Below are 72,089 nucleotides of genomic sequence, written 5' to 3' on the forward strand. Positions count from 1 at the left end.
CTTTTCTTTTCCTTAGATGTTTTGCATGGGAGGCATTTTCCACATCTGAAGAAACCCTTTAGGCTGGTTGGAAGATTTATTTGCTTAGGAGGATCCACAACGTTGTGCACCAGCCGGTTTCTTAGGTTTGGTGCTTTTCTATATATGAAAGTGGGTTTTGCAGGGAGGATGTCTCTAAGTGTTGCATCTGCTTGTAAGATAGGCCAGTGTTTTCTCACAATTTTCTCTAAGGCCTTATGCTGAGTATTGTATCCAGTTAGAAATGCAAATTCAGTGTTTTTATTTCCGCTGGTTTTATTTGGCACATCCTTTATCAGGTCTTCTCTGTTCATTCTTTCTACTATTTTCTTGATGTTAATTAATTCACTTCTTTTGTATCCTTTTTCCACAAACCTGCCAATCAATAATTCTGCCTGTGTTTCAAAGTCTCTTATATCGCTGCAGTTCCTTCTGATTCTCATCAGTTGCCCTTTGGGAATGTTCTCTAGCCACTTGGGATGGTGGCAGCTGCTTTTTGGAATGTATCCGTTTCGATCGGTTTTTTTGAAATACGTTTTACTGCTTAATCTTCCTTCCTTTTTTGTTAATTCCAGATCCAGAAAGGCAATGTGTTCATGGTGAAAATTTCCTGAAAAAGTGATGCCATATATATTCATATTGATTTCGTCAAAGAATTCCTGCAAGGATTCCTCACTTCCCTTCCATACGATGATAATATCATCGATATATCGACGGTAATACTTCAAATTATTCCTTGGTATGCTAAAAACTTGCTCCTCCTCCCACTTCTGCATAAACACGTTTGCCACACTGGGGGCATACTTAGCCCCCATAGCTACTCCTTTTTTCTGGACAAAATAATTGCCCTTGTACCAAAAATAATTTGATTCCATCGCTGTTTTCAATCCTTCCAGTATGTATCCAATCTGCGTCTCCTTCATGTCTGTGTGGGTGTGCAGGGCCCAATCTACCGCTTGTAGACCATCTTTTTGTTTAATATTAGTATAGAGGGAGTTTACATCGATTGTAACCAAGATGTCACTCTCCTCTATTTCCAGATCTTTGATTTCCGCTAGCAGTTGTTTGCTGTCCCTCAGATAGGATTTACCTACTGGGACTAGAGGCTGTAGGAACTGGTCTAAATATTCCCCTAGCCTCGAATGCACAGAATTAATGCCACTTACAATGGGGCGGCCTGGTGGCTTCTTGTCATCTTTATGTATTTTTGGAATATAGTATATGACTGGGGTTTTTGGTTTTTCCAAGCAAATGTATCTAGCCTCCTTCTTATTTAAGATTCCCAAGTCTTCTCCTTTTTGCACGTATTTATGTAAAGTTTTTTCAAAATCTTGTTTTGGGTTTCTTCTTAGCTTGATGTAGGTATCTTCTATATTGAGGAGATTCTCCATCTCCTCCTCGTAATCTTTTTTATTTAAGATTACAAGTCCTCCTCCCTTGTCCGCTGGCCTTATTATCACTCCTTTTCTTTTTTCCAATTTCCTAATGGTGTCCCATCTATTTTTCTCTTTTCTATTTTGGATCCTTAATGCTCTTATATCCGCTTCCACCATTCGTTTAAATCCCTCCAAATTCTCATTCTGAGGGTTTTTGGGGTTAAACTTGGAGCGATTCTTTAATGACGTTTGCTTGTACTCTTTGTGTATGGGCCTTTGTATCTGCTTTTGTTTCAGAGTGAAATGTTTCTTTATATTTAGTTTTCTGACATATTTATTTAGGTCTATGTAGGCCTCGAACTTGTCTAAGTTTTTTCCTGGGGCATATTTCAGACCTAAATCCAAAACTTTTAACTCCTCCTCTTCAAATTGTATGTCACTCAGATTATAGATGCCTTTCCCTATTGCCTTCTTCTCCTTTTTCTGTCGTTTCTTTCCTCCTCGTGTTCCTCGTGGTTTTCGTTTCTGTCTCTTTCTTGATGTCGAGTTATGTCCTCCCTGTTTCCACGGTGTTCTCCTTGTTGTCGCTGTTCCATCCATTGATCCCCTCGGGGTGGTGCCCGATGCCAGTTCTGTTGCCAGTGACCCCATGGTCTGCGTGGGCCTCCTCTCCCTCGTGGGGGTCTCCCTCTGCTGCCTTGTTGAAAAAAACCCCTCCTAGGGGGAGGTGGTGGTCCTCGATTGTCATAGGTGGGTTCCGTGTAATGTTCTAACGGAGCATATCTGTTGTAGGACTCATACCCATAATTATTAACAGGTGTCCTACCTCCATACCCATTATGATTATTGATTGGAGTTCTATTTTGTGAGTTCCAATATCCATTTCCATTTCTAGGTGTTCTGAGCCCCTGGTGCTGTGTATTGGGCCTAGATGTACCTCTTTGTGGTCTGGCCTCTGTATATCCTCGGGTATTTCCTCTTGGTGTGTCTTCTTGTGCCCCGACTTCCATCCAAGTATCATCCTCTTCTCGATCTTCACTGACTTCTCTTGAGGGGGTGCTCACTGGATCTGCTTGTGTTGATTGTACACCATATACTTCATCTGATTGCCATCTGTAAACTTCATTATTTTTGTAATCCAAAACATCCCTTTTGTATTTCTTTTGTTTCTTTCCTTGTATCAACTTGTCATATTTTTCTATTCCTTCTTGTAATGCTTTTTCTTTATCCTTATATTCCCTTGTGTCTGCGAATGGTGCTAGTTGCTCTTTCAGACTGATAATAACCCCTTCCACTTTCTTAAGTTTTAACTGTCTCCTTTTTATAATCATCAGGAGTAAATCTTTTTCACATTTATTAAAAAATGTGAACCAGTCATCCATATAAAGTGGGTCATTGATGTTATCATTGGGTGCAAGGTCCCATCTTAATCTCCTAGGGGTTATTTTTTCTTTTGTATATTTTTCTAAGGTGGCTATGTCCCACCAAACCCTCAGCTGTTTCTCCATATTGTGTTTCAGCTGTTTGAACGAGCTATCCATGTCTTGTCTGCTAATGACCACCTCCTGGTCAAAGATAGCCTCCAAATTTACAGACCTTGAATTCATATACTTGAATATCTCCATTGCTGCCGGGGTATGTGATGGGGTTACCATGACAGATATAGAAAAAAGGAATGTATACCAGCGCTATGGAATTTTCCGTATACTGAATCAGGCTTAAAAAGGTTTAAAAAGGTGGTGTAAGCTGCCTCCAACCTACCTGTGAGGTAGTAAAATAGGAAGAATTGCAAAAAATGTTGGGACCGGCGCTACCACTTATAAAACGTGCATGTGCAAAATAGAAAGTGCATATAGTGCTAAAGGTGCACGCAATGAATATAAATATATATATATATAAAGTGCTACGTGCTGTTTATGGGCTGTGCCTTGTGTACCATACTGTAAACATCATATGTTATGCATATACTTATACAAATAAAGTGCCGAGTGCTGATATTGCCAAAACCCCGTGTAGTGATTAAAAAATCAAACAAAGTATGGTGTCGGTAGGTGATTCACCGAAAACACCGCTGCTTACCACACTCTTTTGGCCGATACCTCGACACTTCTTCGGTCACTAAAATAAAGGATAAGCCTCCATTGCGTAGCATATGTTATGTTCAGACAAACAAACGTAGCATCCACTCACAGTTAGGGAGTTCACTATCAGCTTGGAGAGGTGTTCGCCGGACCGCTTCCGCGTTCCACCGGCTCAAACCACCGTTCCCGGAAGTGACGTATAGACGTACGTGAACCACGCCCTACGCGTTTCGTCATACGACGTCATCTGGAGCGTGCCGTCCATCTCTACTCCCGGTCTTTTTATAGGCTGGGATGGCGCCATCTTGGTGTACCTACTTTGCGACCGAACACGGCGGCCATCTTGGTATACCTATCCCGTAGCCTAGATAATATTTACTCATCATGTGAACTCCCTTCATGCTGTGTTTGCCGTACTTATAAAACAATAATCTTTATTAAAACGACAAGTACGACTAAACATAAATGACTATTGGTAATTAAAATGAAATTAAAAGTTTGTTAAAATGAAATGTGCTAAAAGTGATGTGTCTGGTTTAATCGGTGGTGAGCCGATACCCAGTGGTGCCGTGATACAAATAAAAATACTCAAAATAATTTTATTGTGGTGACATTGTGATCTAGTGGTGTGTGTTAATTGTACTTAATATAATATAAGCTCGTGGGCCCATGTGTCTACGCAAAATAGTGCTAGACTATAAAGAAGGTGCCCATACATATACCAATCTAATCGGTGAGATAGAAATCGTGCTGAAAAATATTTTTGTTTTTTTTAAAACAAGATTAATCTTTTAAAAGGCAACTCCTCAGTAAGTCCATCCGCTGTGCTGTAAGTCCATATCTTTGTAGACTTTGTTATTCTGAACGGGTATGTAGTAAAAATCCATTATAGATCCAAGTTTTTTCAGAGGACCCAATAAATGTTATATAGGGGACCATATACGATAAATAGGTAAAAATGATAAAAATGGGAAAGATATGTATAAAAAAATGTGTTTACAGGGGAAAAAATTATATATGTACTCCAAAAGTATGTCCTTAAAACTGTATCTTTAAAAGACAAGAGGCTGTGATTCGTGAATTTCCATACAAAGGAGGACTATTTCCTAAACAATTCCTTAAAAATCCTTAAAAATCCTTAAAAACCCTTAAAATCCTTAAAAAACCTCAAAACCCCAAAAAAAACCCCATGCAAATTGAGGGCCTATAGGGAGGTTTATAACAAAAATCAAGGATAAAAGGGGGGGTAAAAGGATTAAAAGGAGAAGGACTAAAAAGGAGGACTATAAAAGGTCAAAGGAGGATCCAACAAAGGGGGGACCCAAAAAGGAGGCCACAGGCTTAAAAAGTTAAAAAGTTAAAAATCAGTAATAAAACAGTTCAAGTCTATGTCGATATTCAAGCCTTTAGGTTGGAGGGTCTGCATCTGATATATCCACTTCGTTTCGTTCCTTGACACATCTATTTTCTTGTTACTTCCTCTCCAGTTGTTTTTGATTTTGTCGATAGCGTAAAAAACCATTACGGTGGGGTCTTGGGAATGATGGAACTTGAAGTGTCGTGACAGACTATGTTTCTCAAACCCTTTTCTGATATTCTTTACGTGCTCCCTAATGCGGACAAATAGGGGTCTGGTGGTGCGGCCTACATACTGTAATTTACAGGGGCACTCCACCACATAAGTGACGTGAGTGCTTGTGCAAGTGATGGTTTCCTTTATCTCATACATTTTTCCTGTGCTTTGTGCCATAAAAGAAGTTGTTTTCCTTTTCTTTTCCTTAGATGTTTTGCATGGGAGGCATTTTCCACATCTGAATAAACCCTTTAGGCTGGTTGAAAGATTTATTTGCTTAGGAGGATCCACAACGTTGTGCACCAGCCGGTTTCTTAGGTTTGGTGCTTTTCTATATATGAAAGTGGGTTTTGCAGGGAGGATGTCTCTAAGTGTTGCATCTGCTTGTAAGATAGGCCAGTGTTTTCTCACAATTTTCTCTAAGGCCTTATGCTGAGTATTGTATCCAGTTAGAAATGCAAATTCAGTGTTTTTATTTCCGCTGGTTTTATTTGGCACATCCTTTATCAGGTCTTCTCTGTTCATTCTTTCTACTATTTTCTTGATGTTAATTAATTCACTTCTTTTGTATCCTTTTTCCACAAACCTGCCAATCAATAATTCTGCCTGTGTTTCAAAGTCTCTTATATCGCTGCAGTTCCTTCTGATTCTCATCAGTTGCCCTTTGGGAATGTTCCCTAGCCACTTGGGATGGTGGCAGCTGCTTTTTGGAATGTATCCGTTTCGATCGGTTTTTTTGAAATACGTTTTACTGCTTAATCTTCCTTCCTTTTTTGTTAATTCCAGATCCAGAAAGGCAATGTGTTCATGGTGAAAATTTCCTGAAAAAGTGATGCCATATATATTCATATTGATTTCGTCAAAGAATTCCTGCAAGGATTCCTCACTTCCCTTCCATACGATGATAATATCATCGATATATCGACGGTAATACTTCAAATTATTCCTTGGTATGCTAAAAACTTGCTCCTCCTCCCACTTCTGCATAAACACGTTTGCCACACTGGGGGCATACTTAGCCCCCATAGCTACTCCTTTTTTCTGGACAAAATAATTGCCCTTGTACCAAAAATAATTTGATTCCATCGCTGTTTTCAATCCTTCCAGTATGTATCCAATCTGCGTCTCCTTCATGTCTGTGTGGGTGTGCAGGGCCCAATCTACCGCTTGTAGACCATCTTTTTGTTTAATATTAGTATAGAGGGAGTTTACATCGATTGTAACCAAGATGTCACTCTCCTCTATTTCCAGATCTTTGATTTCCGCTAGCAGTTGTTTGCTGTCCCTCAGATAGGATTTACCTACTGGGACTAGAGACTGTAGGAACTGGTCTAAATATTCCCCTAGCCTCGAATGCACAGAATTAATGCCACTTACAATGGGGCGGCCTGGTGGCTTCTTGTCATCTTTATGTATTTTTGGAATATAGTATATGACTGGGGTTTTTGGTTTTTCCAAGCAAATGTATCTAGCCTCCTTCTTATTTAAGATTCCCAAGTCTTCTCCTTTTTGCACGTATTTATGTAAAGTTTTTTCAAAATCTTGTTTTGGGTTTCTTCTTAGCTTGATGTAGGTATCTTCTATATTGAGGAGATTCTCCATCTCCTCCTCGTAATCTTTTTTATTTAAGATTACAAGTCCTCCTCCCTTGTCCGCTGGCCTTATTATCACTCCTTTTCTTTTTTCCAATTTCCTAATGGTGTCCCATCTATTTTTCTCTTTTCTATTTTGGATCCTTAATGCTCTTATATCCGCTTCCACCATTCGTTTAAATACCTCCAAATTCTCATTCTGAGGGTTTTTGGGGTTAAACTTGGAGCGATTCTTTAATGACGTTTGCTTGTACTCTTTGTGTATGGGCCTTTGTATCTGCTTTTGTTTCAGAGTGAAATGTTTCTTTATATTTAGTTTTCTGACATATTTATTTAGGTCTATGTAGGCCTCGAACTTGTCTAAGTTTTTTCCTGGGGCATATTTCAGACCTAAATCCAAAACTTTTAACTCCTCCTCTTCAAATTGTATGTCACTCAGATTATAGATGCCTTTCCCTATTGCCTTCTTCTCCTTTTTCTGTCGTTTCTTTCCTCCTCGTGTTCCTCGTGGTTTTCGTTTCTGTCTCTTTCTTGATGTCGAGTTATGTCCTCCCTGTTTCCACGGTGTTCTCCTTGTTGTCGCTGTTCCATCCATTGATCCCCTCGGGGTGGTGCCCGATGCCAGTTCTGTTGCCAGTGACCCCATGGTCTGCGTGGGCCTCCTCTCCCTCGTGGGGGTCTCCCTCTGCTGCCTTGTTGAAAAAAACCCCTCCTAGGGGGAGGTGGTGGTCCTCGATTGTCATAGGTGGGTTCCGTGTAATGTTCTAACGGAGCATATCTGTTGTAGGACTCATACCCATAATTATTAACAGGTGTCCTACCTCCATACCCATTATGATTATTGATTGGAGTTCTATTTTGTGAGTTCCAATATCCATTTCCATTTCTAGGTGTTCTGAGCCCCTGGTGCTGTGTATTGGGCCTAGATGTACCTCTTTGTGGTCTGGCCTCTGTATATCCTCGGGTATTTCCTCTTGGTGTTAAAAACATACTTTTTTAGTACATATATAATTTTTTCCCCTGTAAACACATTTTTTTATACATATCTTTCCCATTTTTATCATTTTTACCTATTTATCGTATATGGTCCCCTATATAACATTTATTGGGTCCTCTGAAAAAACTTGGATCTATAATGGATTTTTACTACATACCCGTTCAGAATAACAAAGTCTACAAAGATATGGACTTACAGCACAGCGGATGGACTTACTGAGGAGTTGCCTTTTAAAAGATTAATCTTGTTTTAAAAAAAACAAAAATATTTTTCAGCACGATTTCTATCTCACCGATTAGATTGGTATATGTATGGGCACCTTCTTTATAGTCTAGCACTATTTTGCGTAGACACATGGGCCCACGAGCTTATATTATATTAAGTACAATTAACACACACCACTAGATCACAATGTCACCACAATAAAATTATTTTGAGTATTTTTATTTGTATCACGGCACCACTGGGTATCGGCTCACTACCGATTAAACCAGACACATCACTTTTAGCACATTTCATTTTAACAAACTTTTAATTTCATTTTAATTACCAATAGTCATTTATGTTTAGTCGTACTTGTCGTTTTAATAAAGATTATTGTTTTATAAGTACGGCAAACACAGCATGAAGGGAGTTCACATGATGAGTAAATATTATCTAGGCTACGGGATAGGTATACCAAGATGGCCGCCGTGTTCGGTCGCAAAGTAGGTACACCAAGATGGCGCCATCCCAGCCTATAAAAAGACCGGGAGTAGAGATGGACGGCACGCTCCAGATGACGTCGTATGACGAAACGCGTAGGGCGTGGTTCACGTACGTCTATACGTCACTTCCGGGAACGGTGGTTTGAGCCGGTGGAACGCGGAAGCGGTCCGGCGAACACCTCTCCAAGCTGATAGTGAACTCCCTAACTGTGAGTGGATGCTACGTTTGTTTGTCTGAACATAACATATGCTACGCAATGGAGGCTTATCCTTTATTTTAGTGACCGAAGAAGTGTTGAGGTATCGGCCAAAAGAGTGTGGTAAGCAGCGGTGTTTTCGGTGAATCACCTACCGACACCATACTTTGTTTGATTTTTTAATCACTACACGGGGTTTTGGCAATATCAGCACTCGGCACTTTATTTGTATAAGTATATGCATAACATATGATGTTTACAGTATGGTACACAAGGCACAGCCCATAAACAGCACGTAGCACTTTATATATATATATATTTATATTCATTGCGTGCACCTTTAGCACTATATGCACTTTCTATTTTGCACATGCACGTTTTATAAGTGGTAGCGCCGGTCCCAACATTTTTTGCAATTCTTCCTATTTTACTACCTCACAGGTAGGTTGGAGGCAGCTTACACCACCTTTTTAAACCTTTTTAAGCCTGATTCAGTATACGGAAAATTCCATAGCGCTGGTATACATTCCTTTTTTCTATATCTGTCATGGTAACCCCATCACATACCCCGGCAGCAATGGAGATATTCAAGTATATGAATTCAAGGTCTGTAAATTTGGAGGCTATCTTTGACCAGGAGGTGGTCATTAGCAGACAAGACATTGATAGCTCGTTCAAACAGCTGAAACACAATATGGAGAAACAGCTGAGGGTTTGGTGGGACATAGCCACCTTAGAAAAATATACAAAAGAAAAAATAACCCCTAGGAGATTAAGATGGGACCTTGCACCCAATGATAACATCAATGACCCACTTTATATGGATGACTGGTTCACATTTTTTAATAAATGTGAAAAAGATTTACTCCTGATGATTATAAAAAGGAGACAGTTAAAACTTAAGAAAGTGGAAGGGGTTATTATCAGTCTGAAAGAGCAACTAGCACCATTCGCAGACACAAGGGAATATAAGGATAAAGAAAAAGCATTACAAGAAGGAATAGAAAAATATGACAAGTTGATACAAGGAAAGAAACAAAAGAAATACAAAAGGGATGTTTTGGATTACAAAAATAATGAAGTTTACAGATGGCAATCAGATGAAGTATATGGTGTACAATCAACACAAGCAGATCCAGTGAGCACCCCCTCAAGAGAAGTCAGTGAAGATCGAGAAGAGGATGATACTTGGATGGAAGTCGGGGCACAAGAAGACACACCAAGAGGAAATACCCGAGGATATACAGAGGCCAGACCACAAAGAGGTACATCTAGGCCCAATACACAGCACCAGGGGCTCAGAACACCTAGAAATGGAAATGGATATTGGAACTCACAAAATAGAACTCCAATCAATAATCATAATGGGTATGGAGGTAGGACACCTGTTAATAATTATGGGTATGAGTCCTACAACAGATATGCTCCGTTAGAACATTACACGGAACCCACCTATGACAATCGAGGACCACCACCTCCCCCTAGGAGGGGTTTTTTTCAACAAGGCAGCAGAGGGAGACCCCCACGAGGGAGAGGAGGCCCACGCAGACCATGGGGTCACTGGCAACAGAACTGGCATCGGGCACCACCCCGAGGGGATCAATGGATGGAACAGCGACAACAAGGAGAACACCTTGGAAACAGGGAGGACATAACTCGACATCAAGAAAGAGACAGAAACGAAAACCACGAGGAACACGAGGAGGAAAGAAACGACAGAAAAAGGAGAAGAAGGCAATAGGGAAAGGCATCTATAATCTGAGTGACATACAATTTGAAGAGGAGGAGTTAAAAGTTTTGGATTTAGGTCTGAAATATGCCCCAGGAAAAAACTTAGACAAGTTCGAGGCCTACATAGACCTAAATAAATATGTCAGAAAACTAAATATAAAGAAACATTTCACTCTGAAACAAAAGCAGATACAAAGGCCCATACACAAAGAGTACAAGCAAACGTCATTAAAGAATCGCTCCAAGTTTAACCCCAAAAACCCTCAGAATGAGAATTTGGAGGGATTTAAACGAATGGTGGAAGCGGATATAAGAGCATTAAGGATCCAAAATAGAAAAGAGAAAAATAGATGGGACACCATTAGGAAATTGGAAAAAAGAAAAGGAGTGATAATAAGGCCAGCGGACAAGGGAGGAGGACTTGTAATCTTAAATAAAAAAGATTACGAGGAGGAGATGGAGAATCTCCTCAATATAGAAGATACCTACATCAAGCTAAGAAGAAACCCAAAACAAGATTTTGAAAAAACTTTACATAAATACGTGCAAAAAGGAGAAGACTTGGGAATCTTAAATAAGAAGGAGGCTAGATACATTTGCTTGGAAAAACCAAAAACCCCAGTCATATACTATATTCCAAAAATACATAAAGATGACAAGAAGCCACCAGGCCGCCCCATTGTAAGTGGCATTAATTCTGTGCATTCGAGGCTAGGGGAATATTTAGACCAGTTCCTACAGCCTCTAGTCCCAGTAGGTAAATCCTATCTGAGGGACAGCAAACAACTGCTAGCGGAAATCAAAGATCTGGAAATAGAGGAGAGTGACATCTTGGTTACAATCGATGTAAACTCCCTCTATACTAATATTAAACAAAAAGATGGTCTACAAGCGGTAGATTGGGCCCTGCACACCCACACAGACATGAAGGAGACGCAGATTGGATACATACTGGAAGGATTGAAAACAGCGATGGAATCAAATTATTTTTGGTACAAGGGCAATTATTTTGTCCAGAAAAAAGGAGTAGCTATGGGGGCTAAGTATGCCCCCAGTGTGGCAAACGTGTTTATGCAGAAGTGGGAGGAGGAGCAAGTTTTTAGCATACCAAGGAATAATTTGAAGTATTACCGTCGATATATCGATGATATTATCATCGTATGGAAGGGAAGTGAGGAATCCTTGCAGGAATTCTTTGACGAAATCAATATGAATATATATGGCATCACTTTTTCAGGAAATTTTCACCATGAACACATTGCCTTTCTGGATCTGGAATTAACAAAAAAGGAAGGAAGATTAAGCAGTAAAACGTATTTCAAAAAAACCGATCGAAACGGATACATTCCAAAAAGCAGCTGCCACCATCCCAAGTGGCTAGGGAACATTCCCAAAGGGCAACTGATGAGAATCAGAAGGAACTGCAGCGATATAAGAGACTTTGAAACACAGGCAGAATTATTGATTGGCAGGTTTGTGGAAAAAGGATACAAAAGAAGTGAATTAATTAACATCAAGAAAATAGTAGAAAGAATGAACAGAGAAGACCTGATAAAGGATGTGCCAAATAAAACCAGCGGAAATAAAAACACTGAATTTGCATTTCTAACTGGATACAATACTCAGCATAAGGCCTTAGAGAAAATTGTGAGAAAACACTGGCCTATCTTACAAGCAGATGCAACACTTAGAGACATCCTCCCTGCAAAACCCACTTTCATATATAGAAAAGCACCAAACCTAAGAAACCGGCTGGTGCACAACGTTGTGGATCCTCCTAAGCAAATAAATCTTCCAACCAGCCTAAAGGGTTTCTTCAGATGTGGAAAATGCCTCCCATGCAAAACATCTAAGGAAAAGAAAAGGAAAACAACTTCTTTTATGGCACAAAGCACAGGAAAAATGTATGAGATAAAGGAAACCATCACTTGCACAAGCACTCACGTCACTTATGTGGTGGAGTGCCCCTGTAAATTACAGTATGTAGGCCGCACCACCAGACCCCTATTTGTCCGCATTAGGGAGCACGTAAAGAATATCAGAAAAGGGTTTGAGAAACATAGTCTGTCACGACACTTCAAGTTCCATCATTCCCAAGACCCCACCGTAATGGTTTTTTACGCTATCGACAAAATCAAAAACAACTGGAGAGGAAGTAACAAGAAAATAGATGTGTCAAGGAACGAAACGAAGTGGATATATCAGATGCAGACCCTCCAACCTAAAGGCTTGAATATCGACATAGACTTGAACTGTTTTATTACTGATTTTTAACTTTTTAACTTTTTAAGCCTGTGGCCTCCTTTTTGGGTCCCCCCTTTGTTGGATCCTCCTTTGACCTTTTATAGTCCTCCTTTTTAGTCCTTCTCCTTTTAATCCTTTTACCCCCCCTTTTATCCTTGATTTTTGTTATAAACCTCCCTATAGGCCCTCAATTTGCATGGGGTTTTTTTTGGGGTTTTGAGGTTTTTTAAGGATTTTAAGGGTTTTTAAGGATTTTTAAGGATTTTTAAGGAATTGTTTAGGAAATAGTCCTCCTTTGTATGGAAATTCACGAATCACAGCCTCTTGTCTTTTAAAGATACAGTTTTAAGGACATACTTTTGGAGTACATATATAATTTTTTCCCCTGTAAACACATTTTTTTATACATATCTTTCCCATTTTTATCATTTTTACCTATTTATCGTATATGGTCCCCTATATAACATTTATTGGGTCCTCTGAAAAAACTTGGATCTATAATGGATTTTTACTACATACCCGTTCAGAATAACAAAGTCTACAAAGATATGGACTTACAGCACAGCGGATGGACTTACTGAGGAGTTGCCTTTTAAAAGATTAATCTTGTTTTAAAAAAAACAAAAATATTTTTCAGCACGATTTCTATCTCACCGATTAGATTGGTATATGTATGGGCACCTTCTTTATAGTCTAGCACTATTTTGCGTAGACACATGGGCCCACGAGCTTATATTATATTAAGTACAATTAACACACACCACTAGATCACAATGTCACCACAATAAAATTATTTTGAGTATTTTTATTTGTATCACGGCACCACTGGGTATCGGCTCACTACGGATTAAACCAGACACATCACTTTTAGCACATTTCATTTTAACAAACTTTTAATTTCATTTTAATTACCAATAGTCATTTATGTTTAGTCGTACTTGTCGTTTTAATAAAGATTATTGTTTTATAAGTACGGCAAACACAGCATGAAGGGAGTTCACATGATGAGTAAATATTATCTAGGCTACGGGATAGGTATACCAAGATGGCCGCCGTGTTCGGTCGCAAAGTAGGTACACCAAGATGGCGCCATCCCAGCCTATAAAAAGACCGGGAGTAGAGATGGACGGCACGCTCCAGATGACGTCGTATGACGAAACGCGTAGGGCGTGGTTCACGTACGTCTATACGTCACTTCCGGGAACGGTGGTTTGAGCCGGTGGAACGCGGAAGCGGTCCGGCGAACACCTCTCCAAGCTGATAGTGAACTCCCTAACTGTGAGTGGATGCTACGTTTGTTTGTCTGAACATAACATATGCTACGCAATGGAGGCTTATCCTTTATTTTAGTGACCGAAGAAGTGTCGAGGTATCGGCCAAAAGAGTGTGGTAAGCAGCAGTGTTTTCGGTGAATCACCTACCGACACCATACTTTGTTTGATTTTTTAATCACTACACGGGGTTTTGGCAATATTAGCACTCGGCACTTTATTTGTATAAGTATATGCATAACATATGATGTTTACAGTATGGTACACAAGGCACAGCCCATAAACAGCACGTAGCACTTTATATATATATATATTTATATTCATTGCGTGCACCTTTAGCACTATATGCACTTTCTATTTTGCACATGCACGTTTTATAAGTGGTAGCGCCGGTCCCAACATTTTTTGCAATTCTTCCTAGTTCTGTGGTGAGTTTCTTTTTATGTGTTAGGGGAACCGTATATTATGGGCAAATTAGGCACATTCCGATACTAGAATAGGTCAGAAAAAATTCAATCTACGCTAATCAAATTTTTCATTTACATTTACTATACTGAATACAATTATTTCAATGAGTTTCCAAAGTACTGTAGGTGTTTCAGATAAGAAGAAAGACATGCAAAAATAAATGCTACTTCAGACCCCTATCAGTTAAAAACAGCTGGCTGGAGCTCATCCAAGATGAGAGAAATGTATATGCCTATACAGGGTATAGAAAAGAATCACCCCCTTTAAAATAAATAATATAATAAATAAAATAATATATACTCAGTGCAACTTATAACATCCAAGTGAAAAATATAACAGTAGCATGTCAGAAAAAATTAAAACAAAACTCAAAAACAGAATCACTGAGTTGGAAAAAGAAATATCCCCGCCCTAAAAATGACTGGTACACTCAATTACCTTTTCAATAGCACACAAACCATTTGGCTTTCAACTGTGATCAGCTGTGGTCATTTTGATTAGCTCAACATGAAAAGAGCTTTCCTGGTGCAATTCAGTCCCTGGTAGTGCAACTGAAGTAAACAATCAGCTATGCGTGGCAAGGCACTGTCAAAAGATCTCCGGGATAAAATTGTGGACAGTTACAAAGTCAGGAGATGAATACAAAAAAATTCAAAGGCTTTGTCAATGCCTAGAAGAACAGTGAAGTCAACAGTATTATTAAGAAGTGTAAGGTATTTGGCTCGACACAAACCCTCCCTGGATCAGGACGTTGCTCCAAACTGAATGAAAGAGCCAGGAGGAAACTGGTCAGAGAGGCTACAAAGAGGCCTGCAGCAACTCTGAAGCAGTTTCAGGAATTTATGACAAAGAGTGGTCACTGTTTGCATGTGACAACAATATCACAAATTCTCCACAATTGTGGCTTGTATGAGAGGGTTGCAAGAAAAAGCCACTACTCGAGAAAGGCCACATGCAGTCATGCCTGAGCTTTGCCAATACGCATCTTTAACCACTTGCCGACCGCTCACATTGAGCGTACTGCGGGAAAGTGGTTTGTTATTGTCCAGCGACGTAGGTCTACGTCGCTGGACTTCCCCCCTTGTGGGCGGCGCACGCGCGCCGTCGGAGGCTCACTCCCGCTGTATTCAGTCACAGCGGCAGTCGGGCCAGGTCGAGGAGAGGCGGTGATCACTGCCGGTCTTCCCCGATCGTCGGGGATCGAGTGAGGAGATCTGCCCACTTGTGTAAACAAAGCGGGCGGATCTCCTAAGTGACAGGCAGGGACAGATTACAGGATTCAGCATAGCTGAACCTGCGATCTGTGCCTGTGTCACACAGTCCCCTCCCCCCACACACGTCAGTAAGCACCAGGCATACATTAACCCCTTGATCACCAAGGATCTCTCCGCCGCAATGTCGCAGTCCCGCAAAAAAATTGCAGATCGCCGCCAGATCGTCGCCATTACTAGTTAAAAAAAAACAATAAAAATTACATAAATTTCCCGTAGTTAGTAGCTGCGATAACTTTTGCGCAAACCAATCAAAAAACGCTTATTGCGATTTTTTTTACCAAAAATATTTAGCTGAAAACAAATTGGCCTAAAATGTTAAAAAATTTTGATTTTTACATTTTTTTGGGGGGGAATTTCATACGGTCCTAAAGTGGTTAAGATTAGGGTTGAGCGGACACCTAGATGTCCGTGTTCGACGGGTTCGGCCGAACTTTAAAAAAAAGTCCGGGTCCGTGTCCCGGACTTTTACCGAACTTTTCCCGGACACCGAACCCCATTGAAGTCAATGGGGACCCGAACTTTAAGGCACTAAAATGGCTCTAAAGCACCAAAGGAAAGGGCTAGAGTGCTGCAAATGGCAGCAAAACGTAATTAAGAGCATGGCAAGTGCTCTGCAAACAAATGTGGATAGGGAAATAACTTAAAACAACAAAAAAAAACAGAAAAATAAAACAATGTTCTTCTTCATCTCTGAAGGACGAGGCCCATATGGAGTAGGAGGGAGGTTGAGGTGGTGGTGGATGTGGCGGTGACATAGGCGTGCGCACAAGGTGTGCTGGGTGTGCCTGGGCACACCCTAATCACCTAGGGCACATAGCATTGCCAGTGAGGAGATGGGAAAGATCTCCCTGGGACCTGCTCTGCTCTATTTCTCCTTGCCTACAGGTACATGGCCCCGATACATTACTCTCCCTGCTGGCAAACACATGCATGTGTATTTCAACTTTGGGGTGCACACCTTAATGCAATAGGCTGCGCACACCTATGGGCGGTGTAGGTGGAAGCGGCGGTGGAGGAGGACCAGGGCCGGATTAACAGCATCATGGGCTTGGTGCTGAGGATTTTGAAGGGCCTTAAGGGCCGTGCCTTGCCATGCACCCAGAGGAGGAAGGGTGCAGCCATGCATGCCTAATTCAACATGGGATGCTGTCTCTGAAGCCCATAAACACATCCATGCATCGCCAACTGTCCCTCCTTGTCCGGCCTTCACGCTGTGTGGGGAGGTTCTGAGGGTGCTGCCTGGGGAAGCGAGCATAGAAGCCAGACTTCTGTGTTTACAAGTGACAGAAGAGCGGTAACAGTGAATATGGCCAACCCGGGGCCTATATAAAAGGTAGGGGCCTGGAGCTGCAGCTCCAATAGCCCCTACATTAATCTGGCCCTGAGGAGGAGGACGAGGTAGCCAACACTGCTTCTTTTCAAAAATTTTAAATGAGGGTACACCCCAAAAGAGTGAGAAAGAGCAAAAATGGAACAATGGGTGGGTAAGGTCGGTATCCATTGCTATTCTGCATAAGGTACGGAAAAGTCCCGTGGGATCCATGCCTGGTTCATTTTAATGAACGTGAGCTTGTCCACATTGTCTCTGGACAGGCGGCTGCGCTTGTCTGTTATAACGCCCCCAGCCGTGCTAAATACCCGTTCAGATAATACACTGGCTGCAGGGCACGCCAGCACCTCCAAGGCGTAAAGGGCAAGCTCAGGCCATGTGCCCAATTTGGAGACCCAGAAGTTGAAGGGGGCAGACCCGTCATTCACTACATGTAGGCGTGTGCACACATACTGCTCCACCATGTTGGTAAAATGCTGCCTCCTGCTAAGACGTTCCATCTGAGCTGCTGGTGCTGCTGTTTGTTGTGGCGTGCTGACAAAGCTTTTCCACATTTCGGCCATGCTAACCCTGCCTTCTGAGGTGCTGGCGGTGCCCTGGTTGCGTTGGCGACCTCCTCCTCCTCCTCCTCTGCCTTGTGCTTCCACTGTGGCCCCGCTGTCAGATGGGAATGCCAGCAGCATGGCGTCTACCAGCGTGCGCTTGTACTCGCGCATCTTGCGATCGCGCTCCCGTGAGTGAATTAAGGACGGTACGTTGTCCTTGTAACGGGGATCCAGCAGCGTGGCCACCCAGTAATCAGCACAAGTTAGAATGTGGGCAACTCGGCGGTCGTTGTGGAGACACTGCAGCATGTAATCGCTCATGTGTGCCAGGCTGCCCAGAGGCAACGAAAGGCTGTCCTCTGTGGGAGGTGTATCGTCCGTGTCCTCTGTATCCCCCCAGCCACGCACCAGTGATGGCCATGAGCTGGCCTGGGTGCCACCCTGCTGTGAACATGGTTCCATCTCCTCCTCCAGCTCCTCCTCCTCCTCATCCTCCTCATCCTCCAGAACTGTGCCCCTGCTGGACAATTGCGTCCCTGGCGTTTGCGTGTGCAGGAACCCACCCTCGGAGCCCCTTGCGAATGACTGCCCTGAAAGCCTTGGAAATGTTACCTCTTCATCCTCCTCCTCCTCCTCATCCTGTGCCACATCCTCTTCCATCATCGCCCGAATTGTTTTTTCAAGGAGGCATAGAAGTGGGATAGTTAAGCTGAGAACGGCGTCATTGCCACTGGCCATGTTGGTGGAGTACTCAAAACAGCGCAACAAGGCACACAGGTCTCGCATGGAGGCCCAGTTAAATTAAATAGCGGAATAGAAAATATGATCCAAAAAAAGTGTATGTATATCACACGTACACAACCACACTGGGCCCCAATTACTATTGTTTGTACCCCTAAAAGGCTAGATGAGGAGTAGGGGGAGTATGGAACAGGCAGCACCCTCAAACCTTCAGAAGTATGAGATGAACCCCAACAACTTGGAAAGGTGGATCTCTCTCACACGTACCAACACAGACTATCCCCCAATTTAACTGATCCCCAAAGGTTTTTGATTAAATAGCGGAATAGAAAATATGATCCAAAAAAAGTGTATGTATATCACACGTACACAACCACACTAGGCCCCAATTACTATTGTTTGTACCCCTAAAAGGCTAGGAGTAGGGGGAGTATGGAACAGGCAGCACCCTCAAACCTTCAGAAGTATGAGATGAACCCCAACAACTTGGAAAGGTGGATCTCTCTCACACGTACCAACACAGACTATCCCCCAATTTAACTGATCCCCAAAGGTTTTTGATTAAATAGCGGAATAGAAAATATGATCCAAAAAAAGTGTATGTATATCACACGTACACAACCACACTAGGCCCCAATTACTATTGTTTGTACCCCTAAAAGGCTAGATGAGGAGTAGGGGGGGTATGGAACAGGCAGCACCCTCAAATCTTCAGAAGTATGAGATGAACCCCAAAAACTTGGAAAGGTGGATCTCTCTCACATGTACCAACACAGACTATCCCCCAATTTAACTGATCCCCAAAGGTTTTTGATTAAATAGCGGAATAGAAAATATGATCCAAAAAAAGTGTATGTATATCACACGTACACAACCACACTAGGCCCCAATTACTATTGTTTGTACCCCTAAAAGGCTAGATGAGGAGTAGGGGGGGTATGGAACAGGCAGCACCCTCAAACCTTCAGAAGTATGAGATGAACCCCAACAACTTGGAAAGGTGGATCTCTCTCACACGTACCAACACAGACTATCCCCCAATTTAACTGATCCCCAAAGGTTTTTGATTAAATAGCGGAATAGAAAATATGATCCAAAAAAAGTGTATGTATATCACACGTACACAACCACACTAGGCCCCAATTACTATTGTTTGTACCCCTAAAAGGCTAGATGAGGAGTAGGGGGGGTATGGAACAGGCAGCACCCTCAAACCTTCAGAAGTATGAGATGAACCCCAACAACTTGGAAAGGTGGATCTCTCTCACACGTACCAACACAGACTATCCCCCAATTTAACTGATCCCCAAAGGTTTTTGATTAAATAGCGGAATAGAAAATATGATCCAAAAAAAGTGTATGTATATCACACGTACACAACCACACTGGGCCCCAATTACTATTGTTTGTACCCCTAAAAGGCTAGATGAGGAGTAGGGGGAGTATGGAACAGGCAGCACCCTCAAACCTTCAGAAGTATGAGATGAACCCCAACAACTTGGAAAGGTGGATCTCTCTCACACGTACCAACACAGACTATCCCCCAATTTAACTGATCCCCAAAGGTTTTTGATTAAATAGCGGAATAGAAAATATGATCCAAAAAAAGTGTATGTATATCACACGTACACAACCACACTAGGCCCCAATTACTATTGTTTGTACCCCTAAAAGGCTAGGAGTAGGGGGAGTATGGAACAGGCAGCACCCTCAAACCTTCAGAAGTATGAGATGAACCCCAACAACTTGGAAAGGTGGATCTCTCTCACACGTACCAACACAGACTATCCCCCAATTTAACTGATCCCCAAAGGTTTTTGATTAAATAGCGGAATAGAAAATATGATCCAAAAAAAGTGTATGTATATCACACGTACACAACCACACTAGGCCCCAATTACTATTGTTTGTACCCCTAAAAGGCTAGGAGTAGGGGGAGTATGGAACAGGCAGCACCCTCAAACCTTCAGAAGTATGAGATGAACCCCAACAACTTGGAAAGGTGGATCTCTCTCACACGTACCAACACAGACTATCCCCCAATTTAACTGATCCCCAAAGGTTTTTGATTAAATAGCGGAATAGAAAATATGATCCAAAAAAAGTGTATGTATATCACACGTACACAACCACACTAGGCCCCAATTACTATTGTTTGTACCCCTAAAAGGCTAGATGAGGAGTAGGGGGAGTATGGAACAGGCAGCACCCTCAAACCTTCAGAAGTATGAGATGAACCCCAACAACTTGGAAAGGTGGATCTCTCTCACACGTACCAACACAGACTATCCCCCAATTTAACTGATCCCCAAAGGTTTTTGATTAAATAGCGGAATAGAAAATATGATCCAAAAAAAGTGTATGTATATCACACGTACACAACCACACTAGGCCCCAATGACTATTGTTTGTACCCCTAAAAGGCTAGATGAGGAGTAGGGGGGGTATGGAACAGGCAGCACCCTCAAACCTTCAGAAGTATGAGATGAACCCCAACAACTTGGAAAGGTGGATCTCTCTCACACGTACCAACACAGACTATCCCCCAATTTAACTGATCCCCAAAGGTTTTTGATTAAATAGCGGAATAGAAAATATGATCCAAAAAAAGTGTATGTATATCACACGTACACAACCACACTGGGCCCCAATTACTATTGTTTGTACCCCTAAAAGGCTAGATGAGGAGTAGGGGGAGTATGGAACAGGCAGCACCCTCAAACCTTCAGAAGTATGAGATGAACCCCAACAACTTGGAAAGGTGGATCTCTCTCACACGTACCAACACAGACTATCCCCCAATTTAACTGATCCCCAAAGGTTTTTGATTAAATAGCGGAATAGAAAATATGATCCAAAAAAAGTGTATGTATATCACACGTACACAACCACACTAGGCCCCAATTACTATTGTTTGTACCCCTAAAAGGCTAGATGAGGAGTAGGGGGGGTATGGAACAGGCAGCACCCTCAAACCTTCAGAAGTATGAGATGAACCCCAACAACTTGGAAAGGTGGATATCTCTCACACGTACCAACACAGACTATCCCCCAATTTAACTGATCCCCAAAGGTTTTTGATTAAATAGCGGAATAGAAAATATGATCCAAAAAAAGTGTATGTATATCACACGTACACAACCACACTAGGCCCCAATTACTATTGTTTGTACCCCTAAAAGGCTAGGAGTAGGGGGAGTATGGAACAGGCAGCACCCTCAAACCTTCAGAAGTATGAGATGAACCCCAACAACTTGGAAAGGTGGATCTCTCTCACACGTACCAACACAGACTATCCCCCAATTTAACTGATCCCCAAAGGTTTTTGATTAAATAGCGGAATAGAAAATATGATCCAAAAAAAGTGTATGTATATCACACGTACACAACCACACTAGGCCCCAATTACTATTGTTTGTACCCCTAAAAGGCTAGATGAGGAGTAGGGGGAGTATGGAACAGGCAGCACCCTCAAATCTTCAGAAGTATGAGATTGTGTTCACTGTACCCCACAAAGATTGAGTTCACTGCACCCCACAATGATTGTGTTCACTGCACCCCACAAAGATTGTGTTCACTGCACCTCACAAAGATTGTGTTCACTGTACCCCCCAAAGATTGTGTTCACTGCACCCCACAAAGATTCTGTTCACTGTACCCCACAAAGATTGTGTTCACTGCACCCTAAAAGGATGTTGTTCACTGCACCCCACAAAGATTGTGTTCACTGCACCCTAAAAGGATGTTGTTCACTGCACCCCAAAAAGATTGTGTTCACTGTACCCCCCCAAAGATTGTGTTCACTGCACCCCACAAAGATTGTGTTCACTGCACCCCAAAAAGATTGTGTTCACTGTACCCCCCAAAGATTGTGTTCACTGCACCTTAAAAAGATTGTGTTCACTGTACCCCCCAAAGATTGTGTTCACTGCACCCCACAAAGATTCTGTTCACTGTACCCCACAAAGATTGTGTTCACTGCACCCCAAAAAGATTGTGTTCACTGTACCCCCCCAAAGATTGTGTTCACTGCACCCCACAAAGATTCTGTTCACTGCACCCCACAAAGGATTTTGTTCACTGCACCCCAAAAAGATTGTGTTCACTGCACCCCAAAAAGGATTTTGATCACTGCACCCCAAAAAGGATGTTGTTCACTGCACCCCAAAAATGATTTTGTTCACTCCACCCCAAAAAGATTGTGTTCACTGCACCCCACAAAGATTGTGTTCACTGCACCCCAAAAAGATTGTGTTCACTGTACCCCCCAAAGATTGTGTTCACTGCACCCCACAATGATTCTGTTCACTGTACCCCACAAAGATTGTGTTCACTGCACCCCAAAAAGATTGTGTTCACTGCACCCCAAAAAGGATGTTGTTCACTGCACCCCAAAAAGGATGTTGTTCACTCCACCCCAAAAAGATTGTTTTCACTGCACCCCACAAAGATTGTGTTCACTGCACCCCAAAAAGATTGTGTTCACTGCACCCCAAAAATGATTTTGTTCACTGCACCCCAAAAAGGATTTTGTTCACTGCACCCCAAAAAGGATGTTGTTCACTCCACCCCAAAAAGATTGTGTTCACTGCACCCCAAAAAGATTGTGTTCACTGCACCCCACAAAGGATTTTGTTCACTGCACCCCAAAAAGATTGTGTTCACTGCACCCCAAAAAGGATGTTGTTCACTGCACCCCAAAAAGGATTTTGTTCACTGCACCCCAAAAAGATTGTGTTCACTGCACCCCACAAAGGATTTTGTTCACTGCACCCCACAAAGATTGTGTTCACTGCACACCAAAAAGGATTGTGTTCACTGCACCCCAAAAAGATTTTGTTCACTGCACCCCAAAAAGATTGTGTTCACTGCAGCCCAAAAAGATTGTGTTCACTGCAGCCCAAAAAGATTGTGTTCACTGCAGCCCAAAAAGATTGTGTTCACTGCAGCCCAAAAAGATTGTGTTCACTGCAGCTCACACACAGAAAAATGGATGTGGATCACTGACACCTGCCTATCTCCAATCCCACACCACACAGCAATATCAATTGTAGTTTGTAGAACACAGTTTCCCTAAAATTCAGCAGACTCTGTCCCTAACAGGATTGAGAAGAGATCGTAGATCAGGATTGAGTGCAGATTCACCCCACCCCCCACACAGCAATATCGATTGTAGTTTGTAGAAGACACTGACCCTATAATTCAGCAGACTCTATCCCTAAAATGCCTACAACTCGCCCTGCCTAAACACTCCGACCTGTCCCTCAATTCTATCCGGACACAAATGGTTTTTTCCTGCCTATCTTTCCCTAATCAGCAGCCAGCACATTGATGTGTGCTCTGTCCCTTAGCTAAGCAGCAGAATGACGCTGCTGCGGCGGCTGCCTCGAACTTATAAAGACTTGGTCACATGCTTCAGACGGCCAATCACAGCTACTAAGACATTTGCAGGCATGGCTGGGATGGCTTAAGGCACACCAGTTAAACGATTGTTGATTGGCTGTTGAAAGCCCGCCATGAAAAGAGCGCCAAAGCATGCAAAACCCGGAAATAAAACGACCGAACACGGATTTTTACCCGAACATACAGTAAAGTGTCCGTGTCCGTGTTCGGGTAAAAAAAATCCAATTATTCGGTACGAACACGAATAATACAGTCCGTGTTCGCTCAACACTAGTTAAGATTCTAAGGCCACATAGAAAAAGGTGTTACAGTCAGATGAGACTAAAATTGAGTTACTTGGCCTCAACATCAAACCATATGTCTGGAAAAATCCAATACAGCTCACCATCCAAATAACACCATTCATACAGTAAAGCATATAGGGGTAATATCCTGTTATGGGAGTGTTTCTCTGCAGCAGGGACTGGAGCACTTGTAAGGATAGAAGGAAAAATGGATGGGGCAAAAAACCATCAAATTCTTAAGAAAAATCTGCTGCCCTCTGTCAGAAAGTTGTCAATAGAAAGAAGGTTTACCTTTCAACATTAGAATGACACAAAGCACACGGCACACGGTGAAAAAGGTGAATCTCCTTTCATGGCCTAATCAGAGCCCAGACTTAAACCCTATTGGAATGACTTGAAGAATGACTTGAAGACTGCAGTACACAAATGGTCACTATCAAATTTAACTGAACTTGAGCAATTCTGCAAAGAAAAGTGGGCAAATGTTGCAAAGTCTATAATTACAAAGTTAACCACTTGCCGACCGCCGCAAGTACATATACTGCGGCGGTCAGCCCCGTGCAGGCAAAGTGACGTAACGGTACGTCACTCACCTGCAAACCAATAGGGGACGAGCGCGCGCCGCCGGAGGCGCGCTCTCGCCCCCGCTCACTCACCGGGATCCCAGCGCGTGTGACTGGTGGACCCAATGTCCGCCGGTCACTCGTGATCGTCGGTTACAGAGGGAGAAAGGCAGGCGGCTAATGTAAACAAAGCCGCCTGTCATTCTCCCTTGTGTAACAGCAGAGATCATAAGGTCCTGCTATGTAGGACCGTATATCTCGGCTGTTACATGAAAAGCCACGCCCCTTTACAGTTAGAAGCACGCCCCTAGGGACACACTTAACCCCTCCTTCTCCAATAAAGTTAACCCCTTCCCTGCCAGTGTCATTTTTACAGTAACAGTGCATATGTATAGCACTGATTACTGTAGTAATGTTACTGGTACCCCCAAAAGTGTCAAAAATGTCAGTCAAGGGTCCGATCTGACCGCCACAATGTCGCAGTCCCGCAAAAAAATTGCAGATCGCCGCCATTACTAGTTAAAAAATAAATAAATAAAAATGACAAAAATCTTTTCCTTAGTTGGTAAACGCAATAACTTTTGCACAAACCAATAAAAATACGCTTATTGGGTTTTTTTTTTTTTTTACCAAACATATGTAGCAGAAAACAAATTGGCCTAAAATGATAAAAAATTTTGATTTTTACATTTTTTGGGGGGGAATTTCATGTGAAAAAATTTGAAAAATATTGTTATTTTTGCTAAATTGTCGCACTTTTTTTGGTTTATAGCGCATGGTCAAAAAATCGCACAGGTGATCAATTACCACCAAAAGAAAGCTCTGTTTGTGGGGGAAAAAAGAACGTCAATTTCATTTGGGTACAGCGTTGCACGACCGCGCAATTGTCCGTTAAAGTCACGCAGTGCCGAATCGCAAAATAGGCCCTGGTCAGGAAGGGGGTAAAATTTTCCGGGGCTTAAGTGGTTAATAGAGACATATCCCAACAGATGAAATGCTGTAAGTAAAGCAAAAGGTTGTTCAGCAAAATACTAGGCACAAGGGGGGGGGGGCTTTTTCAACTCAGTGATTCTGTTTTAGATATCTTAAAAATGTACATCTTTCACTTGGATGCCATTAGTTACACTGAGTAAATACAACTGGACAAAACAAAACTATGCCTGTCTTCATTTCAAGCTGCGAAGCAGCAATATGTGATTATTTAAAAAGGGTGGGGGGTAATTATTTTCTATACCCACTGTGTATATACAGTATATACGCTATATTACCAAAAGTATTGGCATGCCTGTTTTTACATACACATGAACTTTAATGGCATCCTAGCCTTAGTCCGTAGGGTTCAATATTGAGTTGGCCCACCCTTTGCAGCTATAACAGCTTAAATTCTTCTGGGAAGGCTGTTAACAAGGTGGTTTAGGAGTGTGTCTATGGGAATGTTTGACCATTCTTCCAGAAGCGCATTTGGAAGGTCAGGCACTGATGTTGGACGAGTAGACCTGGCTCACAGTCTCCACTCTAATTCATCCCAAAGGTGTTCTATCTAGTTAAAGTCAGGACTCTGTGTAGGCCATTTAGGTTCCTCCATCCCAAACTCACTCATCCATATATACAGTATATACTCAAATCAGTTTAATCAGTTTAAAACTAGCAAGAAGCTTCTCACTCCTTTTACATTTCCCACTCTACTGTTCTCTCCCCCCCTCCTGTCCTCTTCCCTCCTTCAAAAATACCAGGATTGCCATAAGCTGGCTTCTGTCGAAGAGGCATGACCGAAAAAGGTGTGAAATTGCTGACCAGTGTTCTGGCGAGGGTGGGGATTCATCCCCTGTCAGAACACAGTAACTTAGCAGGGGAGATTGTTGTACTACCATCATATAGTTAGTATAGTGGCTCCTCCCAAGCTTTTCAGTTTCATTTTTTTTTTCAGCCCACTGGGTAGAATGAACAAAATAAATGAATAGTGTATACTAAGCTTTAGAATGTCTCAGTCTTCCAATTTTTTTGCTTTTTGAGAGCTCTTGGCTAAACTTGAAAAGTTCTATGTCTCCTTCCCACTTGACAGAGCTGGACAGTTTTGCTAAAAAAGAAAGTGCAAAAACTTTTGTATTGAAGTGTTCAAAACTGAACACATTAACCCCCCCCCCCCCCCCAAAAAAAAAAAAAAAACAGCTGACAGCTCTATATAAAAATGTATATTAGCATTTTTATATAGTATATAAACAAATACAACAATAAAATATTACAATTTAGTTTTCAGTCAAATATATTAAAAAAAATATTGTCTGTAGATTTAAACAAGACAAGTCAATGTAACATTTTAATTTGCTGGCCAGTCTGTTAACATCATGTACTTCTCTAAATGAACTCATGGTATTTGTGTGTGTGCATCTGTAAAATTCACAAGACTGATATTAGGCAGATGTTAGACTGCATTTGTCAATCTTGTCGAAGCATGCATGTGCTAATGTGTTATAATTATCCCTTCAGGCATTTGTTTTTTGGAATTATGGATCCCACCTAGTCAATCACAGATGTAATTGTTAAGCTACTTATAAAGCTAATATATCAAGTAATCACCAGATCAAGATTTAATATTTAACTTTTATCAATATCATAAATTATTTTTTGCTAAAGCATAACATTCAAAGGTATGTCATTGGACAAAGGAAAACTATAAGCATTATATTAAAAGTATTTAAATGAATTGGTACGTGGCCACTGTCAGACCTTGTCCAGACTTTCATGCTCTCTTACTCAATTTTAGGCTCTATGTGTAGCCTCTTAAAAAAACAATCATACCATTTTGGTTTTATATGTCCTTTTCGAGGGGAAGGCCTGCCTGTGAAGATTCCTTATATGAAGGAATGGAAGAAGTATTTAGGCGTTCTCAAAGACGCCTGTCTACAACGTAAGGGTGCAAATCTAGTAGAGTTGCAGTAAAGTACAACCGTTTTGGCAAAAGGTTGTCAATGCCTACTGCTGTATGCAATCTACACAAGTGAAAATGTCTCCTTGTCTTTTGCTGCCTAGTGTGAACAAGAGCATTAAAGCTAATATCCTGAGAGTTTGTTTTGTAATGCCCTAAACAACTATTTCTCAGAATGCGAAAATTCACAGAAACTCCATTACTTACCACGTCAGCTACTATTATTATTAATTATTAAAAACACAAGCAAGAGAGGTGCGCAAGCCTAATGCATTATCCCATATATCATTTATTGAAAATTTGCAATAAAATATACTCACAAATAGTGTTGAGCAAACACGGACTGTATTATTCGTGTTCGTACCGAATAATTGGATTTTTGTTACCCGAACACGGACACGGACACTTTACTGTATGTTCGGGTAAAAAATCCGTGTTCAGTCGTTTTATTTCCGGGTTTTGCATGTTTTGGCGCTCTTTTCATGGCGGGCTTTCAACAGCCAATCAACAATCGTTTAACTGGTGTGCCTTAAGCTATCCCAGCCATGCCTGCAAATGTATGAGTAGCTGTGATTGGCCATCTGAAGCATGTGACCAAGTCTTTATAAGTTCGAGGCAGCCGCAGCAGCGTCATTCTGCTGCTTAGCTCAGGGACAGAGCACACATACGTGCTGGCTGCTGATTAGGGAAAGACAGGCAGGGAAAACAAATTGGTGTCCGGATAGAATTTAGGGTCAGGTCGGAGTGTTTAGGCAGGGCGAGTTGTAGGCATTTTAGGGATAGAGTCTGCTGAATTATAGGGTCAGTGTGTTCTACAAACTACAATCGATATTGCTGTGTGGGGTGGGGTCTGCACTTAATCCTGATCTACGATCTCTTCTCAATCCTGTTAGGGAGAGGCTGCTGCTGAATTATAGGGTCAGTGTGTTCTACAAACTACAATCGATATTGCTGTGTGGGGTGGGGTCTGCACTTAGTCCCGATCTACGATCTCTTCTCAATCCTGTTAGGGAGAGGCTGCTGCTGAATTTTAGAGAAAGTGTGTTCTACAAACTACAATCGATATTGCTGTGTGGTGTGGGATAGGAGATAGGCAGGTGTCAGTGATCCACATCCATTTTTCTGTGTGTGGGCTGCAGTGAACACAATCTTTTTGGGGTGCAGTGAACACAATCCTTTTGGGGTGCAGTGAACAAAATCTTTGTGGGGTACAGTGAACACAATCTTTGTGGGGTGCAGTGAACACAATCTTTGGGGGGTACAGTGAACACAATCTTTGTGGGGTGCAGTGAAGACAATACTTTTGGGGTGCAGTGAACACAATCTTTGTGGGGTACAGTGAACAAAATATTTGTGGGGTACAGTGAACACAATCTTTGTGGGGTACAGTGAACACAATCTTTGTGGGGTGCAGTGAACAAAATCTTTGGGGGGTACAGTGAACACAATCTTTGTGGGGTACAGTGAACACAATCTTTGTGGGGTGCAGTGAAGACAATCCTTTTGGGGTACAGTGAACACAATCTTTGTGGGGTGCAGTTAACAAAATCTTTGTGGGGTACAGTGAACACAATCTTTGTGGGGTACAGTGAACACGATCTTTGTGGGTTGCAGTGAACAAAATCTTTGGGGGGTACAGTGAACACAATCTTTGTGGGGTGCAGTGAACAAAATCTTTGTGGGGTACAGTGAACACAATCTTTGTGGGGTACAGTGAACACAATCTTTGTGGGGTGCAGTAAAGACAATCCTTTTGGGGTGCAGTGAACACAATCTTTGTGGGGTACAGTGAACACAATCTTTGTGGGGTGCAGTGAAGACAATCCTTGTGGGGTGCAGTGAAGACAATCCTTTTGGGGTGCAGTGAACACAATCTTTGTGGGGTACAGTGAACAAAATATTTGTGGGGTACAGTGAACACAATCTTTGTGGGGTACAGTGAACACAATCTTTGTGGGGTGCAGTGAACAAAATCTTTGGGGGGTACAGTGAACACAATCTTTGTGGGGTACAGTGAACACAATCTTTGTGGGGTGCAGTGAAGACAATCCTTTTGGGGTGCAGTGAACACAATCTTTGTGGGGTGCAGTGAACAAAATCTTTGTGGGGTACAGTGAACACAATCTTTGTTGGGTACAGTGAACACAATCTTTGTGGGTTGCAGTGAACAAAATCTTTGGGGGGTACAGTGAACACAATCTTTGTGGGGTACAGTGAACACAATCTTTGTGGGGTGCAGTGAAGACAATCCTTTTGGGGTGCAGTGAACACAATCTTTGTGGGGTACAGTGAACACAATCTTTGTGGGGTGCAGTGAACAAAATCTTTGTGGGGTACAGTGAACACAATCTTTGTGGGGTACAGTGAACACAATCTTTGTGGGGTGCAGTGAAGACAATCCTTTTGGGGTACAGTGAACACAATCTTTGTGGGGTACAGTGAACACAATCTTTGTGGGGTGCAGTGAAGACAATCCTTTTGGGGTGCAGTGAACACAATCTTTGTGGGGTACAGTGAACACAATCTTTGTAGGGTACAGTGAACACAATCTTTGTGGGGTGCAGTGAAGACAATCCTTGTGGGGTGCAGTGAAGACAATCCTTGTGGGGTGCAGTGAACAAAATCTTTGGGGGTACAGTGAACACAATCTTTGTGGGGTACAGTGAACACAATCTTTGTGGGGTGCAGTGAAGACAATCCTTTTGAGGTGCAGTGAACACAATCTTTGTGGGGTACAGTGAACACAATCTTTGTGGGGTGCAGTGAAGACAATCCGTTTGGGGTGCAGTGAACACAATCTTTGTGGGGTGCAGTGAACAAAATCTTTGTGGGGTACAGTGAACACAATCTTTGTGGGGTACAGTGAACAAAATCTTTGTGGGGTACAGTGAACACAATCTTTGTGGGGTGCAGTGAAGACAATCCTTGTGGGGTGCAGTGAAGACAATCCTTGTGGGGTGCAGTGAACAAAATCTTTGTGGGGTACAGTGAACACAATCTTTGTGGGGTGCAGTGAACAAAATCTTTGGGGGGTACAGTGAACACAATCTTTGTGGATTACAGTGAACACAATCTTTGTGGGGTGCAGTGAAGACAATCCTTTTGGGGTGCAGTGAACACAATCTTTGTGGGGTACAGTGAACACAATCTTTGTGGGGTGCAGTGAACAAAATCTTTGGGGGGTACAGCGAACACAATCTTTGTGGGGTACAGTGAACACAATCTGTGTGGGGTGCAGTGAAGACAATTCTTTTGGGGTGCAGTGAACACAATCTTTGTGGGGTACAGTGAACACAATCTTTGTGGGGTGCAGTGAAGACAATCCTTGTGGGGTGCAGTGAAGACAATCCTTGTGGGGTGCAGTGAACAAAATCTTTGGGGGGTACAGTGAACACAATCTTTGTGGGGTACAGTGAACACAATCTTTGTGGGGTGCAGTGAAGACAATCCTTTTGGGGTGCAGTGAACACAATCTTTGTGGGGTACAGTGAACACAATCTTTGTGGGGTGCAGTGAAGACAATCCTTTTGGGGTGCAGTGAACACAATCTTTGTGGGGTACAGTGAACACAATCTCATACTTCTGAAGATTTGAGGGTGCTGCCTGTTTCATCCTCCTCCTCCTCATCCATTCTTTTAGGGGTACAAACAATAGTAATTGGGGCCTAGTGTGCTTCTGTACGTGTGAGATACATACACTTTTTTTGATCATATTTCCTATTCCGCTATTCAATAAAAACCTTTGGGGATCAATTAAATTGCGGAATAGTCTGTGTCGGTACGTGTGAGATCCACCTTTCCAAGTTTTTGGGGTTCATCTCATACTTCTGAAGCTTTGAGGGTGCTGCCTGTTCCATACTCCTCCTCCTCCTCATCCATCCTTTTAGGTGTACAAACAATAGTAATTGGGGCCTAGTGTGCTTCTGTACGTGTGAGATACATACACTTTTTTTGATCATATTTCCTATTCCGCTATTCAATAAAAACCTTTGGGGATCAATTAAATTGAGGGATAGTCTGTGTCGGTACGTGTGAGATCCACCTTTCCAAGTTTTTGGGGTTCATCTCATACTTCTGAAGCTTTGAGGGTGCTGCCTGTTCCATACTCCTCCTCCTCCTCATCCATCCTTTTAGGTGTACAAACAATAGTAATTGGGGCCTAGTGTGCTTCTGTACGTGTGAGATACATACACTTTTTTTGATAATATTTCCTATTCCGCTATTCAATAAAAACCTTTGGGGATCAATTAAATTGCGGGATAGTCTGTGTCGGTACGTGTGAGATCCACCTTTCCAAGTTTTTGGGGTTCATCTCATACTTCTGAAGCTTTGAGGGTGCTGCCTGTTCCATACTCCTCCTCCTCCTCATCCATCCTTTTAGGTGTACAAACAATAGTAATTGGGGCCTAGTGTGCTTCTGTACGTGTGAGATACATACACTTTTTTTGATCATATTTCCTATTCCGCTATTCAATAAAAACCTTTGGGGATCAATTAAATTGCGGGATAGTCTGTGTCGGTACGTGTGAGATCCACCTTTCCAAGTTTTTGGGGTTCATCTCATACTTCTGAAGCTTTGAGGGTGCTGCCTGTTCCATACTCCTCCTCCTCCTCATCCATCCTTTTAGGTGTACAAACAATAGTAATTGGGGCCTAGTGTGCTTCTGTACGTGTGAGATACATACACTTTTTTTGATCATATTTCCTATTCCGCTATTCAATAAAAACCTTTGGGGATCAATTAAATTGAGGGATAGTCTGTGTCGGTACGTGTGAGATCCACCTTTCCAAGTTTTTGGGGTTCATCTCATACTTCTGAAGCTTTGAGGGTGCTGCCTGTTCCATACTCCTCCTCCTCCTCATCCATCCTTTTAGGTGTACAAACAATAGTAATTGGGGCCTAGTGTGCTTCTGTACGTGTGAGATACATACACTTTTTTTGATCATATTTCCTATTCCGCTATTCAATAAAAACCTTTGGGGATCAATTAAATTGCGGGATAGTCTGTGTCGGTACGTGTGAGATCCACCTTTCCAAGTTTTTGGGGTTCATCTCATACTTCTGAAGCTTTGAGGGTGCTGCCTGTTCCATACTCCTCCTCCTCCTCATCCATCCTTTTAGGTGTACAAACAATAGTAATTGGGGCCTAGTGTGCTTCTGTACGTGTGAGATACATACACTTTTTTTGATCATATTTCCTATTCCGCTATTCAATAAAAACCTTTGGGGATCAATTAAATTGCGGGATAGTCTGTGTCGGTACGTGTGAGATCCACCTTTCCAAGTTTTTGGGGTTCATCTCATACTTCTGAAGCTTTGAGGGTGCTGCCTGTTCCATACTCCTCCTCCTCCTCATCCATCCTTTTAGGTGTACAAACAATAGTAATTGGGGCCTAGTGTGCTTCTGTACGTGTGAGATACATACACTTTTTTTGATCATATTTCCTATTCCGCTATTCAATAAAAACCTTTGGGGATCAATTAAATTGCGGGATAGTCTGTGTTGGTACGTGTGAGATCCACCTTTCCAAGTTTTTGGGGTTCATCTCATACTTCTGAAGCTTTGAGGGTGCTGCCTGTTCCATACTCCTCCTCCTCCTCATCCATCCTTTTAGGTGTACAAACAATAGTAATTGGGGCCTAGTGTGCTTGTGTACGTGTGAGATACATACACTTTTTTTGATCATATTTCCTATTCCGCTATTCAATAAAAACCTTTGGGGATCAATTAAATTGCGGGATAGTCTGTGTCGGTACGTGTGAGATCCACCTTTCCAAGTTTTTGGGGTTCATCTGTGACGTGCCCACAAGGTGGAAATCCACCTTGCACATGCTGCAAAGACTGTGCGAGCAGCAGCAGGCCATAGTGGAGTTTCAGCTGCAGCACGCACGCGTGAGTCGCTCTGCGGAACAGCACCACTTCACCACCAATACCTGGGCCTCCATGCGAGACCTGTGTGCCTTGTTGCGCTGTTTTGAGTACTCCACCAACATGGCCAGTGGCAATGACGCCGTTCTCAGCTTAACTATCCCACTTCTATGCCTCCTTGAAAAAACAATTCGGGCGATGATGGAAGATGATGTGGCACAGGATGAGGAGGAGGAGGATGAAGAGGTAACATAGTTACATAGTTACATACATAGTTACATAGTTACATAGTTAGTGAGGCTGAAAAAAGACACAAGTCCATCCAGTTCAACCTATGATGTGTGTGTTTGCTTCAAAGGCTAACATTTCAAAGGCTTTCAGGGCAGTCATTCGCAAGGGGCTCCGAGTGTGGGTTCCTGCACACACAAATGCCAGGGACACAATTGTCCAGCAGGGGCACAGCTCTGAAGGATGAGGAGGAGGAGGAGCTGGAGGAGGAGCTGGAGGAGGAGATGGAACCATGTTCACAGCAGGGTGGCACCCAGGCCAGCTCATGGCCATCACTGGTGCGTGGCTGGGGGGATACAGAGGACACGGACGATACACCTCCCACAGAGGACAGCCTTTCGTCGCCTCTGGGCAGCCTGGCACACATGAGCGATTACATGCTGCAGTGTCTCCACAACGACCGCCGAGTTGCCCACATTCTAACTTGTGCTGATTACTGGGTGGCCACGCTGCTGGATCCCCAATACAAGGACAACGTACCGTCCTTAATTCACTCACTGGAGCGCGATCGCAAGATGCGCGAGTACAAGCGCACGCTGGTAGATGCGATGCTGCTGGCATTCCCATCTGACAGCGGGGCCACAGTGGAAGCACAAGGCAGAGGAGGAGGAGGAGGAGGAGGAGGAGGAGGTCGCCAACGCAACCAGGGCACCGCCAGCACCTCAGAAGGCAGGGTTAGCATGGCCAAAATGTGGAAAAGCTTTGTCAGCACGCCACAACAAACAGCAGCACCAGCAGCTCAGATGGAACGTCTTAGCAGGAGGCAGCATTTTACCAACATGGTGGAGCAGTATGTGTGCACACGCCTACATGTAGTGAATGAGGGGTCTGCCCCCTTCAACTTCTGGGTCTCCAAATTGGGCACATGGCCTGAGCTTGCCCTTTATGCCTTGGAGGTGCTGGCGTGCCCTGCAGCCAGTGTATTATCTGAACGGGTATTTAGCACGGCTGGGGGCGTTATAACAGACAAGCGCAGCCGCCTGTCCAGAGACAATGTGGACAAGCTCACGTTCATTAAAATGAACCAGGCATGGATCCCACGGGACTTTTCCGTACCTTGTGCAGAATAGCAATGGATACCGACCTTACCCACCCATTGTTCCATTTTTGCTCTTTCTCACTCTTTTGGGGTGTACCCTCATTTAAAATTTGTGAAAAGAAGCAGTGTTGGCTACCTCGTCCTCCTCCTCAGGGCCAGATTAACGTAGGGGCTATTGGAGCTGCAGCTCCAGGCCCCTACCTTTTATATAGGCCCCGGGTTGGCCATATTCACTGTGACCGCTCTTCTGTCACTTGTAAACACAGAAGTCTGGCTTCTATGCTCGCTTCCCCAGGCAGCACCCTCAGAACCTCCCCACACAGCGCGAAGGCCTGACAAGGAGGGACAGTTGCCGATGCATGGATGTGTTTATGGGCTTCAGAGACAGCATCCCATGTTGAATTAGGCATGCATGGCTGCACCCTTCCTCCTCTGTGTGCATGCCAAGGCACGGCCCTTAAGGCCCTTCAAAATCCTCATCACCAAGACCATGATGCTCTTAATCCGGCCCTGGTCCTCCTCCACCGCCGCTTCCACCTACACCGCCCATAGGTGTGCGCAGCCTATTGCATTAGGGTGTGCACCCCAAAGTTGAAATACACATGCATGTGTTTGCCTACATGTACATGGCCCCGATACATTACTCTCCCTGCTGGCAAAGAGAAATAGAGCAGAGCAGGTCCAAGGGAGATCTTTCCCATCTCCTCACTGGCAAACAGAGCGATAATGCTATGTGCCCTAGGTGATTAGGGTGTGCCCAGGTACACCCGGCACACCCTGTGCGCACGCCTATGACACCGCCACATCCACCACCACCTCAACCTCCCTCCTACTCCATATGGGCCTCGTCCTTCAGAGATGAAGAACATTGTTTTATTTTTCTGTTTTTTTTTGTTGTTTTAAGTTATTTCCCTATCCACATTTGTTTGCAGAACACTTGCCATGCTCTTAACTACGTTTTGCTGCCATTTGCAGCACTCTAGCCCTTTCCATTGGTGTTTTAGAGCCATTTTAGTGCCTTAAAGTTCGGGTCCCCATTGACTTCAATGGGGTTCGGTGTCCGGGAAAAGTTCGGTAAAAGTCCGGGACACGGACCCGGACTTTTTTTTAAAGTTCGGCCGAACCCGTCGAACACGGACATCTAGGTGTCCGCTCAACCCTACTCACAAACCATGTGAAAGAAACAGCATACACAAACAGCAAACACACTATCAAGCTACGCATCCATAGCATGGTTGTTCATCAGACTCAGCACACTGCCGAGCTCAAGAGAACTCCACAGGGATCTTTGCTGGCTTACATGTTTTGAGGGTTATACCCTCTTCTTCAGAGCCAAACCTGAGATGACCAACCATGTTTTTGATGTGTAGCTTGATATGCTGTTTTTTCACATGGTTTGTGTGTATATTTTATTGCATATTATGAATAAATGGTATATAGGATAATGCACTAATCTGGTGCGCCCTCTTTTGCTTGTGTTGTTATAGTTAATTTCCAGGACTTCCCCAGTCCACAGAGGGCAGCAAGGCTTGGAATATCTCTATTCAACGTTGAGAAGCAGATGCAATTGAAGTATTGTTACCTGACTATCACACTTATGTGCAGGAGGTATGGTACTCTGTATACCTATTATTTAGTGGCAGCCGGTCTATAGGGGGCACAGGGGTGCCGCCCCCCCCCCCCAATCTGTGGCCAAAGAAAAAAAAAGAAAAAAAATTACCTTTTTCAGCCCACTAGGGGCGCCGGACCTACTAGTGGCTATGGGGGGGGGGTGGGGTTTTGCACCCCACGTGCGGCAGGCAGAGGCGCCGATTGGTGGCCTTCTGGGGGTCATCGAGGCGCAGAGCAATGCACCCCGACATTCCCCACTTTAGTGATGTCTTGGCTGTGATTGGTCCAGACTCCAGCCTGGACCAATCACACAGGAGGACATCCCGGGTGACGTGACGCATGGGGGCAGTGCGTGCGTCAGTCACTCACCGTCCCGGCGTCATGTCATCCCCTTCCCACCCGCCGGCGCCGTCAAACCAGAGAGGAGAGCCGGCGCGTGAGGAAGAAGAGAGAAGAGGGACTCATCTCGTGTTCTCGTCTTGAAAGGGGGCACACTATACCTTAATTACTGAAGGCCCCTTTGTGACCTCAAAGTCATGCAATTTTTTACAGCTTTTTTTGCCGCAAAGCCTATTACATTTTTCTGTTTGCGCCCCCCAAAAATTTTGAGCACCAGCCGCCACTGCTATTATTATTAATAAAATTGAGATTTTAGAAACTCTTTTCGGTCAGTGGCTAGATACTGTTCTGTTTCTTAGTATCCCTTCTGTTAATATTAGACCATTGGAGCCTGTTTGGGCAATGCTACTTGAGATCCTTTCAATGGTGTGGTACTACTAAGATCATCCTCTGTGCACTGTTTCTATGCTCTTTATCAGGCTTGCGTGGTGGTATGGATCTTCCTGTCAAATCTTCTCTTCCCCTCTATCCTCCGACCTCTCTTATATTTTGCTTGTACTATTAGTCAAATCAGGTCTTTAGATTGTGCTTCTTATCCATGTCGTAAAGGGTAACTCCACGTTTGTGGGGAAAAAAACAGCAAATAAAGAAAAAAATGTATATCGTATACAGCTGTGACACAAGTCATATTGTAGCTGAATGTTTTTAATAAATACCTTCCCTTTTCAATCTGCAGTGCTGTAATTTTCTGAAAATGCAATGCAATATGGCTACCTGGAATAGTTCTGTACACAGAATGTGCACAGAACATCCCCCAGAAACCTAACTTCCTGCTTGTGTGATTAGCTCACAGATTTTCACAGAAGCCTCCACTATGATGCAAGTCAGATTTCAGGCATGCCCTGCAACAAAAATTTAATTTTTGGTGAGATACTCCCAATAGGAATACATCTAAAGGGATGCAGGCCCAGCAGCCTTCCTTATTAGTGCCCTGCAGGTGCACATCTGATTGATAATTATGATACCACTCCCATTAGACTCACTCAGCCCAGGGGCACAGAGGAACAAGCAGTGATTTCTAAAGAATAACAAAAGGTAGGAATCTGCAACGAAGTTTGTTAAAATCCCTGCAATGTACAGAGATCACCCAAAGGGGAATGTTTCTTTCCTCAACAAAAGTGGAGTTACACTTTAACAATAAATATGGATAGACCTACTTTGTATTATTCAATTTAACTGTGTTTGTGGTTGTATATGCAATTTATAAAACCAAATAAACATATTTAACCAAAAAGTCTCCGGTTTTAATTCAGGAATAATTAAAAATAAAATAGTTATGGTAGAAAACTTGCAAAAATGTTATTCATTCTTAGGTATTGATATCCTTTTTTATTTTTTTTTTTATATTTTTTTCCCATAAACGTTTTTATTGAATAATAAAGAAAAAGTGCATTTTACAGAGATGAATAGCACAAACAAGAAAAAAAAAAAAAAAAAACAATCCTTTTTTATCATGAAAGTACTAAAATAATTATTTTGTTTTTAAAATCATTGATGTGTTTTAGACCAATGTTCGCCAACCTTTCAGACCTTTATGGACCACTAAACTGATATTTATAAATCCCGCGGACCACTAACATGATATTTACATGTCTTATACACATAATGCTCAGGCTCTCTGCCCCCTCCCCCGCGATCACACTGCTGCCTAAGGCTGAGTTCACTCTGGCATTAAAAACGCCCCTCAAACGCCCATGCAAATGATGCAATGGACAGCTCACAGTGCTTTATAAAAACATAAGGTGTTAGCATCACTTTGCGTTAAAATTGAAGCCTCATGTCGATTTAGGAGGCGTTTGAAGCCTTTCAATGCCTCCCAATCCAGTCACACTTCCATGTGGTTGTGGCACATTGCATTGCGGTTGCAGCGCAGTAGTACAATGAGAATTTTAGCTGGTTGTTAAGGAGCAGAGTTGGGAAGCCGGGTCCTTAACAACTGATGAGTCATCGGCTGTCAGCGGTAAAAAAATGCTGGTAAAAAAAAATGGCGTGGGATCCCCCCCAAGACCATAGCAGACCATTCGGTCTGATATGGATTTTGAGGGTAAACCCCACACCCAATTTTTTTTTAAAAAAGGTGTGGAGCCCCCCAAAACCCATACCAGACCCTTATCCAAGCATGCAGTCTGGCAGGTCAGGAAAAGTGAGTGGTCTGTGCTCCCTGCACCAAAGCACCTTGTTCACATATTGATAGGGCCTCTTCCCAACAACCCTGGCTGGTGGTTGTGGGGGTCTGCAGGCAGAGGGGTTATCGAATCTGGAAGCCCCCCCAGATCCCGAACCCCCTCCCATGGAAATGAATATGGGATACACTGTACCCCTACCCATTTACCCCAAAAAAAGAAGTGTAGTGTTACAAAAAAGCAAAGAGATGGTTTTTGACAACTCCTTTATTAATTGGAGAATATCCCCTGTCATAGCTCCAACAAATCTTTCTCCAGTCTTCTCCTTCTTCTAAAGTCTTCTTCTGATGTCTTCTTCTGATGTCTTCTCCCTCAGCTGTCTTTTCCCTCCACTGATGTTGTCATCATTGTCTTCTTCTTCTGCCACCGCCGCTGCTAATCCGCTCAAAATAATTTTGAGCAGGTTGGCGGCAGTGGTGGCAGAAGAAGAAAATGCCAATGACATTGGCAGAGGGAGAAGACATCACCAGAAAGAGAAGACAGCAGAGGGAGAAGACTGGAGGAAAAAGACATCAGAAGGAGAAGACCGGAGGAAGAAGACATCGGAAGAAGGAAAAGACTGGAGGAAGAAGACATCAGAAGAAGACCAGAAAAAGAAGACTCATTGGAGTTACGATGGGGGACATTCTTCAATAAATAAAGGACTTGTCAAAATCCGTCTGTGTTTTTTTGTAACACTACACTTCTTTTTTTTGGGGGGGGGGTGAATGGATAGGGGTACAATGTACCCCATACTCATTTACATTGGGGGGGGCCTGGATCTGGGGGACGATTTGTTAAAGAGGGCTTCCAGATACCAAAAAGTCCCCTGCCCATAGACCCCCACAACCTCTGGACAATGTTCCCAGACGAGGCCCTTGTCCCATCAACAGGTGCTTTGGAGTGGGGGGCACATGTTGAGGGCATGTGGCCTGGTATGGTCCAGGAGGAGGGGGGGCGCTCTCTCGTACCCCTCCTTTCCTGACCTGCCAGGCTGTATCCTTGGATAGGGGTCTGGTATGGATTTTGGGGGGACCCCACGCCGTTTTTTTTTGCATGGGGTTTACCCTCAAAATCCATATCAGATTGAAGGGTCTGCTATGGTCTTGGGGGAACCCCACACAGTTTTTGTTTTTTTGTTTTATTTTTACCAGCATTTATTTTTTATTTCAGCTGTCAGTGGGGAAGCCCTCTGACAGCTGATGATTCATTGATTGTTAAGGAGGCGATGGCCAGCTTTCCGGCCTGCTTCTTAGCAACCAGCCATTGTAGGCATTCGTGGTGTGGTTTTAACAAGCCAAAAGTGTTTGTCAAACATGCAAATGTACATAGGGCGTTTGTGGGGAGTGTTTTTAATGCTAAGTAAAAGCTTATCAACCCCACCTATTAACATGCATTAAAGCTATAGGAGCATTTGATAAGCGTCAGTATTTTTAGCAAGTGTCAATGAGCCCTAATACACATAATGCACTGGCTCTCTGAACATCCAAACAGCAGACTTAAGGGAATGTTCTCTTGCTCCAACTAGTTATGGTTGGATTGGGTAATGACTTTATGTCAGGAAATCCTGGACGTTCTCTGAAAGAGACTGGTCCTTGCAAAGCACTTACAACTATTTTATCAAAATACTTGCTGAAACGTAGTGCCTCCCCCACCCCCCATACTTTTGTCACTTTAGAAAATGTTTTTATTAGTGGATTTTGAAAATTGAAATATATATATATTGTACGGGATGGGTCCTGGACAGATGCTATGTGTCACCAATATTCGGGTTGTGGTCCCTTTAGGCGCGATAGGTTGGTGTACTCAGGAGTCTCACCCATACAGGGTGAGGGATTATGGGACAGTAGTACAGAAGGGAGGACTGACTCACAGTCCTCTCGGAATAAGTAGTGGCGTAGTTGGGACTCTACTCCTGACTACAGGAACTCCAGTCCCCAAAGGATTAAGAGCCTCCAGGAAGCAGCACCTAAAACAGGAAGCAGTATTAGGTGTTGTGTGTGAGTAGGAGTTAGAGTCTAACTCCTATTGAGGCAGAGGGGGGGGGGTATGTACAGGACGTCAAGGGTGGGTCCTTTTAGGCGTGATAGGTTGGTGTACTTAGGGATCTCACCCGTACAGGGTGTGGGATTCTGGGACAGTAGTACAGAAGAGAAAACTGACTCACATTCCTCTCGGCATTAGCAGTGGTGTAGTTGGGACCCAACATTTTGGATGCACTGTAGTGACATTCGGGTGGGAAAAGGGCCTTGATTCCTGACTACAGGGACTCCAGACCCCAAAGGGTTAAGAGCCTCCAGGAAGCAGCACTTAAAACAGGTAGCAATATTAGGTGTTATGTGTAAGTACTAGTTAGAGAGAGACACCTGTTTGGAGTGCTGCATGTTTGTTTGAAGCTGCCAGATAGCCAAACCGGGACTGTGTCAACCCTAGGGTAAAGCCCCATCTATGAACTGTATGTTTCATTATATTTTGTTTATGCTGTTGTGCTGAAGACAAGGGCTTTTTGCGTTGCACTTTGTTTTGCTGCTGGAAGCGTCTCTTTGTGTTTGCCTTAAGGAAAGAAAACACATCTTTGTTTAAATTTAAACGGTTTTGCACATGATCCCCTGGAGCTATAACTCGCAAACCCCCAAACGTAACTATATATATATATATATATATATATATATATATATATATATATATAGGTGTGTGTGTATCTATATATATATATATATATATATATATATACAGGTGTATGTGTATATATATATATATATATACACACACAGTATATATATATATATATATATATATATATATATATATATATATAGTAAATTACTGTACAAATGTTTTGGGCAGTTGTGAAAAAATGCTATAAATTAAGAATGCTTTCAGAAAGAGAAGTGTTAACAAAATGAATGGAAAGTAAATGAACAGAAAAGAAATCCAAATCAAATAAATATTTGGTGTGACCATCCTTTGCCTTCATACAGCTTCAATTCTTCTAGGTATACAGTGTTTGAAAGAACTCAGCAGGTAGGTTGTTACAAATATCTTGCAGAACTAGCTACAGATCTTTGTGGATGTAGGCTGCTTCAAATCCTTCTTTCACTTTATGTAATTCCAGACAGACTTAACGATGTTGAGATCAGAGCTCTGTGGGGGACAAACCATCACTTCCAGGGCTCCTTGTTCTTCTTTACACTGAAAATAGTTCCTAATGACATTGGCTGTAGTTTTGGGGTTGTTGTTCTGCTGCAGAATAAATTTAGGGCCAATCGTATGCCTCCCTGATGATATGGCATGATGAATAAGTATCTGCTTGTATTTTTAGCATTGAGGACACCTTCAATCCTGACCAAATCTCTAACTCCATTTGCAGAAATTCAGCCCCAAACTTACAGGGAACCTCCACCATGTACACTGCACCCCAGTTCCTATGTTTTTGTGCATAGTTGAGTTGCTTAGCTTTGTTTCCATGTTGAAGGTATTTTGGCTGCAATTCTTCCATGAAGACCACTTCTGGCCAGACTTCTCTGGACGGTAGATGGGTGTACCTAGGTCCTACTCGTTTCTTGGATTTCTGTGCTTATGGCACTGCTGGACATCATCCAATGTCAAAGGTAAGTAAGCATGTGTCTTTCATCTGCTGCATTAAGTTTCCTTGGCCAACCACTGCATCTACAGTCCTCAACGTTGCCTGTTTCTTTGCGCTTATTCAAAAGAACTTGAACATCACATCTTGAAATCCCAGTGTGCTTTGAAATCTTTGCCTTTCTGATGCAGTATAACTACAATTTGTGTCCTGCTGCTGTGTTCAGTCTTGCTATGGTGTATGACCTGTGATATGAAATGCTCCTCCACAACCTCACCTTAGCAGCAGAGTTTGACTGTTGCTTACCCAGTTTTAAGCCTCCCATACAGATGTTTCTGTTTCAGTTAATGTCTGTGTTTCAACCTACAAATGAAATTGATGATCATTAGCACCTGCATGGTATAATTGGTTAATCATACACCTGATTCTAATCCTACAAAATCCCTAACTGTACAAATGTACAAAGTGTGCAAGTGTAAGTATTGATGAAGTTTTGAAGTCAAGTTTTCTGTTTGCCCACTTTGCGTTATGTAAATTGATAAAAATAAACAATTAAAATGTATATTTTTAAAGCACTTTTACTTTACAGCATTTGTTCACATTTTTCTAAAACTTTTGCACAGTACTGTGTATATACTGTATACAGTATAATACATGACGTTTTTAAAACAATTAGTATAAGTTAGTTGCTAGCTGAGAAAACCTTCTACAGTAAAAGCAATATTAAGAAAGCAGTTGGAAAGCAGTAGGAAAGCCACACTGAGCCTAGACAGCAAAGCCGTTAGCCAAGCAACCAGCATTTTCTGAAGGAAATGTCAGCAATGGCAGCCTAAATATTTAATTACTAGAGGCAATTACTTCCTTTTACAGGCAATGGAAATAGCAGAAACTCGCTGTCTGTAATCAGCAATTATTTTCATTGTTCTCACAACAAGCAAGCTAGTGTTTCTCATTTTTTTATATTATGCACCGATTTATATGAAATGTTTACCAAGGATCCCCTTGTGTGTATCAGAGGCATATGTAGAATCACATTTCAGAGGAAGGGGGACAAACCCCTGATTGTGCGAACATGTAAAGCTGTTGGTTATTTTCTTTTACGGTTGCTGGAGTAGTAAATATGTCCACTGTGCAGTAATTGTTTTGATCTATGAAAATTTAGGAAGGGATGCCTTTGCTTGTTGTTCTCTAATCTATGTAGGCACAGTACTAAGGAAAAAAACATTTTTTTTTCTGTGATATAGTTTGCACATTACAAATGCAGAGGCTAAACATTTTTGCAACAATTGTACTCCAACTTATGACTGCTTCTTTTCCCACTGATAACCAGATAACAAATAATGTATTATATTAGTAATTTGTAGTGACTGGATAGACATTTAGGCATTGATGAGCAGCGCAAACACATTTAATTGTATTTTCTGCATGAAAGGAAGAAAAAGTAGGAACAATCAAATCATTCGACAGACCATCCAAACTCAGTCCAAAAACTTTTGTGTGAAACACATTTTCTCACCATTTGATGTTCTTTTACACTCTTGATAATGCCAGTACCTTATTATAGACACAGCAGCCCACATGACTTCCAGCCCTGCTTCATGGTTTTCGCTAAAACAAACATAAATAAAGAACCACATATTAATATCACATCAAATAGAAAAAAGTAATATATGCAGTTTAACTGATTGTGACCCAGGTAATGTACTGCACAGGTGGGTATTATTTTCAGATGATGTGTGATTACTAGTATGAAAGAATATAGAAGGAAAGTGTTTTTTAATAACAATTTGATGCTGAGGTCCATGCATGCCTATAACCTGTAAGAACTTGTGATTTGCTGGTACCTAATACTTTCAATATTTATCAAAAAACAATAGCATATAAACTAGTAATGAAGTATAAACATTGCATATACTTTATTTATTAATAATATTTGCACTGCAGTATATTTTCTAAGATGAGTGCAATGCACCAATGCGCTAACCAAAAAAAAGAATAAATAAATAAATAAAGGGAGGATCCAAATACAGGCATAAAACAAAAATACAAATAAATAAATAAAAAACAACAGCAACTAATTTCTGTAGTGTCACCACATACAATAAAAGTAATAAAAAAGAAAAAATCAGCACTATTGCAAAAACAACATATAGCATATGAAGACTAGAGATGGATGAACATCGGCTGGGGCGGTTCGCGAACGTCAGCCGCAAATTTTCTCAAAAGTCCGCGAACCGCATGTTCGCAGCAGGCCCCATTGACTTTAATGTGAGGCGAACTTTAAAAACCTTTAGGTCATATTTGCAGCCACAAAAGATGTACTAGCTGTGCACAAATAGTCCCAGCACATGGACAATGTCATAACAGAAGTAATGCAATTGGAAAAGTTGCCCTAAATTTTTTTTTTTTACAGCAAAAAATTATTATTTATTTATTTTTTTCATAAATCAGCCAGAACTGACAGCAGCCGGTAAATAAATGTCTAATACATATAGGGTTCATTCACACTTCTGTAAAATAGGTCCGCATCCATTCCACAATTTGGCAGAACCTGTACAGACCCATTGATTTTCAATTCCAGTCTAAAAAAATTAGGCATTTATAGGATACAGAAGTAAGTGTCGGCCAGTATAGGCCCCAAAAAATAGCCCACATGGGTTTACCTGACAGCTAAGAATGTTGTATTTGGTGGCTGAAGGTATATTAGGCATTCAAACAGGATAAAGAAGTCAGTGTCGGCCAGTATAGGCCCCAAAAATTAGCCCACATGGGTTTAACTGACAGCAAAGAACGTAGTATTTGATGGCTGGAGGTACACTATGCATTCATGCAGCATACAGAAGTAAGTGTCGGCCTGTATAGGCCCCAAAAATTAGCTCACATGGGTTTAACTGACAGCAAAGAACATAGTATTTGATGGCTGGAGGTACATTAGGCATTCACACAGGATACAGAAGTAAGTGTCGGCCTGTATAGGCCCCAAAAATTAGCTCACATGGGTTTAACTGACAGCAAAGAATGTAGTATTTGATGGCTGGAGGTACATTATGCATTCACACAGGATACAGAAGTAAGTGTCGGCCAGTACATGCCCCAAAATTTATCTCACATGGGTTTAACTGACAGCAAAGAACATAGTGTATTTGATGGCTGGAGGTACATTAGGCATTCACAGTATACAGAAGCAAGTGTTGGCCCGGTATAGGCCCCAAAAATGAGCCCACATAGGTTTAACTAACAGCAAAGAACGTAGTATTTGATGGCTGGAGGTACATTAGCCATTCACACAGGATACAGAAGTAAAAGTCGGCCTGTATAGGCCGCAAAAATTAGCTCACATGGGTTTAACTGACAGCAAAGAACGTAGTATTTGATGGCTGGAGGTACATTAGGCATTCACACAGGATACAGAAGTAAGTGTCGGCCTGTATAGGCCCCAAAAATTAGCTCACATGGGTTTAACTGACAGCAAAAAACATAGTGTATTTGATGGCTGGAGGTACATTAGGCATTCACAGTATACAGAAGCAAGTGTTGGCCCGGTATAGGCCCCAAAAATTAGCCCACATAGGTTTAACTAACAGCAAAGAACGTAGTATTTGATGGCTGGAGGTACATTAGCCATTCACACAGGATACAGAAGTAAAAGTTGGCCTGTATAGGCCCCAAAAATTAGCTCACATGGGTTTAACTGACAGCAAAGAACGTAGTATTTGATGGCTGGAGGTACATTAGGCATTCACACAGGATACAGAAGTAAGTGTCGGCCTGTATAGGCCCCAAAAATTAGCTCACATGGGTTTAACTGACAGCAAAGAACATAGTGTATTTGATGGCTGGAGGTACATTAGGCATTCACAGTATACAGAAATAAGTGTTAGCCTGCATAGGCCCCAAAAGTTAGCCCACATGTGTTAACCTGACAGGTAAGACCGTAGTATTTGGTGGCTGAAGGTACATTAGGCATTCACAGAAAAAATTATTGTTGGCCCTGAAAGGCCCCAAAAATTTGCCATTCAATGGACATGAAATGCCTTTTATTCCGCTGTATGTAGCGAAGCCAAGGGCCAGGAATTGCTGTGGGTGGATGGCGGTCTGGCGGATATTTGTGGCCTGGCATGAGGAATTTCAATGAAACATGGTCTACTGGTCACATGTGTTGAATTCCTCTGAGATCCATGCCTCATACATTTTTATAAATGTGAGGTAGTCTACACTGTCATGAGCTAGGCGAGTGCGCTTATCGGTCACGATCCCCCCTGCTGCGCTGAACGTCCTTTCGGACAGGACACTGGACAGGGGGCAAGCCAACATTTCCATTGCAAATTGTGCAAGCTCTGGCCAGAGGTCAAGCCTGCCCACCCAGTAGTCCAGTAGTTCATCACTCCTCAGAGCGTCCACATCGGCCGTTAACCCAATGTAGTCGGACACCTGTCGGTCTAGACGTTCCCTCATGCTGGATCCGGAGTACAGCTGTCAATGGTTCGGCTGAAGGAAGGATCTTATATCTGAAGTGACCAAGACATCTTCAAACCGCTCTCTTCTTGCAGGCGCTGTTGGATTGCTACCCGCAACTGTCTCTCTGTGACTGGAAATTCCTCTGCCAGCATACGGAAAAGCAGAATGCAGCATTTCCCGCAGCAAGGCCTGGAAGCCCTGCATTCTGACCGCCCTCTGGGATTGTGGTAACATTTCCGCCATTTTGTGTTTGTACCGGGGGTCTAAGTACGTTGCCACCCAGTACTGCTCCTTGGCCTTTGTGCGTTTTATACGGGGGTCCCCCTTAAAACACTGGAGCATGAAGGCCCCTATTCACATTAAATGGAAGCGATGTAGTGGCCTGCTTCCAGCTCATCATCCAGGAAAATGTCACCCTCGTTCTCCTCCCCCCATCCACGGATAACTCCAGGGATCCCAGAAAGGTTTAAAGCATGCTCTTCTTGGGCCTCCTCATCCCCCCCAGCACCATCCTCCTCTAACTCCCCTTCTGACTCCTGCTGTTGATTTGTCTCAGGTGGAGTAGCACCCACTGGGAATTCATCCAACATTGCGACTTCCTCATCTTCCTGCTCCTGCTCCTCGACGGCTTGATCAATGACACGACGCAATGCACGCTCCAGAAAGAAGGCGTAAGGCAGTAATGGCAAACCTTGGCACCCCAGATGTTTTGGAACTACATTTCCCATGATGCTCATGCACTCTGCAGTGTAGTTGAGCATCATGGGAAATGTAGTTCCAAAACATCTGGGGTGCCAAGGTTCGCCATCACTGGCGTAAGGTATGATGTCACTTATGGCGCCCTGGCCATGACTGACCAGTTTGGTGATCTCATCGAATGGCCACAGAAGTCTGCATGCATCCCGCATGAGCAGCCACTGGTGAGGTGAAAAAAACCCAAGCTCCCCAGAACCTGTCCTGCCACAGAGTTCAAACAGGTAGTCATTAACTGCACGTTTCTGCTCGAGCAGCCTATCAAACATATGCAACGTTGAGTTCCATTGCATCGGTCAGTCACAAATAAAACGCCTGGCGGGCAGGTTGTGTCGCTGCTGAATCTCAGCAAGGTGAGCCATGGCTGTGTAAGATCTTTGGAAATGGCCCGAGATGTTTCTGGCCTGCCGCAAGACGTCCTGGACACCAGGATATTTGCCAAAGAATCGCTACACCACCAAGTTCAGGATATGTGCCATGCATGGCATGTGTGTTATTTTGCCATGTTTCAGTGCGCTCAGCAGATTGGCACTGTTGTCGCACACCACGTTACCAACTGTCAAATTCAGCGGGGTCAGCCACTGATCTGCCTGTGAACGCAAAGCTGAAAGGAGTGCAGGACCAGTGTGGCTCTTGGCTTCCAGGCACAACAGATGCAGCACAGCATGGCAACGTCTCACCTGGCATGTGGAATAGGTTCTGGGGATCTTGGGCGGCGCAGTGGAAGAGACGGTAGCAGCGGAAGAGGAGGAGTCAGCGGAGGAGGAGAGGGAGGATGGAGGAGGAGGCGGAGGAGAAGAAGAGGCAGGCCTGCTTGCAATCCGTGGCGGTACAACTAAATCTACCTGGTTGCCACGGGTTACATGCTTGACGGCCGTCAGAAGGTTCACCCAGTGGGCAGTAAAAGTGATATTGAATATGTAAGTGGGGGGGGGGGGGGTGACCAGCGCTATGGAGTAATGAAAGCAAAGATGCAGGTATAGAAACTGCCACCTACCAACTCCTAAAAATTAGGAGCCACGAATGTATAAGAGGAAATAAAAAAGGTTGGAAACGGCTCTACCTGGTATATAGATGTTCCAAAAAACTACAAAGGTGGTCTCAGTATATAAACAATAGAGATGTAAAACAATATATAATAAATGATAAATAAATAAGTGCAAAAATAAAGTGCAGGTGCAAAATGCAAACTGACAGAGACAATATTTGGGCTAAATCGTATAAGCCCTGAAAAACGCTTAAAGTGCAGTGAAAGGTAATAACACAGAGTGCAAAGAATTAATTTATTATAAAGTGCAACAATATATAAATCAATACAAAATAACCTGAGTGGTAATAAGATAAGAGATCAGTGACACTATAATAGTGTGGTGGTGAAACATTTTTATTATTGTTGCACTTTATAATAAATTAATTCTTTGCACTCTGTGTTATTATCTTTCACTGCACTTTAAGCGTTTTTCAGGGCTTATACGATTTTGCCCAAATATTGTCTCTGTCAGTTTGCACTTTGCACCTGCACTTTATTTTTGCACTAATTTATTTATCATTTATTATATATTGTTTTACATCTATATGGTTTATATACTAAGACCACATTTGTAGTTTTTTGGAACATCTATATACCAGGTAGCGCCGTTTCCAACCTTTTTTATTTTCAGTAAAAGTAATATACCTTCCCTGCCCGTGTTTGCTAGACCACGTGTCTGTGGTCAGATGTATCTTGGCACCGACACTGTGTGCCAGAGATATATTAACTTGCCGCTGAACATGGCCATACAGCTCTGGAATGCCCTTCTGCAAGAAATATTTCCTGCTTGGGACCTTCCATTGTGGTGTTCCAATGGCCACAAATTTACGAAAAGCCTCCATGTCCACCAGTTGATATGGCAGTAGTTGGCGGGCTATCAGTTCCGACAAGCCAGCAGTCAAACGTTGGCCAAGAGGGTTATCCAGCATCATAATTTTTTTCCGCTCCAACATTTGGACCGCAGAAGCCTGCCTTTTTCCAGAACTATGTAAAGACGGCATCATGGCAGGTGGAGTGGAGGACAAATGTGAGGAGAGAGGAGAAGGAGAAGGGGCAGGGGCTGGACGGAGAGAGCCTGGAGTGTGGCTTTGTGGGTTGTGACGGTGTTGCTCCCACTGGGCTCGGTGATGGGAGTTCAGGTGCCTTCTTAAGGCGGTTGTCCCTAGGTGAGTGTTGGGCTTACCGCGACTTATGCATTGACTGCAAAGGCTGCAGATGGCAACACTGTTGTCAGCAACGGACACATTAAAAAAAGCCCACACTGCTTAGCCATGTGTCGGCGTCCTGGGAGCGCCAGATGTGACTGTACATGGTTGATGGCTCGCTCCTGATACATTTGCAGTCTGCTTTGTACCTCTTGTGCAATGCAAGTTCTGCCCGCCTCTCCTCCCAATCTGCCGGTCCGTCTCTCCCTCTGAACTCTCTTCCTCTCTTGTGGCCACCCACGTGACGTCCATAGACTCATCATTATCCACATCACCTTCCCCACCACTAACATTCGAGATCTCGGAGTAGGCAGCAACAGCTTGGACCAACCTCCTTGGGCTGATCTGGGTACTGTCATCAGACTGCTGAGTGGCGGCTGTTGCTACCTCCTCTTCCTTATCCAATTCCAACAATGGCTGCGCATCGCAAACGTCTTGTGATGGATTAGAAAAAAATTCCAGTGACTCAAGCGGAGGGTATGTGGTGGTGGTGTCTTTGGGGGTGCACACAGCAGAGAGTGAAGAGGGTGCAGATAGAGAGGATGAGGAGGGTGCAGAAGAGGAAGGCTGAGTGAGCCACTCAACCAAGTCTGATGCGTCCTTTGACGTAATTGCATGCGGCTTTTGAAACTTCACAGTTTGGCTTCCCGGCCTACTGCTCCTGCCCTACCCCTACCACCCCTGCATACGTGTCTGCCTCTTCCTCTGCCTGTCATGTTTTTTAATCATCCTGTGAAAAAAAGTCTCTAGAGAATTGCAGTATATCTGGAAAAAGGTAGATAACACCCTGCTTCAATCTGTGGTATTGGGGGGCCACAGGTTTATCACACCAGTTCTACAAATAATTGGCCAGTAACTGTTGTCACTGTGTGTAACACAGTCAAAACAGCAAGAGAGGCCACATTTTTGCAGGACTAAAATACACTCTTAGAAAATAATACTGTTAAATAACACCCTACTTCAATATGTGGTATTGGGGGGCCACTGGTTTATCACACTAGTTCTTGAAAAAAAATGGCCAGGGAGTTTGGCACTGTGTGTATCAGACTTAACTCAGCAAATGAGGCAATATTGTTGCAGGACACAAATATACTTGTAAAAGTATACTCAGATAACACCCCACTTCAATATGTGGTATTGGGGGGGGGCACTGGTCTATCACACCATGTTGTGCATTTTGGTATAAAATTTGACTATTTTTAATTTATTACTAAAAGGCGGTGTCTGAACTATCAATGAAATTATGACGCAGTGCCTCCAGCCGATTACGGCAAATAATTTAATAACTAAAAACAAAACCCAATCAATTTTGTTCAGACACTCATAGTATACCACGCAATTTTCCCGAGTTCTTTTTTTTTTTATCAGTTAATTTCTTTTTAAAAGCATATACCAATCTTAGTGAAACAGTCTACAGGATATAGGGAATATATATATAAGAATATTTATTCGCAAGACATAATTTCACCATAAATGATCATACTTGAGTGACACAAAGAGATAACCTTACATAAAATACCAACTTAAAACGATAAATGCGATGTGATATTTAGCTAAACGATGAAAGTAAAATAAAGCAAGATTATGTATTTCCCAGGTGTAGTATGAACCATAAATTAATATTCTATATAATCAGACCACAATAGTCTGCGAATCACATGGCCGAAAGTCATTCCACTGCAGATGAAGTGAGAATAAGCCATGCAAAACGGAAGACGTAAAATCGCAAATAATGCGCTTAATCTGATATTAAAAATGTTATAAAAACAAAAATCATCTCTTTAGAGAAAAATCTACATATGGTTTATACGGCTGGGATTGTACTTTCGTTACCCTTTAAATACGAAATGTAAAACATTTACGGAAGTACATAAACAATATTGAATAATAATCAAATAACAGCAAGGCATAATTACCATATTTAAAATGGCCGCTTAGCTTAGAATAGTAGTTACCAGGTTCCTTAAGATGGCTGCTTTTCCAAGATGGTGGCCAATTAGGGAGGAGCTTCTTTTGGCGTCCCTCAAAGGTTCAGATACATGGTGGACCAAGATGGCGTCTGTATAGATGAGTCTATGCATGGTTGTGGTAGTGTGTATGTTGTAAGTGTGGTGTATCTTGTGTTTTGTGTCTGTTGTGTTGTGTGTCCTATTACATCTCTGGTTTCTTTTTATTTTGTGTTGAACAAAAGGGCAGTAAAAATTATCATAAGCCAAACCCAGTGGGAGGAACATTATTCCTATTGGTTGGAACATCTTATTCATTAACTGGTGATGTCATAGGGTGACACCTCTTGGTTAACCAGTATATTAAATTAAATAAAAATTTCTCCATTTAAGACTATTATAAAAAAAAACATAAAATGTAATCATGCTCTCATCTATGACGTCCATTTAATCCACCAGGTATCTGAATAAAGATTAATCTTGGTAACACTATTCTAATATTTAATATATCTTACGTAATATATATATATTGGATTTTATTTTTAACCCAAGACTTCGATTAGTAGCAGTAAGAATTATATAGATACATATACAGTTATATATATTGATGCACAACAGCTTGTATATGTAACTTTTTCTACACATGGTTTGTTTCCAATTAGAGTATTATCCATTTAAGGGATTATTATGTTAACAACAGTACATTTATGATTTGGACTGGATGATAAAATATGGGCGAAATTTCTGACCATTTGACACTACTATATGATAGAATATAATGTACTTCTCAGTAGGAGGTTGTCATAACATCATAGTTCCATAACACCTTTTGTATATGATGGGGCAAAGATATCAGTTTATGATTTTATGAAATTCATTTTGAGATTTGCAGTTCTCATCAGCCTAAGTGACTCTGATATCATTTAATTTTCAATGGACAATTGTCTGTATGACACAATCTTTAACCATGTAAGTGTATGGGAATGTATTACCAATTCCAGTCTTTGTCAAGGCTAATTTCTATTTGTTTGTCCTCTCATGATTTAGACAATGGCTTATTTGCTGGTAGGTGATTGAACACAGGTGTTATCCTGAAATTGAGTTTCGCCCATTGTGTGAGTCATGGCCTGAACATAAAGTTTTACGACCTCTCTGGTTTTTCGTGTTTCAAGACCAGGGGAAGGATGTCTTGTGTAAACCTTTTCCCCCAAAGGCCGATCCACCTGTGATAAGCAATTTATTTATCTGTCTTTCTGAGTATTGTATTTAAAAGTTTGTCAAACACAGTTTCCTTTCGGGGGGCAGATGACACAGCTTTTTATCTCAAAGTACATGCAAACAAAACCATCTCAAACAATGGACGCAATGTGTGTTTCAAACTGAAAGAGTTTTGACTCAATATGTAGCAAGGTCAATTGAGGCCTCAAAGTTCACAATTCTTGACCCATAATAATAAAAATGTATTTCTATTTCGCACTGAAAGTTTAACAACCAGTTGTTGAAAAAATTGGCCAGGGAGTTTGGCACTGTGTGTATCAGTCTTAACTCAGCAAAAAGGCAATATTGTTGCAGGACACAAATACACTTGTAAAAGTATACTCAGATAACACCCCACTTCAATATGTGGTATTGGGGGGCCACTGGTCTATCACACCAGTTGTTGAAAAAAATTGGCCAGGGAGTTTGGCACTGTGTGTATCAGACTTAACTCAGCAAAAGAGGCAATATTGTTGGAGGACACAAATACACTTGTAAAAGTATACTCGGATAACACCCCACTTCAATATGTGGTATTTGGGGGCCACTGGTCTATCACACCAGTTGTTGAAAAAAATTGGCCAGGGAGTTTGGCACTGTGTGTATCAGACTTAACTCAGAAAAAGAAGCAATATTGTTGCAGGACACAAATACACTTGAAAAGGTATACTCAGATAACACCCTGCTTCAATATGTGGCATTGGGGGGCCACTGGTCTATCACACCAGTTGTTGAAAAAATTGGCCAGGGAGTTTGGCACTGTGCATATAAGACTTAACTCAGCAAAAGAGGCAATATTGTTGCATGACACAAATACACTTGTAAAAGTATACTCGGATAACACCCCACTTCAATATGTGGTATTGGGGGGGGGGGCACTGGTCTATCACACCAGTTGTTGAAAAGATTGGCCAGGGAGTTTGGCACTGTGTGTATCAGTCTTAACTCAGCAAAAAAGGCAATATTGTTGCAGGACACAAATACACTTGTAAAAGTATACTCAGATAACACCCCACTTCAATATGTGGTATTGGGGGGCCACTGGTCTATCACACCAGTTGTTGAAAAAAATTGGCCAGGGAGTTTGGCACTGTGTGTATCAGACTTAACTCAGCAAAAGAGGCAATATTGTTGCAGGACACAAATACACTTGAAAAGGTATACTCAGATAACACCCTGCTTCAATATGTGGCATTGGGGGGCCACTGGTCTATCACACCAGTTGTTGAAAAAAATTGGCCAGGGAGTTTGGCACTGTGTGTATCAGACTTAACTCAGCAAAAGAGGCAATATTGTTGCAGGACACAAATACACTTGTAAAAGTATACTCAGATAACACCCCACTTTAATGTGTGGTATTGGGGGGCCACAGGTTTATTACAACAGTTCTACAAATAATTGGCCAGTAACTGTTGTCACTGTGTGTAGCACAGTCAACACAGCAAGAGAGGCCACATTTTTGCAGGACTAAAATACAGAAAAGTATACTGTTAAATAACTCCCCACTTCAATATGTGGTATTGGGGGGCCACTGGTCTATCACACCTGTTGTTGAAAAAATTGGCCAGGGAGTTTGGCACTGTGTGTATCGGACTTAACTCAGCAAAAGAGGCAATATTGTTGCAGGACACAAATACACTTGTAAAAGTATACTCGGATAACACCCCACTTCAATATGTGGTATTGGGGGGCCACTGGTCTATCACACCAGTTGTTGAAAAAAATTGGCCAGGGAGTTTGGCACTGTTTGTAGTATTGCTGCAGCAATGCTCAGTTACCACACCTGTCACAATGCTGCACAGTGCACAATAATACTACTAATCCACTATAATATGCTTTCTACAAAGTATATTATACTGTGGATTACTCCCCTCCCCCGCCCCCCCCCCTGTTTAGTGCACTGCACAGCAATACCAAAAAATTTGCAGCCCTTTAAATAACTTTTGTGGACATCAACAGAGCGATTTGTGTGACTGCTGCCAATCTCTAACTGCCCCTAAAGCACAGACTGGATACCAGCCCCTAACCTGAAAAGAGACTGGACCTATACCAAAAATTGCAGCCCTTTAAATGATTTTTGTGGACATTAACAGAGCGATTTGTGTCAATGCAGATGCCGATTTCTAACTGCCCCTAAAGCACAGACTGGATACCTGTCCCTATACTGAAGAGAGACTGGACCTATAGCGAAATACCAGCCCTGAAAAGGACTTTTGTGCACATTAACAGAGCGATTTGTGTGACTGTTGCCGATCTCTAACTGCCCCTAAAGCACCGACTGGATACCTGCCCCTAACCTGAAAAGATACTAGTAGACCTATACCGAAATACCAGCCCTGAAAAGTACTTTTGTGGATCTTCACAGAGCTATTTGTGTCTGGCAATCTCTCCCTCATGAGCACAGGCAACCTCTCCCTACGCTGGCAAAAAGCAGAATGTGAAATGGCCGACAGCTCAGGTCTATTTATAGGGTAGGGGGCATGTCCATGTGCTGAAATGTTTTAATTGGCTGTCCCGTTCCACCTAACGGCTGTGTCATGGGTCGAAGTTCTCCCCAATGTAAACTAATATGGCCGCCGTGAACAACGCCATGTTTTCACAAATTTGGCGGGTAGCTGTAACGCTCCTGCGTTTTATGTATGATGTGGATTTTCAGCTGCAGAAATATTCCACTTCAGTAGTCATGTAGAGAAACGCTGAGACACCAATCCCAACTCCCAATGACTCATCATGTGTGGATGATCTCAATTCAGCAAGTAAATACACACACTCAATAAGATGTTTCCTAGAGTGACTTATGTATATAGTAACACAGTGATGATAGGCTGAAGAGACAGGTTGGGTAGAGATGGTAGATGACAGACACTTGAAAGGAAATGTTCTTGAAAGTAAGATAGTAGCAGATGGGATGCAGATAGGTTTAGCAATCATGTATGGTAGCAGATGACAGAGTAGCAGGTGGACATACAAGAGAGATCAACCCAGTGCAAGAACAGGTGGTAGTAGGCTCAAGAGCTAGCAATCTTAGATAATGCAGATGTAGTAATAGTCCTTAGTATGCAGAGCTAGATAGTGTAAGCTTTAGTATGAAGGTTATAGAGGTTTCCCCTGTGGGGTACTTATCACTAATAGCAATGTAGAAGAGGAGAGGTTCGGCAAGAGCGGATGATCTGGTAGCGGGATACAGGGATCAGCGCAGCGTGGTTCCGACAGCGAGGTATGCTTGCAAGCATGAGAGCTTCAAGACAGGTTAGCATCAAGGCACAAAGCAGTTTGAATGAACACATGTGAGTGAGAGCCGGCGATCTAAATAGCCATCCAGTCCGGCGCTCAGTGATGACAGCATCAGTCTTAAAGGTGTATGCGCACCTTACCAAAAGAGAATGGTGGGGCGCATACACTTATGAAAGAGTAATTAGGGTACCCAAAGGTACCAGAACATTACAGTAGCGAACAAGCAAAATTTGCAGCGAACTGACCGCCGGGCGAACCGCAAGGCCATCTCTAATGAAGACCAACAAATCAATTAAAGTGTTCAAATACAGTAATGTGCAGTATATTTTCTACTCGTTTTATATAACAATATCGATAGTGTTACAATATAGTGGCTTTACACTTTACACATTTGATATATTTGTATTTTTTCCATTTCAATGTATTTTAAATATTAAGTAAATATGACATAGCCATAGATAAGAACATCAAAGGAAAACAAATTAATAAAAAATACATTTTACTGTAGTCATCTGGTTACAGAATGTTATTTGATGTGAAAGTGCCCTTTCAAGACACTTGTAACATCAAATGAAATGCTATTAGCACACACAGATAAACTTGCTAAGCTGTTATTTGCCTGGGGTGATTCCTCATGACATTTAGCAGGTATGAAATACACTTTATCAGCCAACCTAGCAAAAGATAATTTTTATTAGCACCAGCTATAAATGATAAAACACTTTATAACGCATGCTTCTTTACAAAATTTTGTTTCAAAGGCTTTATTGGAGAAATGCGATTATTTGTCAAAGTCCCTATTAAAGTGGCAAAAAATCCTTGCACATAAACAAACGACTGCAATAGTGGCATTAATGTTTCAACAAAATAACATTTGGTTAAAAGCATATATTCACTAGCTTTTTAAACTTTGTTTCATTTAGCCTCCCCCTTTCTGCTAATAGAACCCAAAAAAATTTTTTAGGAGGGCAGCTTTTGATAGAGGACAGTGGGACAGCACTGGGCAGGTGGATATGGTGTTTCAGCTCAGAGTGTTTACCAGGTAAGAAGGAGTTGATATTAAAGTGAACCCATGGTAGGGGGATGAAGAAGTTATTCCTCATTATTCTTTTTTTTTATTTTTATTTTGTATTTCACTTTCAATGTTTGATACAAAGGTAAATTGATAAGCAAAAAAATGTAATGAATAAATAGATGCACTTACATACATGGCACTCAGCAGTGCCTGCTTAAAACACAGTTCGTGGCAGATCAGGGAAACATGCAAAGTCGGGTATGCAGGCTCCGTCCCCTATGTAAGTGCAGCTATTTATTCATTAAATTACTGTTTAAATAAGCAGAGAGCACTAGGATCCAGGATCAGCCTCCCTGTTTATAGTCTGACATCTCCCCTGTTTGAGGAAAAATGCTTGGATTGACCTGCATTACTCAGGTCTAAAAACAAGGTGAGAGGCCACTTTGTATGGTGAAGGAATACACATTAACTGAGGTGTCACCTGTTTGGATTCTGGGATTTATTTGATAGACATCTATTCACATATTGTAGGAGTGAAAGATTTCCGCGCTTATGGTTAAAGTATTATAAAACTGGCTGCAGCCTACCTCAAAATATAGCAAAGCTATATCCGATATATGAGAATAAATATGGAGGTAATTGGCGCTGCCAAAAATCGAATAATAAAAAATGGGTAAGGAATGCAAATATATCTAAAATCAATCTGGGGCCAATAAATAGATCTGGTGCAATGTATATAAGGTTAAAGTATCTAGTGATCTTAAAAGCAATAATCTCTATATATGTGTGATACAAAGATAAATAAATAGTTCAATAGTTATGTGATCATAAAAATGATGGCTGTGTGTATATAATCAATAAAAATAGTGATAAATATACGTGGGTTTGTGATAACAAATACATATAAAAAATATTCTAAATCCAAATGTTAAATTGCACAGTGGGGAAGTAATCAAACAATTGAATACTAGACCCAATCCAAGTGGCTACAAATAATCATATAAAGTGCATATATCAAAGATAGTGATCATATAAAGTGCATTTACAGTGCTCCAAATAAATAAACCGGCTTGAAAGAATGTATATAAATCAAATAGCCTCAGGCAAAAGTCTCATAAAATTCCATAAAATGTCAACAGCAATAAATATATAAAAATATTATCACAATTGAGTCCATAAACCAGATGTGAATAAAATCCAGAGAGGGTGAGGAGAAAGTGGATCCCCGGTGATATGTAGAAATTGGGGTGCTCAATGAAGGAATAGGTGCTCCCCTCCTATTGATCCCGCACTCACCAGAGGGTAGTACCCCTACAGGGTTAACCAGCGTGATACGTATCTCCTATGGATTGCTCCAATAGTTAACCAGATATCCACTTAATCCAGGGTAGACCGTTCACACTCTCTCCACCATTAGAATTAATAGGCAGTAAATCCTCATTGGTATACCGATTCAATAGTGTAAGGGAACAGTATCCAGAAAATGCAAAGAAGAGAGAAACTCCAATAGTGAAGTATTGCAAGTAACTTTCCACTTTATTGGTTAAAAAGATACACGGTACTCACATTTAGGATAAGGTAACATGCATGTATGTATTAGAGACCGCAAATCCCTCGTGTAGCGGTGTCTTCTGGGATGCGGTGCGCTCCACCGACCGGATGTGCGTCTCACTCACAGGAAAGCGGAACTGACGTGACCACGCTCTACGCGTTTCGTCATCAATGACGTCATCAGGAGCAGCGTAAGGTCACGTCAGGTCCGCCTACTATTATACTAAACGGTTACCCGGCAACCGGGATAACACGCTATGTCGCTACCAATGGGAATTTTTTAAGCGAGCGTCATTGGTTGCCGGGCAGATCTCCGTATTTTATGCATTAAGAAGAAGGGGTGTTTTATCGTGAGGAATTTAAAGCGTAACCTGTTACCAGGTAGAATTAATTACCGGAACTTTATAGGGAGAACGAGAGACTAATATGTTCTGGGCAGATAATGATTATATTCCTATGCCTATTTATATAAATACATTTATATGGGTAAAATCCAAAATATAGCGATAATATTCAGTTATCCTGATGTATCACTACATAATCATATAACAATTCGTTCATATAGCAGTGCAAGTTGGCTCGTGTAGCGTTACATCATATAGGAGGCAGTTAATAGATTAATTTAAGACAAAGGGGCATCTATGTTAAAAAGGAACCGATCTTATCCAATAACTAACCTGTTTAAAATTATTAAATTAGAATTACAAAATTAAGTCTAGATTTCTGTAAATATGAAATCATTGGGTTATTAATTTGAAATCCATTAAATAATATGTAACCATTAATAAATAAAAAATATTCCAAAATTAGATCTATATTTCTGTAAATATGAAATAGTTGGGTTATTAATTTAAAATCGATTCAATACTATATGACCATTAATAAATAAAAAATATATATAGTTAAAAAAATCGGATAAGGAACCTTTTATTTGGTCCTCAAAATAACCCACTAGTTGAATTCTAATATTAATTAAAAATTCTTTATGATATAGTCAAATGTTATATTTTATATATATAGTTTATGACTTAAATAATTAATTGGGTAATGTAACCCTATGGTTATAGATAAGGATATCCCTATAGTTATGCAACCCAGTACCTGGATGTATTAATGTTTTAATACCATCGAGAACCCCTATCTATTCGTGTAAATGTCAAATATGGGGAATATCAGTATTGGCAAACCATGAGGATGCGTGTATATTTTAAAAAGCATACATATAAATACAGTCAACTTCATAAATATGGACATTAAAAATGCAGAGCACAATATATATTATGGAAGAAAATTGCTTGTATGTTACTATAAGATCAGAGTTTTTATATGAATCCATAGGTCAGGAGTAGGGGTTCTAAACTGTCAGTATAAAAAGGTGTTTTCATATGCTAATAAAATTCTCATATATCTAAAAGCACTTAAAAGTCTGATATGAAACAGTTTAAGTCTATATCAAGGTTAAGTCCCCCCGGTTGGAGGGACTCGAGTTGATATATCCACCGTGTCTCGTTTTGGGAGATCTTATGAGTTTTATTCTCTCCCCTCCAGTGTTCTTTAATGGTATCAATGCCATAAAACACAAGGCCTTTTGGGTTCTTGTTATGTACATCTCGGAAATGTTTTGATAGGCTGTGTTTTGGGAATCCTCTTTTTATATTGCCTATATGTTCCCTGATCCGAACTAGCAAAGGCCTAGTGGTCCTACCCACATACTTCAATTTGCACGGGCATTCTATAACGTAGGTGACATGTGTGCTGTGGCAGGTGATCAAATTTCTAATCTGGAAAGTCCTTTTGTTCACCATAGATTTAAAGTGTGTAGTCTTTCTTTCTTGTGCAGGGTTGTTTTTACAGGTTAGACACTTCCGACAACGGACAAATCCTTTCAATTCGGGGAATATTTTCACCTGTTTTGGTGGATCCACCACATTATGGACAAGTTTATTCCTCAAAGTAGGTGCTTTCCAGTAAATGAACTTTGGTTTCTTTGGTAAGACCTTTGCCAGAGTTTTATCGGATTTTAAAATGGGCCAATACTTCTTATTTATTTTTTTTTTTTTTCAACCGACCTATATTGTTTGTTAACCACTTTACCACCGGAGGATTTTGCTGTCTTACGTCCAGGCCACTTTTTGCGATTCGGCGCTGTGCAAATTTAACTGACAATTGCGCGGTTGTGCGACGCTGTACCCAAACGAAATTTACGTCCTTTTTTTCCCACAAACAGAGCTTTCTTTTGTTGGTATTTGATCACCTGTGCGATTTTTACTTTTTGCGCTATAAACAAAAAAAGAGCGTTTATTTTGAAAAAATAACAATATTTTTCACATTTTTTTATATGAAATTCCCCCCCAAAAAAATGTAAAAATCAAAATTTTTTTTAATTTTTGGCCAATTTGTTTTCTGCTACATATGTTTGGTAAAAAAAATCACAATAAGCGTATTTTGATTGGTTTGCGCAAAAGTTATTGCGTTTCCTAACTAAGGGAAAGATTTCTGTCATTTTTGGTGTTTTTTTTTTAACGCGTAATGGCGGCGATCTGCGTTTTTCTTTGCGGGACTGCGACATTGCGGCAGACAGATTGGACCCTTGACTGACATTTTTGACACTTTTGGGGGTACCAGTGACATTACTGCAGTAATCAGTGCTATATATATGCACTGTTACTGTAAAAATGACACTGGCAGGGAAGGGGTTAATTTTATTGGAGAGGGAGGGGTTAATGTATGCCTGGTGCTTACTGACGTGTGGGGGGGGAGGTGACTGAGTGACACAAAGACAGATCGAGGGTTCAACTATGCTGAACCCTGCAATCTGACCCTGCCTGTCACTTCAGAGATCCGCCCGCTGTGTTTACACACAGCGGGCGGATCTCCAGACTCGATCCCCGACGATCGGGTAAGAGCAGCGGCGATCGCCGCCGCTCCTCCCCTGGCCCGACTCGCGCTGTGACTGAAAACAGCGGTAGCGAGCCTCCGGCAGCGCGCGCGCCGCCCACAAGGGGCGGAGTCCAGCGACGTAGGTCTACGTCGCTGGACGGGAACGAGCCACTTTGCTGCAGTAGCAGCAAAGTGAGCGGAGGTAAAGTGGTTAAAACCAGTAATAAAAGCAAAATTAAAATCTTCTCCATTATTCTTCTTCTTACTTTTCAGTAAGTCTTCTCTTGGTAAATCTCTGATCTGATTTTTTGTTTTCTCTAATATTGATCTGTTGTATCCTTTTTCTTCAAATCTTTTAGTAAGCTTCTCCGCTTGCATTTCATAATCTCTTATTTCAGTGCAATTTCGTCTAATCCTCATATATTGCCCTTTGGGTACATTCTGTATCCATTTAGGATGATGGCAACTAGATGTCGGAATGTACCCATTCTCTTCAGTTGGTTTAAAAAAAGTCTTTGTTTGTATATCCTCCTTGGTTTTAAAAATTTCTAAATCTAAAAACTCGATCTTTTCTGTATTAAAATTTGCTGTAAAATTAATTCCAAATGGGTTGCCATTTAATTGCTGTATAAATGCCTCTAATGACTCCTGTGGTCCATCCCATATCATGATCAGGTCATCTATGTAGCGACGGTAAAATATTAGTTCAGTTGCATTCTTTTCGTATATCATTACTTCTTCTAACATGTTCATGAAGATATTTGCGACACTGGGGGCATACCGTGCCCCCATGGCAACTCCCTTTGTTTGTACATAGAAGGTATTCTTATACCAAAAATAAGTTTTTGCCATAGCAAGTTGTAAGCCCTCTAAGATGTAAGATGTAATTAATTTGTGCGTGTTTTAAATCAGTTTCCTCAAATAACGCCTTCTTTACGCTGTCCAAACCATCTCGCTGGTTGATGCTCGTATACAATGAATTTGCATCAATTGTTGCCAGGATACATGAATCCTTAATTTTTAGTTGTTGTAATTCCTTTATTAATTGGGTGCTATCTTTTAAATAGGATTTCCCTTTACAGACATGATTATGGGTCTTCCCGGAGGCTTTTCTAGCCTTTTATGTATCTTGGGAAGATGGTAAATCACTGGCGTCTTTGCAGATTTTGGCAATAAGTATCTGGCTTCTTTCTCTGTAAGTATTCCTAGTTCCTGGCCTTTTCTAATATATGCCTCAAGTTTTTTACGATACTCTTTTCTTGGATTTCTTGTTAGTTGTTTATATGTGTCTGGGATGGTCAGCAGGTTTCTCATTTCATCCTCATAGTCCTGTTTTTTTAAAATCACTAGGCCACCGCCCTTGTCTGCCGGGCATATAACAACATCTTTTTTCTTTTCTATATTTTCAATGGCCTCCCATGTTTTGTTGTCCTTGTTGTTTCGTGTTTTTATTTTTTTCAAATCATATTCAACCATTTTTTTAAAGGCATGTATACATTCATTGTTGGGTGTGTTGGGATTAAAAATAGATCGGTTCCTCAATTCTGTGCGTCTAAAATAGGTACTTTTGGTAGATTTAGAGTTCCCTTTTAAGTTAAAAAACTTCTTGACATTTAACTTCCTTAAAAACTTCTGCAGGTCAATATATGCTTCGAATTTGTCTAAAGTCTTATTCGGAGCGTACTTGAGTCCTAAATCTAAAATCGCTATTTCCTCCGGGGTAAAATCAATTCCACTTAAATTAAAAATGCCAGTATTTAAAATTCTCTCCTTCTTTTTCTTCCTCCCGCCACATTTGCCTCACCTCCGTTTCCTCCGTCCCATCGAACAATCGGTTGAAAAAAACAATTTTTTTAATAAGTATTGGCCCATTTTAAAATCCGATAAAACTCTGGCAAAGATCTTACCAAAGAAACCAAAGTTCATTTACCGGAAAGCACCTACTTTGAGGAATAAACTTGTCCATAATGTGGTGGATCCACCAAAACAGGTGAAAATATTCCCAGGAATTGAAAGGATTTGTCCGTTGTCGGAAGTGTCTAGCCTGTAAAAACAACCCTGCACAAGAAAGAAAGACTACACACTTTAAATCTATGGTGAACAAAAGGACTTACCAGATTAGAAATGTGATCACCTGCCACAGCACGCATGTCACCTACGTTATAGAATGCCTGTGCAAATTGCAGTATGTGGGTAGGACCACTAGGCCTTTGCTAGTTCGGAGTAGGGAACATATAGGCAATATAAAAAGAGGATTCCCAAAACACAGCCTATCAAAACATTTCCGAGATGTACATAACAAGAACCCAAAAGGCCTTGTGTTTTATGGCATTGATACCATTAAAGAACACTGGAGGGGAGAGAATAAAACTCGTAAGATCTCCCAAAACGAGACACGGTGGATATATCAACTCGAGTCCCTTCAACCGGGGGGACTTAACCTTGATATAGACTTAAACTGTTTCATATCAGACTTTTAAGTGCTTTTAGACATATGAGAATTTTATTAGCATATGAAAACACCTTTTAAGTTTTTTTCACAAGTTTTTATACTGACAGTTTAGAACCCCTACTCCTGACCTATGGATTCATATAAAAACTCTGATCTTATAGTAACATACAAGCAATTTTCTTCCATAATATATATTGTGCTCTGCATTTTTAATGTCCATATTTATGAAGTTGACTGTATTTATATGTATGCTTTTTAAAATATACACGCATCCTCATGGTTTGCCAATACTGATATTCCCCATATTTGACATTTACACGAATAGATAGGGGTTCTCGGTGGTATTAAAACATTAATACATCCACGTACTGGGTTGCATAACTATAGGGATATCCTTATCTATAACCATAGGGTTACATTACCCAATTAATTATTTAAGTCATAAACTATATATATAAAATATAACCTTTGACTATATCATAAATAATTTTTAATTAATATTAGAATTCAACTAGTGGGTTATTTTGAGGACCAAATAAAAGGTTCCTTATCCGATTTTTTAACTATATATATTTTTTATTTATTAATGGTCATATAGTTTTGAATCGATTTTAAATTAATAACCCTACTATTTCATATTTACAGAAATATAGATCTAATTTTGGAATATTTTTTATTTATTAATGGTTACATATTATTTAATGGATTTAAAATTAATAACCCAATGATTTCATATTTACAGAAATCTAGACTTAATTTAATAATTTTAAACAGGTTAGTTATTGGATAAGATCGGTTCCTTTTTAACATAGATGCCCCTTTGTCTTAAATTAATCTATTAACTGCCTCCTATATGATGTAACGCTACACGAGCCAACTTGCACTGCTATATGAACGAATTGTTATATGATTATGTAGTGATACATCAGGATAACTGAATATTATCGCTATATTTTGGATTTTACCCATATAAATGTATTTATATAAATAGGCATAGGAATATAATCATTATCTGCCCAGAACATATTAGTCTCTCGTTCTCCCTATAAAGTTCCGGTAATTAATTCTACCTGGTAACAGGTTACGCTTTAAATTCCTCCTATCACGATAAAACACCCCTTCTTCTTAATGCATAAAATACGGAGATCTGCCCGGCAACCAATGACGCTCGCTTAAAAAATTCCCATTGGTAGCGACATAGCGTGTTATCCCGGTTGCCGGGTAACCATTTAGTATAATAGTAGGCGGACCTGACGTGACCTTACGCTGCTCCTGATGACGTCATTGATGACGAAACGCGTAGAGCGTGGTCACGTCAGTTCCGCTTTCCTGTGAGTGAGACGCACATCCGGTCGGTGGAGCGCACCGCGTCCTGGAAGACACCGCTACACGAGGGATTTGCGGTCCCTAATACATACATGCATGTTACCTTATCCTAAATGTGAGTACCGTGTATCTTTTTAACCAATAAAGTGGAAAGTTACTTGCAATACTTCACTATTGGAGTTTCTCTCTTCTTTGCATTTTCTGGATACTGTTCCCTTACACTATTGAATCGGTATACCAATGAGGATTTACTGCCTATTAATTCTAATGGTGGAGAGAGTGTGAACGGTCTACCCTGGATTAAGTGGATATCTGGTTAACTATTGGAGGAATCCATAGGAGATACATATCACGCTGGTTAACCCTGTAGGGGTACTACCCTCTGGTGAGTGCGGGATCAATAGGAGGGGAGCACCTATTCCTTCATTGAGCACCCCAATTTCTATATATCACCCGGGATCCACTTTCTCCTCACCCTCTCTGGATTTTATTCACATCTGGTTTATGGACTCAATTGTGATAATATTTTTATATATTTATTGCTGCTGACATTTTATGGAATTTTATGAGACTTTTGCCTGAGGCTATTTGATTTATATACATTCTTTCAAGCCGGTTTATTTATTTGGAGCACTGTAAATGCAATTTATATGATCGCTATCTTTGATATATGCACTTTATATGATTATTTGTAGCCACTTGGATTGGGTCTAGTATTCAATTGTTTGATTACTTCCCCACTGTGCAATTTAACATTTGGATTTAGAATATTTTTTATATGTATTTGTTATCACAAATCCACGTATATTTATCACTATTTTTATTGATTATATACACACAGCCATCATTTTTATGATCACATAACTATTGAACTATTTATTTATCTTTGTATCACACATATATAGAGATTATTGCTTTTAAGATCACTAGATACGTTAACCTTATATACATTGCACCAGATCTATTTATTGGTCCCAGATTGATTTTAGATATATTTGCATCCCTTACCCATTTTTTATTATTCGATTTTTGGCAGCGCCAATTACCTCCATATTTATTCTCATCTATTCACATATATCGCACTATACAGTGGGTACGGAAAGTATTTCACTCTTTGTTATATTGCAGCCATTTGCTAAAATCATTTAAGTTCATTCTTCTTCCTCATGAATGTACACATAGCACCCTATACTGACAGAAAAACACAGAATTGTTGACATTGTTGCAGATTTATTAAAAAAGAAAAACTGAAATATCACATGGTCCTAAGTATTCAGACCCTTTGCTCAGTATTTAGTAGAAGCCCCCTTTTGATCTAATACAGCCAGGAGTCTTTTTGGGAAAGATGCAACAAGTCTTTCGCACCTGGATTTGGGGATCCTCTGCCATTCCTCCTTGCAGATCCTCTCCAGTTCTGTCAGGTTGGATGGTAAACGTTGGTGGACAGCCATTTTTAGGTCTCTCCAGAGATGCTCAATTGGGTTTAAGTCAGGGCTCTGGCTGGGCCATTCAAGAACAGTCACGGAGTTGTTGTGAAGCCGCTCCTTCATTATTTTAGCTGTGTGCTTAGGGTCATTGTCTTGTTGGAAGGTAAACCTTCGGCCCAGTCTGAGGTCCAGAGCACTCTGGAGAAGGTTTTTGTCCAGGATATCCCTGTACTTGGCCGCATTCATCTTTCCCTCGATTGCAACCAGTCGTCCTGTCCCTGCAGCTGAAAAACACCCCACAGCATGATGCTGCCACCACCATGCTTCACTGTTGGGACTGTATTGAACAGGTGATGAGCAGTGCCTGGTTTTCTCCACACATACCGCTTAGAATTAAGGCCAAAAAGTTCTATTTTGGTCTCATCAGACCAGAGAATCTTATTTCTCACCATCTTGGAGTCCTTCAGGTGTTTTTTAGCAAACTCCATGCAGGCTTTCATGTGTCTTACACTGAGGAGAGGCTTCCGTCGGGCCACTCTGCCATAAAGCCCCGACTGGTGGAGGGCTGCAGTGATGGTTGACTTTCTACAACTTTCTCCCATCTCCTGACTGCATCTCTGGAGCTCAGCCACAGTGATCTTTGGGTTCTTCTTTACCTCTCTCACCAAGGCTCTTCTCCCCCGATAGCTCCGTTTGGACGGACGGCCAGCTCTAGGAAGGGTTCTGGTCGTCCCAAACATCTTCCATTTGAGGATTATGGAGGCCACTGTGCTCTTAGGAACCTTAAGTGCAGAAGAAATCTTTTTGTAACCTTGGCCAGATCTGTGCCTTGCCACAATTCTGTCTCTGAGCTCTTCAGGCAGTTCCTTTGACCTCATGATTTTCATTTGCTCTGACATGCATTGTGATCTGGAAGGTCTTATATAGACAGGTGTGTGGCTTTCCTAATCAAGTCCAATCAGTATAATCAAACACAGCTGGACTCAAATGAAGGTGTAGAACCATCTCAAGGATGATCAGAAGAAATGGAAAGCACCTGAGTTAAATATATGAGTGTCACAGCAAAGGGTCTGAATACTTAGGACCATGTGATATTTCAGTTTTTCTTTTTTAATAAATCTGCAACAATGTCAACAATTCTGTGTTTTTCTGTCAGTATGGGGTGCTATGTGTACATTCATGAGGAAGAAGAATGAACTTAAATGATTTAGCAAATGGCTGCAATATAACAAAGAGTGAAAAATTTAAGGGGGTCTGAATACTTTCCGTACCCACTGTATATGATTTTGCTTAGTCATTTACATTTTGAAAGTCTATTTACTTTTATCCTCTTCACAGTTGTTATTTGTGATTTATGAATTCTACTTATATCACAGTGGTTTTTCTGGCTCAACGCTGTTTGTTTTTTATTGATCAGCAAAAGTGGCTGTAGAATTTTTTTGGTATATTAAATTTTGTATGATCTTTTATAGAATATCATTTTTTTTTTTTTTAAAGCTATCGCTTAAAGACCCATATCCTCATATCGGCCCAGCCAGAGTTGCTGCACTATAAAAAGCTCACTCTAGAGAAGTCCTTGAATTCTTTCAGAGATCATTAGAAGGTGACTCTATGAATAACCATATTATTTATTTAAGTTGTTGTTCTCCATTTAGACACTATATGGGTCACAGTAGCAATTACTATGTGATCAGCCTGCTAAAGAATTCTGGTCTTCGTCCAGAATGCTGAAACCTGTCTACATATCTACAAAATATGTACTAAATTCTGGGAATCCTCTAAAACATGCTGCAGAGAGATATTGGTTTGGTATATGCTTCTAGCAGTTTTCCAAGCAGTATAATTGTATTTATGTGTATTTTCTATGCCAGGGCTTTCCAAACTCTGGCCCTCAGGCCCAATCCAGCCCGCTTTAATGTTTTCTCTGACATTGTAGGCACTGCAGTCACAGCACTGCTGGTCCACTTGCTTTTCTAAACCCCAGCTTTTCTCAGCAGCTAGTCTTGCCAAACAGCAGACAACGGTTTAACCCCCACTCCCTCCCACTCTGCCATGCTATGTCATTGATTGGTTCCTAGGACTGCCGCCATCCTAGCATCCAATGACGTCATCAGTGCAAAACCTCCTGGCTCCTGCCCGCTGTTTATATCACTGATTCTTCCACATTCAGCCTGCTTGTGTAGCTTGTGCTGTTATTGTGACAGCAATTTAAGAGCAGAAAGGCTCTGATGGGGACATGGATGTGTGGAAAGGCTCTGATGGGGACACAGATGTGCAGAAAGGCTCTGATGGGGACATGGATGTGCGGAAACGCTCTGATGGGGACACACGTGTGTGGAAAGGCTTTGATGGGGCACTGATGTGTGGAAAGGCTCTGATGAGGACACAGATGTGCAAGGAGATTATGATGGTGGCTTCGATTTGGGAGAGTCTCCTATGGGGACACAAATGTTCAGGCTCTGATGGAAACATATATGTGAAGAGGCACATTCATTTATTTATAAATAACTGATCTTTTCAGCTTGCGAATATGTGTAAAATTTGTGATGTGGCCCTCCTATCAAAAAGTTTGGAGACCCCTGTTCTATACCTTTCCATTGTTTATTGTTACGTTGCCACCCATTGCCACAATGGAATCATTGTCTCCATGAGTGGTTTGATTTGCACAAAATATAAGGCACATGATTCTTCTGCTGAGCGATTAACAGCATATATGTAAAGCATTGGATATGCTGAAGACTAAGGAGTCTGTATGAATCCACTATCATTGTTTGGAAGCATTGTGTGATCATCTGTTGCCTGGCACAATTTTACATACAGGTGCTTTTCAGCACTAGACAGCCATACAGTGCAATATTTTTCATATTTCAAGCACCCAATGCAAACTGTTATACTGTGGGACTATGCAAGCTTTGAGTGTTAAACAAGCTAGTAAGGTTCTGCAGGGGGTGTAATCCATATTAAATACCCTACCGGGGGGGGGGGTAACCACTGAATATATATAGTGTACAAGCAGGCATGATTTCAGGAAGGTGCTGGTTGCTTTGTTCCTTTAATGATACACTTTGGTCAAAGATATTTAGTTGTGTGTTTGTTTTTGCAATTCATATTATCTAATAAATATTTTTTTCTAGTATTTTTGTTGCATTTCAGGTTTACTATTTGGCATATGGAACTATGCATTGTTGACTTTTGTTATTTGGTAGACAAGATTTTTGATGGTATTGAGTCTCAGCCTGGTCTTTTACCCAAAATATTTTTGGGGAGAAATTGTGCAGCATCGGTTACTCCTCCACATTTTTTGATACGCACAGTCATATATGGATTAGGACTTTGGGGGTTTTATACTTTTTTGCAGCTAGGTAGTTGTCAAATAAATACAAATCTGTGATAATGCTCATTCATTGTCCAGTAGGAGAAAAGTGATATAAGATGTTGTAAAGCTGCAATATGGAAATAGAAATATCCCCATTAGCTAGCATAATGGCAGGAATGCATTGATACCAGTGGCTGGATAGAGTTACAGGTTCACACATATATATGTAAACAGTACTGTCTGTTTAATTAACATTCTATTTTAAATAATGTCTAGTCAAAACAACAGACTGTAAGTGAGAGGAATTCTCTAACAGCAACACATACAGCCATAAAAATAATTTTCTTTAGTAAAGTAAGAGAATGCTGGAACCCCTGTCAGAACTGTATTTATGTATATGTCCCCGTTGCAAAATGTTTCTTGGATTTACATATATTTTAACCTCACAAAAGCTCATACTAGAAAAAAGTCAGCAAAAGGAAAGAAAAGGAAACAATAAACAATACTTAGTTTAAAAGAATACGTTAGTTTGTATAGCATTGTCACAGATAATTCAAACTGCGGGATAAGTTAATTTTTGGAACATTTAGGGTGAAATATATAACATGTTCTAGCCTCTAAAATATGTGTAGGGTGCTGTGCTGTTTTATCGTGCAAAAAGTGCTAAGGGTCCTAACTTTGTGACTACCCAGTGTTTTATATAGGGTACAATCCCCCAAAACTTCAGATGGGAAGGGTCTCCATTGTGAACTTGATTAGGACCCTTAGCCAGTGGGAATCAAAATGGATTTTCATTATGGATACACTCACCCCTCGGGGGTTAAATGTAGAGTTTGACGTTAACTGCTTTCTGAGTGATTTTACATTTTTTAGAGAGACTATATGTTATACCAGATTACACCCTTAACGTTACACCAGCTTATTATTATTATATTCTTACTAATACGGTAGTCCCCTTTTCAAACTAAATAGTGTTAGTACCACATTATTGGTTTAGATGCGTTTATATCTACTTAGCTTTTTCATGTGATTTATTTATGGTATCCCACGCTTTAGGGATCGATAGACCTCTTCACTATGTAGTGTCAGTGTTCCTCTTATATTATTGTTCCATCATGAGATTATACAGATATAGCTTCTTCCATGCGATTATATAATCCGCAATCACTACATCCATTGTACCATACCATTCATCCAGGCTCTGTGGGGATTTTATTATATTATTAGGCCTTTTTTACACAGTTTCTTTTATGTGAATATGTATTATATATATTATATTTTATGTTCATGCGATTATTCTTCCATGCATTTTTTTCATCCACAATTACTACATCTATTTTACTATCATCATATATTTAGGCCCTGAACGGGACTTAAACACATTATTTTTTGCCAACATACTCAGTTCTTTCTATACGATTAATTCATTAGGTTTCATGACTACTTTATTTTACTAAAGACTTTAGAAATTCCCGCACTGTGCATTATATTGGCTGTTTAATGAGTGTGAGACATCATTTGATTAGTTAGTGCAGGATATCATTTAATATATTTGAATATAATTTTTATCCATTTTATTATTATACTTTACGGTGTTACAATATCCGCTTTATGTAAGTCTCTCCCGGTATCCCTGAGGTCAGCTTTACAAAGCCCATCGGCCTATGGACTACCACTAATATATATATACACACCCTATAAGAGAACTTCTGAATTATATATATATGTAGAGATGGTCCTCTTTGAACGATTTTCTCTATTGTTATGAAGTGCGTGCCTTGTTAAAGTCAGTGCTCTATGTACAAGATTATCATTGCATTTGGCCTCTAACAAAAGGGCTATGTTGATTAGAGCTAAAAGAACATTGCTGTAACATTGCATTTAAGCCACAGTCGTCAAGAAAATGGCCACCATAATAGAGACTATTAACATTCGATATAAACACAGCATCCATGTCCTCTGTTAAT

The sequence above is a fragment of the Pelophylax lessonae genome (genome assembly GCF_965119305.1).
Source record: "Pelophylax lessonae genome assembly, chromosome: 2".
NCBI lineage: Eukaryota > Metazoa > Chordata > Amphibia > Anura > Ranidae > Pelophylax > Pelophylax lessonae.